Raw genomic sequence first — 72,089 nt, forward strand, 5'->3', positions numbered from 1 at the left:
GTCACAATCTAATAACTACCCAAAACATTTCATCGAACGCGGTTTTGATCTCATGAATATTATTGACGGCTAGCCTCATGAATATTAACGCCGGCTAAATCCACACTAGTGAATTAAAGGGAAGATAAGATAATTCTAAGTTCATGCAAAGAGTGTAAATCAAAGCTCCCTCAGGTTGTTCGTAGATCGGTCTTATTTCCCCCTTAAGTTGCATCGTAATAGTTTTCAAGTTACGAGTTCTTAATAATTTTCTGGCGTCTCCGTTTTTGATTCCTCGCACAGAAATTAGAATCATCTTAAATGAATCATAAAAACGTTTTTAATGAACGATAAAATTCGCATAACAATCAACAACCCATTTAACCTAAGGAAAACAAGACTGGCCTCAGACCACCATTATTCTTCCCCTTTTTTGATAAAAGTCAAATTGAATTAAAAAATTTGAACCGCTTCAAACATGAAATCAATTTCACTGCTTATAGACAATTATTATTTTAATACAAATATGCTTGTCTCAGGACAATCCATCAGTGCTTTTTCTTTTGAGAGTCCTTTTATTCACCAGGCCAATGGTAGTATTTAAATCTTGTATAAATGACGTAGGCTTACTTTTCTATCCTACTTTCATTTCGGTCAAATCACTACTATAATGGTTTACTTTTATAAATTGTTATTTAGACGGAGAGTTGTCTCATTGGCACTCATACCACATCTTCCTATATTTTTTCACTTTAAACAATATTTTTTTCTCACATTTTGAAAAATGCATTCTTACAAAAAAGAAAATTAAAAAAATACTGAGCTCCAAGGAAATTCAAAACGGAAAGTCGCTAACCAAATGGCAAAATCAAATGGTAAGACACATCAAACGAATGGACGACACTTGTCATATTTCTGACTTATTACAGGCATTTTCAAAGTGTAAAAAATGTTGGACTTGGTATTGCATGGAACTGGTTTAAAGAGCTGAACCTTTCACTTATCAAATTCCATTATATTGATAACGATGCGTGAACAAAACAGACAAAATAGGCAAACATGTCAAAAATATATGTATAACAGTAACACGAACCCACTAAAAACTGGGGATGATTTCAGATGATCTTGAAGGGTAAGCAGATCCTTCTCCAAGTGTGGCGCTAATCGTGTTGCTCTAATATTACGAAGCCGGTAAATAGTCTAATTCGTTAGGTCACATTCGGGAAAAGGAATGGGACTGTAGTTACGACATAATGATCATATCCGATATTATCTGTATAACGGATATTTCATAGCTGTCAAACCAACTCATGATGGCTTCCGTAACATTTAAGAAGTGATGATTTAAACTTCACCATTTGGAACTCTTGGTTTAAAATTGAAAAAAGGTCACAAATTTCTCCTTGCTTTATATTTAACACGCCAAACACAAGAAGTCAAAATTGTAATGATTTACAATAAAGAGAAACTACCTTCCTCCACACACATGGCCAAGAAAACATTGATATATAATTTCTTATTCAGATGTTTAATATTAATTAATAATTAGAATAAAAAAGTTCTAAGGTTCACGTATTAACTTTTTTTAAGCAACGTGTTCTATTATTTTAAAACAAGTGAATGTACAGCTAAGAGTAGTCGGGACCACTCTTATCAAAAATATCAAGTGAAGCTATTGCGAACTGTTCTTGGTACACCCCTAAGTTGCTAAGTTTGTTTTAAGAACACTTTTAATAACTAAACAAAATTTATGACAAAAAAGAATGATTTTGTGTTACCGGAATTAGTAAGATCGCTTTAAGGTAGACGTTAGAATCGTTCTTAAATCATGCACTTTTTCAAAACATTAAGGGCTGTCAATCATTCTAAGATAGGTCTGAGGTTGGGTCTTGTTACATTCTTAAATCTTAAGACGCCCTTTAGACCTTCGTAAGACATAAGAATGCTTCTTGTTACCGGCCCCTGATTTATATAGAAAAGAAACAATAAACGAAAAACTATATGACATCAACGAAAGAAAACCAGTGAAATACAGGCAACTGACCTGGGAAAGACACGTACAAAATTTGGCGGGGTTAAACATGCATAACTGCCGTTCTCGACGATCAGTTGTTATTAATGATCAGTGTGTATCCATATATAATCAGAAACACCAGTTTAACAACCTTTAATATATTTAAAATCTTTTAAATATAGGCTACGTATAAATTTAAATATTTTATAAAAAGTAAAAATAGCTGACTTCTATACAATATATAGCTATTCAAGCAAGAATCTTTTCCATCCAGTTTACCTGTATCGTTGTGTGCAGTTAAATACCATTGAATGTATCTATAAAGCAGGTAAGTGATGCACTGTATATTATTCTTGTGTACTTTGATATTATTCTTGTGTACTTTGGTATTATTCTTGCGTACTTTGATATTATTCTTGTGTACTTTGCAAGAGGCGGAACATCCATGTACCAAGGGAACATTCAGTTAGGTTTTTTTTAAATGTCAATGTTTTCTGAGTGTATAAAATTTATAAACACAACACACGGCGTAATAGGTTATCCCTTTGATGTATTTAAATTTGTATACATGGTGTATTTGAAAGTACAGATATTTACTGAGAGATAAATTCTGATTTATTATTGAGAGAAGAACTCTTATTTATTATTTTCCCCTATCAAAGTATAGCCAGGACCTGTTTTTCCGAGTGGTTTAGTTAGTTCTACAGTGATCACTAGCCTGTCAACTACAACAACACCCCCCTTTTTTTGAAAAAAAAACAACATTAGATTTATTTACAACTTTATTATCTACAAACCATATACATTGTAATCTAATGTACGGAGAAGAATGTTCAACACTGCAGTGGTGTTCATCGTCTTAAAGTCACATTGAGGCCATTGAACATAGAGCAACAACACACAAATCACTACACGTTCTCGCAATAATAAACGGGGAAATTAATATAATTCAAAACGATTGTACATATGAAGAGAGATAACTCAAATTTTCAAGAAATTTTTAAATTATCACTTTGCTGTACGAAACACGAAAAATTTAAATGTCGAAACCATAACCACAAAAATTAAGAGACTAGCACAATGTTTTTTTTAAATATTGCCTATTGAAACGATCTACTCTTTCACAAAGTTGTATCTGAAATTATGTCATCCCATGAAAATTTCCATAAATATTATCAGTGTTAGGGGATGCACTTTGCCACAAGTGGGGTTTTGAACTCGTAACCTCAGTGTTTACATACAAGTGATCTCATTCGATGAACCACTAAATCGACCAATAGACCACTGAGGTCCCTAGTCCATATCGAGAAGAGCATGAAATGGCCCATTCTAGACAGATTTAAATAGTTGCAATATAGTGTACTTTGATTCTTAAAGAGATTTTTGTCTATTGTAGATTTGGAATATGGACAAATTTCCAAACATACAGTGTTTTCATCACGAGGATAAAGCAATGGCGTGTTATTGTCCGGACTGTGTAGAAGCTTTGTGTTCCGAATGTTCATATTATCATACACTTAAACTGAAACATAGACCTGTTCCGAATGTATTTATAAAGTTCATGCCAGCTTTTTTGTTATCAAAAATTAACAGATGTTTAAAACACAGTGAACATTCAGAATTCCAAACATCAAATCATGGAAACCCTTGTTGTAAACAATATGAAAACGAGGTCCACGGGCACTGCAGTAAAATAAATTCGGATGGTAATGTAAAGAATATTAATTTGAAAGGGCGAATAATTTTCAAAGTGAATGCTGGAGATATAACGGGATGCGATATATCAGAAACCGGTCAGATGGTTTTTGTAGATAATAAATATGACTGTTTGGTACTCCATGAAAAAGATGGCTCGTTAAATAGAACAATTGATTTGCTAAGTAAACCGTACGATGTCGCTTATATCAACGAGAACAAAATAACAGTGACGCAAGATAGTGAAATACTAATTATCAATTTAGAAACTGACCTAACAGAACGATGGATTGACCTCGGATGGAAATGTTATGGTATAAGTCATATCAATGGTATGTTAGTCGTTACGTTGGAAGACGGCAAAGGAATACGAATTTTAGACATAGAAGGTAACACTATTCGATCAATCGACAATCACACCCAAGGTGTTACGAATGCATATCTCCATGGCGACAAGTTGTATTTTACCATTCTTCCTGATGACAATAAGGTATACTGTTCGGACGCTAATGGATATGTTTCTTGGACATTTCAACACCAACGGCTGAAAGGACCACGACAAATACTAGTAGACAAAAACGGGTTTCTTTTTGTTGTTTACGAGACCTCGCTTACCGTTGCAGTTATTTCCCCTGACGGCAAGAACAGTAAAGTTCTACTTTGTGAACAAGATGGACTACATTTGCCAAAGGCTATTTCACATTTTAATAATAAGTTGTTAATATGCAATTCAACATCATGTACGGCACTACTGTATGACGTAGATTTTAAGGAAAATCTTCCGCGCTATAACACTACTGGAATATTTTTGTTTTTATCAGTATTTTTTACGATAATATTCTTAGTTCTTTGTACTTTGATTTGGAAATGAAAGTGAATCAGGATACATTTTTATTGAACGATATTTTAAACAACAAATACTCAATTTTAATGATCAGTCATTTTTTTGGTAGACGCATGAGATCTTTTCTAAAAAGGAAGACTTGTTCATACCGCGTTTAAAAATACTTTTGAAATTATCATCTAAAACACATTTTGTGCGCTGTGCGTTCAGCAAACAGCAATCAATCAATCAACCTGTGTGTGTGTGTGTGTGTGTTTGTGTGTGTGTGTGTGTGTGTGTACGCTCTGCAGCTCGTTTCAACGGTCAGCTGTATCTAATTGAGTTTCTTTTGATCGTTATTGGTCGATATTTGCTTGATCGAATTCGATATAACGTATCTCTTTCGATCGACAGACCATCTGCCAATTGTGGTCAGCATCAACTGGTTATCTTATCGTTAGAAAGAATAATAAAGTTCTTTAAAATTTTATCTTCAAAAAGTTATGTAATTGTCAATGGTATTTTTACACATAGAGTAAAAAAAAGGCAAAAGATAGCAAAAGGACTTTCAAACTCATAAGTCAAAAACAAACTGACAATGCCATGGCAAAAAATGAAAAACGCACACAAGACAAACACCACTATAAAAACACAACATAGAAAACTAAAGACTGAGTAACAAAAAACCTACCGAAAACCTGTAGTGATCTCAGGTGCTAGGCACCACAAAATAGTGGATTGGTAATTGACTCTTATCTTACCCTACACCTGCGCTAGTCAAGGGTTACACGAGGTATTGATTTCAATTGCCATGTGCTGATTTGTGCAAGTCTTTACCCCCAAAACGTAGAACGATATTTGGTGACAATTTTAAAGTTCTTAAGTAACTAATTGAAGTTCCTGGGTAATACTATGTTTCTCGCGCAAATGTTAGAATGTCAACATATATTTTTAGTTCCTGCTTCACGAAATTTGTAAACACTAGACATAACCATTTTTACCCCTCTACACTAAAGAGAGTTCAAGTGCTGCCATTGGTGAAGAATGATGTTGTCGGAATGTGCGTAATTTTTATCTTCCGGTAAATAAATGATGGCTTAATCTGCCAAGGGTTGAGAAGAAGTGACTGGCTAGCGAAGATGCTTGCACTAAGACATCACCAGATTAAACCCTCGGTCATGTAAATGTTCTAATCCTAAAAAATGTAAAATAGAAACCGTTTTTTTCATGAAAAGGGTAGATATTTTACAGTCCTGACATTCCAAGGTTAAGGACAAAGAATCATTGCCAATAGTTAAGATACGCTTTAAAGAACAATCCGAATCTCAATATATACATGACTTTTGTACCACTGAGACGTAAGGGAACTGTGAACCTCATTCTAGCTCAAACATGTCTTACTTGTATCTCCAACTAGTGTAACAAGGTCCCTTGTAATGTCGTAATATGTCATAAATATTCATGTCTAAATTAAGACGTTTGACCTCAAATGAGCCTCCTCATGGGGTTTTTATACGACCGCAAATTTTTGCGGTCGTATATTGGTATCATGTCGTCGTCCGCGTCGTCCGAAGACAGTTGGTTTCCGGACAATAACTTTAGTATAAGTAGATAGAAATCTATGAAATTTAAACACACGGTTTATAACCACAAAAGGAAGGTCGGGATTGATTTTGGGGGTAATGGTCTAATGGTTTAGGAATTAGGGGCAAAAAAGGGGCTCAAATAAACATTTTTGTAGTTTCCAGACAATAACTTGTGTTTAAGTGTATGAATCTCTCTGAAAGTATACCACAAGTTTCCATACCACAAAGGGATGGTTAGGATTGACTTTGGGGGGTTATGGCTCAAACCATTTAGGAATTAGGGGCAAATAAGAGGAACAAACTAGGGTTTCCTGGTTAATGGACAATTAAGACAATTTAAAAGCAATGTAAGGGAGGTAATCCAAATACATTTAAAGTACAATGTTGTGTATGATTGGATTTACCTCCCTTATACTACTTGTAAATTATGTATAAAGAAATGTTTTATTGTCTTGAGATAATTAGCTGTCAATTTATTTTGATAAGTTACTATTAATTAGTATCAATTTTAGCCATGACTATGTATGTCATTTTCTATTTTTAGACTTTTATGATGTATTTAAATGGGTAATTATGGTAGCAAACTCCATTGGAAATTTGAATTGAGATTATGACCACATCGTGAGGCAAAAGGGAAAAAGGGAAAAGGTGGGGAGGGGAGTGAAAACAATTTTTGGGGAGAGACAATTTTTTTCTTTTTTCGGATTTAAAATTAAAAAGAAAATTTCTTCAAATATATTTTTCGTTTTTTTTTTTTTTTTGGGGGGGGGGGGGGGTCAATAAGCAACAGCATAGTGTATTGCTCAAAAGCAAAAAAGGGGGTAAACATTTTTTTGGGGGTGGGGGTCAATTCGCAACAGCATAGTGTATTGCACAAAAGCAAAAAATTGAATATAATTTCAAATCATATTACCAATTCTAAGTTCTTTGACTACAGTAATTCTGTGTCAGAAACCTATTATGTGTCAAATATTTAATTACAATCCAAATTCAGACCTGTATCAAGCGCGAATATTGTGTCCATTTTTGCCCCAACTGTTCAGGGTTGGACCTCTGCGGTCGTATCCAGCTGCGTTCAGCGAAGCAATTTATTGATTATGACTGTGATTACTTGGCCGTTTTCATAGTGATTATTAGATTAACAGTGAGACCAAATATTTCATGATTATTTGATTATTTTATAACCTAGGACTGTATTTTTGATTATTTAATTACCTTGTTTAAAAAATAATTAATGATAATGTGATTATATTGGCAAAAAAATGTGACTATGTGATTACTTTGACATCCCCACGAGGGCCTCTCAAACGGCACAAACATTTTTTTGACAGAATAGATATTAACCCAATCTATTGTACCAAAAAATATTTTGCACACAATTGAATTCTTCGTAAAATATATATTGTAATAAAATATCTTTTGGGTTAAGCGTTGGCTTATATGATGATTTTCTAGATATTAATGACAAGGTCGCAATTAGCTTAATGTAAGAGGTAGTTTTGCAGTAATTGTAAGAAGTTTGAAGCCCGGTTGCATATTACATAAAAAAAAAATAAAAAAAAAATTTGAAAGCCTGACACACTAATGTCTAGTTCCCTTGTTAACAGTTAGGTGAACCCTGAATTGTTTCTAAGGTAATGGTACATATAGAAACAAACAGTTTTTGTATCTCATCCTTCGATGTTTCTGATTTGATTGGTTAGCGATAACTATCATTACTCTTTCAATAGACAGCACATAAAGGGGATATTTTAGGGTCAACATTGTAAACAAGCAAACATTACTTCATTTGTTGATACACTCACGTCTACACGCTGTGATCGGGCAATCGAGAACGCTTTAATGGTATTGAAAAATTAAAGCATTATGATTAATACACTTAAAGTTTCTAAGCAGATGCAATCGCATGATGGGTGGCTGTTGAAAGCTCTGGATTATTAACTGGGAGATATAGCATATATGCTAGTACATGTATAATGTTGAAGGATGAAATTTAAACAAAACAAAACCGCAGGACAGGAGTTTTGAGTAAAAAAAAGCAGGATGAGCAACTTGGCAAAAAAAAAGGGGGCAGAAAAAGGCAGGATGACAATTTATGTAAAAAGAGTTAGGATAAACTAAGAAAAAAAATGCAGGACCGAACAGAGTGAAAAATAAAAAGGCAGGACAGAGACTACAACTAAAAAAAAAATGCAGGACAAAATTTTTCATCCTAGCCCCCACCCCTTAAAATCAAATGGTAGCTCCCTTATTCAGAAAAGAAGCTGCTTCGTTTGTTATGATTCGCCAAACAGAACAACCCGTATTTGTTTTCCATTTTATATTTTTATTTGTTGACTTTAAATTACTTTCCGGATCCACCTCCATGACCATGCAAATGTTCGTTGGCAACAAATATCTGAAATAGGAAAGTAATAAACACATTATAGCATTACGCAATTTGAAACACTCCATTGTTCAGACAACAGAAATGTTCTTTGTCAATAAATACCTGCAATAGACATATCAGGCGCGGATCCAGAAGGGGGGGGGGGGGGTTCCGGGGGTTGGAACCCCCCTTTTTTTTTGGACGATCAATGCATTTGAATGGGGACATATAATTGGAATCCCCCCTTTGTCCTGGGTTAGGAACCCCCCCCCCTTTTAAAAGGGCTGAATCCGCCCCTGCATATTAGTCAACAAAAGAAACTATACAAGGCAATGTATTTTCCATTTATAATGAAATTGGATACAATGTACAGAGGTAAATAATTGCTCTATTGATCTAATTTATATAGAGTGTTATTTTCTTATCAAAACCACTGATTTAAGGCAAAAAAAAACGGAACAAAAATCGTATTTTCACCCAAAAGTTCAAAAATCGATATTAGAACTTAAAACTTTTAAACTTAAACATGGTCTGCTTAAAATTTTGAATGCCTTTGCAGATATTTGAATACTTAATTCTCATCTTCGAAATTAAGTGCCGACTTTTGTCATCATTTTCCGCAAAATAAATTTGACCCCTGTGTTCAATAACTCGGTATTTTCTAAATTTCCGATTAGGTCAAATTCTTTTAATCATACGCATTTGCTTTGTAAATGAATGTTTTTCATTGGATAATTTAACAGTTTTTCCTATTTATTATATTTTATGATAAATTTTAGTTCAAACTTGTGTTTCTTTTGTTGACTAGATTAAGAATATTATAAACAAATTTGCCTATAATTGCTTACATCATTTGTACATCCACTTCATTTGAACTGTGATGAATAATTGTCTCCATGGCAATCATACCACATCTCCTAATTCGCCTTTTCAGAATCTAAAGGACTGTCATGGGTAATTTAATTGTTCGTACCCCAAAATGAAAATAACGTCACGTCATTGGTTGAATTTCTATTGTTTAGGACGTTTTAAACCAATCACAACGTTTTGGTGACTTTTAAAAATATTACCCCAAATGTACATTAACACTGGCATTTGCACCCCCACGATCCAGAACTGGTGAAACAAAAGCTGACGAATTCTTTCAACTTCTCGTCACTTCACTTATAAAGTAGTCCACTCTAAAACGAGCTTTGGCAGCTTTATATCAACTTAGCGTTTAACTTTACAAATGCCAGCAAATCTAATTGAATAATATTTTCTTTTAATTCAGTCGTCCTGAAGATGCATGAAATATTTGTCACTGGACGTTAAGCAACCAACAAAGATCAATATTTTTTTTTAATTTAGATAACCAAATACGAGTAAATCCTCTCGGATTGGAAAGATTTCTGAAAACGATGTTATGGTTTTCAGAATCCGCAAATGATCAAAATGTTACTGTTTTCAGAATCCGAAAAGAAACAAACTGATCAAAAGGTAGTCGCCGAATTTAGAAATGTATAAATATAGACCAAGCAGAGTTTAATTAAATTTTGATAATTTTTTCATTGGATATCTAAGAGCACACAATGACATATGGGCCTGATTTGACAACCCAATGGTTGATAATTGAGATCGTGGCTAGAATACTTCATTCCTTTCCTTTGAAATCCCATACAAATAGGCAAAAAGACTTAAGTCCTCTGAATGAATATTCCAGGAATGTGAAAGTGTACACCTTTACCTATAAGGGAGAATACAACTCAGGACGCGAGTCGTAAGTTGGTGGGATTAAGGTCCGACAGAAGCGTACGTTACCGATGAAGAATTTACGTATTGGTTAAGTTATAAGTACGATATTTATTTAAAATGTCTATATGCATTTACCAGGATCCAGGAATTTGAAAGTTGCACATTATTTTTTATGTTTTATTGAAAGTTACAAGCACAAAATTAAAGATACATGTAAAAATGGCTATACATTAGTAATGTTTACTCAGTGTTAAGTCATCAAAAGAACACATCAAGTTATCACATGGTTTGCCTCTTTCAAAATGCATCTTAATTTTCGTATTCCAACAATAATTCACCAGGACAAAACAAACAAAATTCATAATTGATCATGTTTTAAAGACGGTTTATGTAGATTTCGGAAATTATTGCGATTTTTTTATGAACGGACAAAAAAGCACGATTAATTATAGCGATATCAGGATAACCTGTATACAAATATATGTATTTGATATCAGAATACGAGTTCTTATTATAGCGATACTCGCCTAGTCGCATTATTCACACTAGGGAGCTACCATTTGATTTTTAGGGGGGGGGGGGGCTAGGATGAAAAATTTTGTCCTGCATTTTTTTTTAGTTGTAATCTCTGTCCTGCATTTTTATTTTTCACTCTATTCGGTCCTGCCTTTTTTTATTAGTTTATCCTGACTTTTTTTTACATAAATTGTCATCATGCCTCTTTTTTTTTTGCAAAGTTGCTCATCCTGCCTTTTTTTATTCAAAACTCCTGTCCTGGCTTTTTTCAAATTTCATCCTAGCCCACCACCCCTCAATATCAAATGGTAGCTCCCTTACGATACTCACCTAGTCGCATTATTCGCATTAATAAGAACCTCGCATTAATTTCTGAACTTACAGTATTATTTTTAAGACCCTGTTGGTCATACAGCCCTTCACGTGTTTCTGGCTTTCAAAATTTTGGCTTTGAGCGTTCCTGATGAAGGTAAATCCAGAAAATCGCATCGAACTTTATCGGTAACTGTTGTTATTTTCATTTTTTATATAGATCTAACTTAATGTAAACACACTGCGTGTGTCTATGTGTATGTGTGTAGAAGGATTCAAATATACAAACCACAGTCCAGTAGTTAACGAATTCATCAGGAGTAACACATCCGTCACCTAAAGATGAAAGTATAAAAATGTGAAAGTTAACTTATTGGCATAAGCAACAAGTATGTACTATTGAAGTGGTCATGTGCATTTAAGGATGTTCGCTACTCTGTTTCAAAATAACAAGCTTTTAAAAAGAATATTCCAAATTGATAATATATGAATAAAGAAACGAAAAAAGCAACAACAAAAATATGGGTCAGTGTGCTCGTTTTCGAGATATAAGCCATTGAAAATTTGGGGGGAAATAATTCTCTCTAGACTTTTCATATATTTAACATTGACACCTTTTTTCTTTCAAAAACGATGAAAAAATAAACAAGGATTTTATAAGATTTTCAAAGAAGATTTTTAAAACTATGTTTAATCAAATAATGGAAAGAAAAGTAGGGGTTAATGGCCATTTTTTTAATGGCTCTACATGGATAAAACCAGGATTCCGAATATCTGGCAAAAATTCAAACACACGAGGAGCGAACTTCCTTAAGCATGTGTGTTTGGATGTATGTTTGTGTTGCATGACAACAGAGAGTCGTCTTTACAATATGTTTAGCTTTAAAGCATCCCAAGTCTAAACAATATTGTGAATAAATTAAACAGAAACCGTTAAAGATCTGCCAACTAGTATTGTTTATATCTCAATCCACCCCCTTGTAATCTTAAGGTGGTACATCACACTACAGGGAGATAACTCTGTAAAATCAGCTGAACGTTTTAATAACGTTCTATTGTTAAGGAAATATTGTAAGCTTCTCAATGATCAAAATTAGTGTTTGTTAAACTGTTATATATCCAATGAAATTTTTCCGATAAAGTGTGTGGTTCAAGTTGTTTGAATTTTTTATATTTTTGTCAAAGGGTCAAAGTAAATATTTTGTCAAAATTTTATGAAAATTAAAAGAGCCAAATTAATTTTAGTCAAGGTGTTTGATACCACCTTAATAAGTTGACTTACAAAAGGTAACCAAAGAACATTCACCGCCCCCCCCCCCCCCCCCCCCCCCGAAAAAAAAATAACAAAAAAAAATCACCATTTCAGTGAATGTTCTTTACTCGCCGTTTCAGAATCTTAAGGATTATAGGTAATTGCATTGTTTGTACCCAAAATGAAAATTATGTCACATCATTGGTTGAATTCCCATCGTTTAGGACGTCTTAAGCCAATCACAACGTTTTGATTTACGCTTGTGAAAATATTACTCAGAATTCATTAAATACAGAAACGGCGAATAACTAAAAGCATGTTCAAAGTACTTAATCTGCTGATACATGTATGAAATCAATTCGTCCAATACTTTTATATTATATGTTTCTATACTTCATAGAAGATTTGTTTTGTCATTGGAAATATTTCGATGATATATTTGATTCAAGTTTATTAAGAAATAAATTGGCACCGTTAATGTTATCAAAATTTAATCCACTAGGTCAATACCTCTCCAGGTGGACTGTTGGTCCCAAATGGTATCACCAGCCACTACTTCAATATACTTGCATGAACATACATGATGTAGTAAAATTGGTACCGTTAATGTTATTACTGTTCTAAAACTAACTCCTTCTATCATAGTTGACCTTTGGATGTTTTGTTTTTGTTGTTCTTTGTTCGAAATGACCTGCAAATATGACTTCACATCTAAGCTTTTAGTTTCTATCGTACCAAACATGCCAAATTAGATTTATTGCAGAAAAATAATAAAACAATGTATGTGGTTGCTTTTTTACATAACATGGCTATTTATCTTTATCTAATAATTATTACTTACTATCTGCATCAAGCTTTGCAAAATAAGCATCGTAATCGTGTTTTTCTAAATGGTGGTCACCATCTAAATCATAGTCATCATATAAAACGTGAGCAAAATCATGAAGTTCAGGATTAGTAGCTGTAATGTGAACAGTGTACTCGTGTCTGCTTACAGTTCCACTACCTAAAAAAAAGTATGTGATTCAGGATTAATAAGTGGTACATAGTCACCTTATAAATCATAGTCATCACGTACAACGTGAGCAAAATTTTGAAGTTCAGGATTAGTAGCAGTTATGTGAACAGTGTACTCGTGTCTGCTTACAGTTCCACTACCCGAAAAATGATGTTATTCAGGATTAATAAAAAGTGTTACACCCAAAATGTGTTTACTTTTTATTTTTTTTAAGGGGACTAGTCTTGTGAACATTTAATTTAAACGATAGTATTCTGCAAATTAAAATCGTCTGAATTTACAATAATAAGTTAAAATGTAACTTTGACTAGAAAATGCAACTTAATAACTCCAGTTCGGATAGTATGAGGGTTTAGATGGCGGTCCCTCATTTCTGTCTTCTTTTATTTATAGGCCATGTCTCTTTATTCTTTATCCTTTTTGCTCATTATTATCTATTAGCACCTCATTATTCTCTCTTCTTTATTTTTTGGGGTCCTCTTTTCTCCTTTTTTTTTAATTTTTGGCCCATTATTCTCTATTCTGTAAACCTCCATCAACACCCTCATAGTATAAAAGAACACCCTCATAGTATAAAAGCTTTCATAGTTTTTCACCATAAAATCTATGCGGGAGCAGTCAGATAAGGCCATTCTCGTCCTTGGTGTAAAAATCATGGTGGAACATTTACATAATTATCTATTTAAATGTGTAGAAAGATCAATGAACGGAATTATCTCGTTTAGCTTGATAGACAACGAAATCAATTTTTGAATATATCATTGTTTTCGCATAATTCCCTTAACAACTCAGTGGGCCAAGTGTATGAGCTAAGTTTGTTGATTATTTAATAGATACTGACGGGTCTATCGTATTATGACACATAAACTATTGTGGAAGTACTCTGTATTCGTGTTTGTTACTAAAAAAATGTAATGAAAATCAACTTTCTTGTACCGCGCGCTAAACGGAAGAACAGAACAAGCCATTTTAAAGCCATTGGTAGAACAAGTGCAGAAACCGATCTCATGACTTTCCGCACTTAACACTGTCCCAGTTTAGGGGAGGGTTGGTGCCTTCAAACATGTTTTACGCCGTCACATTGTGCCTGTTCCAAGTAAAGTGCATGTAATTGAGTTGTCGTTTATTGATGCTTCTCATATTTATTTTTCGTTTGTTTTTTTTTGTATAGTTTGTTCTTTTGTTGTGCTGTTGCACCACTGTACCAGGTTAGGGGAGGGTTTGCGCCTTCATACATGTTTAACTCCGCCACATTTTGTATTTACCGGTCCCAAGTCAGGGGCCTGTAGTTCAGTGGTTGTCGTTGGTTTTTCGTAAATTGTTTTGCTATAATTTAGGCCGTAAGTTTTCTGAATTGAATTGTTTTATATAATTCATGTCGGGGCCTTTTATAGCCGATTATACGGTATGGTTTTTTTTCTCATTGCTGAAGGCTGCCTATAACTGCTTACATCCACTTCATTTTAACTTTGGTGGATAGTTGTCTCATTGGCAATCATACCACATATCTTTATTTTTATATTGAGGCAAGCACGCTGTCACAAGAGAATCAGCGTGATTTGTAGGATCGGGAAAGAATATGCCTTTTGTTGGGTCCGGTCATGTTTGTACTCATGTTTGAAGTTGCTATCTCATTCTTAGAAAGATGTTACGTTTAGTGTGTCCTCAGTTTACACTCATCATCAGAATCGTAAACAACAAACAAGGGATCGGTTTACACTCACCATCAGAATCGAAAACAAAAAACACGTGATCAGTTTACACTCACCATCAGTATCGTAAACAACAAATACGTGATCCAATTCAGTTCTTTCGAAGCAGGCGTCATGGTCAGTATCCGATGTTAAAAACATACTCATGGCGGTCTCATTGTATGGCTTAAAGTTTATCCTATAAAATGTAATAAAATTCATTTTAAACCCGTGTGATATGACAAAATTGACGTTCTGACACAGTCTAAAGATATATATTTGTCTCAAGACTCTACTGATTATGTTCTGTTTATGACTCATATTTGTCAATCTTTAATCGGATGACATACATGTACTTTCACATAAGTACAATGATATGACAATACTACTTGCACTTGTAATACTAAAACTAAACATTGGAGGGACCTTTGTTGCCATGTGATCTACGTAGTTTGTCTAGTATCTAAAGAGATCAGAATAGCCTGTCAACACTACGGTTGTGAGTGTTAACTTTACGTTACTTGCAAAAGTACGTTCGACTTCGATCTTAAGTGAGTAGGATTGCCAGTTTTCCACCCCAAGGTCGGTGATTCTATTCGGGGACTCCGGCTTCCTTTCACCATATTAAAGTTTTATCCAAGTTAATTATTTCACCCCCGGCTTCCTTTCACCATATTAAAGTTTTATCCAAGTTAAGTATTTCACCCCCGGCTTCCTTTCACCATATTAAAGTTTTATCCAAGTTAATTATTTCACCTACATAAAAAAAAAATTGTCCTTGACTGCTTTTTTTATTCACACTATTATGTCTGTATTCTACGGTTTCTAAATGTTTTGTCATATTCTCAATTCTTATATTTCAAAAGCGTACAGATAACTAAATTTGATTTTTTGAAATGTTTTAACTATATCTAAAGAAACAAAAGAAAGGACAGTTTGAACCAAAACTACAAGAATGCAAGTGCTAAGCATACACTAACTCGTAATCCAAAGTATCAGAACACAGGAAATATATGTCTGATAGCTTCAAAAAGCGCACTCACACACTACAAATCATCACTGTCCATCTGATGACCACATATGAAGTCATACACTAGTACGTACTGTTTAGTAGCAGATTTTTCCTCAAAACCGTGTTGTTTTTATAAAGGGACGTAACACCACTACTAACCGTGTCTTGAAATAAGCCCCGCCTACTAACCCAATATGAAATATATACTGTCTCCACGAGGTTGCCACTCGACGTTAAGCAACCAACAATCAATCAATCAATCTATCAACCAGCCCAGTTAGTCTTTTAATTTGACAAAAAAGTAACGGTTTTCTCAGTCAAGTATCAGATGAAAATTAATATAGTGCTTGTTGTTCAGTGTGAGCCAAGGCTCCGTGTTAAAGGTCGTACTTTGACCTATAATTGTTAACTTTTTATACATATTGACTTGGATGGAGAGTTGTCTCATTGTCATACATACCATATCTTCTTATTTGTATTCCCAGCTACACTATAATTGATATACTTAACAGTCAGTAAGGTGACAACTATAAGTTACACTTTAGAGACGCATTACATACTCAGTGGCGGATCCAGAAATTTTCATAAGTGGGGGCCCACTGACTGACCTTAGAGGGGACCCGCTCCAGTCACGATTCAGTGATTCCCTATATAAGCAACCAATTTTTTCCCCGAAAAGGGGGCCCGGGCCCCCTGCCCCGTCCCTAAATCCGCATCTGATACTAATCGCCTAGTTATATTTTCAAAACAGAATACCAAATACGTAGTCCAGTCTTATAATACCTTGAAATCTTTGTCTCTTTCTAAAATTACTATTTTGGCTGGTATATAATTTATATTCATTTCGAGAGGAGACTTCGATTATTGTTAACCTCGATTATTGTACATTTTAGAATTCAGTCCATTTTTAAATAAAAATCAGTGCAAGCAACCCTCTATACAAATAGGTCCATATGAATACTTACTGCGCAGCAGATGAAAGTCCTAAAAGACAACAAACAACTAAGAAATACATCATGATGAATTCTCCGTTTGAAATAAACTAAATGTAACGAATATTATCTACTTCAGGCTTATATGTGAAGATCGTGACGTAGAGTTCGTCTGACCTAATAGATACTAGGAAAAGTTGTATAGTCTCTTATGCTAGAAGGGAACAATGTTGTCTTAGTCACGAACTAGAGATAAGACCTTGGGTCTCTTCATATTTATGTAACTGTAAATTTAACTGGGAAATAACGAGTCCAAAGTTTTGTGTACATTATAAAAACACTTTTTACACTTCATTCAAACATATTTTGAAATAATTTCAAGCTAAGTCGTGTCTTGCGTGTATGTAGACTCTGCTGCATTCCCAAAACTAATTTGTTCTGCATAAAATATCTTTCTATATACACTACTATTGTTTCAAAAGTTAGTATAGATTTCGGACATGTTGTAGTTCATGTATGTTGTTATATTCTATTTTGAGGTCTATTTTTTGTCAAATAGTTCTTCACGTGTTTTGGTACTTTTACATCTTTATCAGTCATATATTTGGCTTTGGGCATTCCTTATCCATAAATATATATAGATCTAATTAGACAAGCAATTACTGTTCTACTATATACAACTAGTTCAATCAGATTTTATTATCAGATTAGACATGCACATGCAGTTGTATTTATAACCGCTATATCTATTACATGACGTTACTTATAAAAATTCCTACACAGACGAAATAGTTCTGTAAATTAGTTGCATTTTTTTTCTGGACATAATTTTAGATCACTTTATTGGTATGCTAAGTTTAAGAAGCTAAATTTATGAAGTAGATTAATGTGAAAATTCGGCCGTGAACTGATAGGATACAGATGTTCAGTGGTTGTCGTTTGTTGATGTGGTTCATAAGTGTTTCTCGTTTCTCGTTTTTTGGGGCCCTTTATGGCTTGTTGTTCGTTGTGAGCCAATGCTCCGTGTTGATACCGTACTTTGATCTATGATGGTTTTCTTTTACAAATTGTGAATTCGGTGGACAGTTGTCTCATTGGCACTCATACCACATTTTCGTATCACGCTCGAATAAAACAAGTTATGAAGGCCTTGTTACAATATGTTAAAAAGTAAAAAATTATATCTGTTCGGCATCTTTTCTGATGTTGGGTTGATTTCATTTAGACAGGTACGGTACATCCGTTTTTTTTTTAAATTGTATTTCATAGATTTTATTTCAATGTAGATACTATTAAAACAATCAATAGAGGAACAATTTTTGTATGTGAATTCATAATTTATTCACCATCACTGCCGTCATTTCTAATGTTAGTTTAGTGGACAGTCATTTTAAATTATAAGTTTAAACCTATTTATTTATAGTGAATTCGGAAAAAAGTTACTACAACTCATATTAGTCCCTACCCACTTCGCGGGTGCGAGTGCTGCCTTGTAGCGGTATTAGCCGGCTCTTTTTGAGATCTGCAAGGGTGTATTTAGCGTACACGAGATTTGTCTCTCTCTTAACATGGATCAGTCATTTATTGTCCCCTTCCGACGGACTTTCATCGTTACCTCAAAATCATAATCGCACTGGTGTCAAGGGAGAGCCGAAAATTTAGTCACTGGAACGAGAAACGAACCGGGAACCATTGCGTAAGTAGTCCAATGCACTAACAACTACACCACGGCTCTTCTCTCATAAATCTAAATTATTGATTCCTTCATAACAGCTTGACAACTTGAAAATCAAATACAATGTACTTTTGAGTAAATTTTAACTTGCAAAATTCAACGATGACTTGATGAATTATGACTATTTATTTTATTGTAATTTTGTTCATTTAAATAAATAAATAAATTTAGGACACGGCAAAACATCAATATTTATCTATGAGGCCTTTTATCAAATGATTCCCTTGTATTATTTGAAATACAAACAAGTAATTGTGCAAATGGCATTAAACATGATAAATTTTTCACATAAAGTTAATTACACGAGTAAGAAATTGTTTTGATGAAATCTTAAAATTAATATCAGATGTGAACCTACTTAAATTACACTGAACATGTATAGTGCACATGCATCAAATTTTAAATATATCGTGACAAACGTGACTTTATATTCTTATAAAAACATTTTTTGAATAGCAATGACAATGCGTAATCTCTGATTTCTTTAAAAACTTGAATTTTTTTGTCATAACGCTCTTCCACTGTTTTGGGTTTTAGGGTACTTTTACATCCTCGGCTTTTAACTAGTTAGTTTTGAGCGGTTCTGATGAAGGTAAATCCAGAAAAGCGCCTCGGACGAATACAAGTATGAAATGTGTTGTTTTCATTTTATTTTTAGGACAAATCTGAATGATAGCCAAATCGTCCTAATATAATATTTGATTAGATTTATTGGCCCAACTATCTGAAAGTAACATTTGGAAGGAAGTTGTTTGTTCATAATTGATTCCCGGTAGACATGCCAACAATCTATAATCTTTGCTTTATAACGTTGGAAAATTTTCTAGGTTATATTGTGCAGGGAATATGTCGTTCAGGAACAACGTGCCCGGATATACGATATTGGAACAACAGGCACTATCCAAAAAACCAATATTCAAGATTTAATGACCGCCAAATTTGAATGATAGCCAAATCGTCCTTATATAATAATTGATGGGACTTATTGGTCCAACTCTCGTAAAGTAACATTTGGTAGGAAGTTGTTTGTTCATAATTGATCCTCGGTAGACATGCCAGCAATCTGTAATCTTTGCTTAACGTTTGAAAATTTTCTAGGCTATATGCATAAATGAAAACATTTAAAACTCATTAAGGAGCTACCGTTTGTTTTACTAGGAAAGGGGGAGGGGTGGGGCTTGGATAAAAAAAATAAAAAATGTCCTTTATTTTTTAAGTTGTAAACTCTGTCCTTGCCTTTTAATTTTTCACTCTATTTGGTCTAGATTTTGTTAGCATAGTAAAGTTTCCTTTCACGGATTTGGCTATACTTTTTGGACCTTTTGGATTATAGCTCTTCATCTTTTATATACGCTTTGGATTTCAAATATTTTGGACACGAGTATCACTGAAGAGACATGTATCGTCGAAATACGCATCTGGTGCAGGAACATTGGTACCGTTAATGTTATTATCCATTACATTTTGACATGAAATGACATCCCGTCTTATTATTACTAAAAAATCATGTCCTGTCTTTTTTCTCTCATTCTACCCCCCCCCCCCCCCCCCCTTTCCCCCACATTTTAAAATCAAATGGTAGTTCCCTAAGACAAAAGAAGATGGGTGAGATGACCCACATAAATACGTCAGACAACCGCAAGTACTTCATATTAAAATATTTGTCCTCTCACTCTCGAATCGCAACATGCTTAATATATTATAAAGTCACATGTTCATTTTTATAGAGAAAATGGTTGCCTCCCTTGAATGACTGCAATCTTGTATTATGAATTGTGTATAAAGTCAATTCTTTTGTATATGTATTGTGGATTTTACATCAACAATGAAGTACTGTGGATACCTTATTACTCGTTGGATACCAACTTTCTTGCATTTCGTTGGTGGGGGTGCGCCACGAAACGAAATTTTCAACCAATGACAGATTTCCTATAGATGTGTTTGCAAACTTCGGCAAAACCACGAATTTAAATATTCATGTAAATGTAAGGTTTCATTAATCCACGAAAATAAGTGAATCCGAAGTTTTTTAAACAAATGTCATTTGAACCTTCATCCAATCGTATGTTAAATAAAAGGGCTTGTTTTCTTTAATATGGCATTTCACTGATTGACGCATATTCTCAAGTCACAACTAACAACCTAACAAATGAAAACTTTTGCAATCGCAATGAGAACCACTTTGTTTATCTTGATCTCATGAACATTTTAATTTTTTAAAACAGACTACAACTTACACCCTATGTAAATTAATATCTAGGTGCCTGTACAAGTCACCGAGGACTATTTTGTTTCTGGTTTAACCTTTAAAATATAAACATAAAGTGCAATAGTGGAACGCTTTTCTTTGGTAAATTTATTTTCTTTATTATGTTTATAGTGCGTTGTGTTTTTCTGCCATCTTTATAGGCCCGTTTCCCCTCATTTTTAATATTTTATCATGCAAAAAAAAAGACAATCTATAAGTAGATCAATTACCCTTCCGTCTATGAAATGTAAAGATACTTCTTTCTTTATTTATTCTACGTCAATTTTTTTTAACAAACAAATGCCAGTTTCCACAGTTTAATTACACATATGAATTAAATATATCATTCGATTATTTTTGTGAAATTTGATAAAAAGCCAGATAATTAAGTAATGGATATAAGCCAATAACAGTCTATTCTGTAAAATATACACATGGAAAAAAGTATTGCAACACCAAATTTAAATTTAAATTAAAACAACACTCTTTATTTTTTTGTGATATAATTTGTTGAAATAGAACTAGTTAAACATTATTCAAATATAACCTGAGTTTAATCAATAAATATCTACTCAATAAGTTCTTATCTGCACATGCAGCTACTGCACTCGTAAACAATAAAACAGATGTTTATATCCTCATTGTTTTCAACACTTTACATAACCAAGTTTATAATGTTATGCGATTGACACCTTGTAATTGGTCATCCACAACTCACAACTGCAGCAAGATGGCAGATAAGCAGCATGAGAGAAGCAGGTATGTCGCTGTGATAATTGCACTCTCACTATCCAACGCTCTCTCCCACTCATTCTCTCTCCAACACCCGCTTTCCATCTTTCTCCCACTCGCTTCACTCTATCCACCTCTTTCGCTCTCTCTCACTATCGTTCACTCCCACTCTCAAATTCTCGCTACCTCGCTCCCCACTCTCGCTCTCTCGCTACCTCGATCTCCCACTACCTCGCTCTCTCGCTACCTCGATCTCCTACTACCTTACTCTCCTACTTTTCCACTCTCCCAGTCTCGCACTCTCCCACTCTTGCTCTCTCCCACTCTCGCGTTATCGCTCTCTCCCACTTCCCACTCTCCCACTTTCACTTTCTTGCTCACTAGCTCTGTCCTACTCTTACTTTCCCTCCTTGGAAGCTGATGTTATGGATAATTTCGTGTGCAACTTGTAGCCGAACAGGAGATACATAAAAGCGGTGTCTGGTACAGTCAGTGCTTATGTTCTGCTCCGTCAAGACTTTGAATGAACAAGTCCATCTATTCAGGAGAAAACCACTGCCTACCAGTATTTGATCGGCCCCTCACCTTCAGATACACTTCATTAGGAGAGGAGCAAAATATTAATTGAACGTATATCATTTTATATCAATACACATTTTGTATGCTGTGGTATTTTTCCAATTATTTCCTTGCAGTTTAACCTTCATAAAGGAACTGCATGTCATTTTGCTCCCATTTGCAAAATGGTTGTTAACCATTCTATTCACCTTTTGAGTGTAATTGGCTTAAGATGTTTCAATTGTTTAATAATTGAGAAAATTACAACTATTATTTATGTATGTGCCTGTCCCAAGTCAGGAGCCTGTAATTCAGTGGTTGTCGTTTTTTTATGTGTTACATATTTGTTTTTCGTTCATTTTTTTTTACATAAATGAGGCTGTTAGTTTTCTCGTTTGAATTGTTTTACATTGTCTTATTGGGGCCTATTATAGCTAACTATGCGGTATAGGCTTTGCTCATTGTTGAAGGCCGTACGGAGACCTATAGTTGTTAATGTCTGTGTCGTTTTGGTCTTTTATGGACAGTTGTCTCATTGGCAATCATACCACATCTTCTTTTTTATATAGACATATTAAAAGGTGATAACTATAATTGATTAATTTTGAATTCAAATGAATTGAAAACGTGTCACATGTAATCAACCTCTCCTACCGTGTTCGAAATGGTTCCTTCATAAAAATAAGTCAAAAACCATCCACTGTCCTGACAGCTAATCGGTCTTCCATAGTGAGAATGTCTTCCGATTGAACTTAGCTTTTCTAGATGTTTGTTGAAATCTCGACAGGCCAATATAATGTATGTCATTTCGTATGGCCAAATAAATCCTAATTGATAACTTGTCATTTTAACGAGTGTCATCAATTGACCTAGTCAGAGTTCCCAACCGTTCCCAAACCTTTCCACAGCAGCAGAGTTCATCCCGGTTTTTCTTTTCTTTTTTTTTTTGGGGGGGGGGATGTTATTTACCATGTTGTTTGTAGTGCTTTGTGGACAATTATGTGTTTCCCCCTTTATCGTCATTTATGTTCTTCTATTATAATAAAAAAAAAAAAAAAAACACAACACAACATAACTTTTAATCAAAACAAAATTATTAAACAGACGCAGTGTTCAACATTACAAAACAGATGCAATGCACAATATAGTATACATGTAACTAAAGAAACAGACAAAAGACTTTCACTTTTAATGTCTTTAATAATTTTTAGTCTCAATACAGAACGATCTAATTTGTGATTTATTAAGAAACAAACCATTCTTCAAATATACATCAAACTGTGGCTTCATCGCTTTTTACCACAGCTTTCATTTATTAATAAAATGATAGCTTTAAAAAATCAAAAATATGAACGGTGTACTCGACCTTTTTTAATGAAGATGTCATTAATTATATTTTCAGCTTCAATGACGAATATTTTCGTCTTGAGCATATTATCAACTAAAAGCAATGTTATTTAATGAAGTGGCAGTTTGCTTAAAGTTTATCGCAAATTTATTTCTCTTATACCAGTAACTAAATAAGTTAAAACAAATTTAAGGTAAAGACATGATGATAAAATGTTAATTTATTGATTTCCATTTCCGTTTGTTATATTTAAACATTTCTTTATCAAAAGATTCCGTAGACTTCAACTTCTTTATATGAAACTCAATTATTTTCTTGTATTGTAAAGTTTCAGTTAAGTATAAAAAGATTGAATATTCAATTTTCGGTGTATTTTTTTTTAATTAAGATTTCCTCTTTTTTTTAAATTTCGTTCTAATAAGTGTTTGGTTCTTGCATCTTCTCTCATTCAACATTATGTTCAATAAACTACATAAATGTTTAATGCGAGCAGAAAATAATAATTTTCATTTTACAAAATGTTTCATTTTTATATCCGTCTTTTTAAGAACAGCACGGTTTAACAAATGACACAACTATCTTTCCTGCAAGTCGATAATTCTTTTGGTTCCATGCCATGATCGGCTTGCCGTATAACCTCAATCAGCTGAAACATAAAAATATTTATAAGTCATATTTTAGAAATTTATATATAGAAAGCAAAATTACAAAAATACCGAACTCCGAGGAAAATTCTAAACGGAAAGTCCCTAGGCAAATGGCAAAATTAAATGCTCAAACACATCAAACGAATGGACAACAACTGTCATATTCCTGACTTCGTACACACATTTTGTTATGAAGAAAATAGTGGATTAAAACTGGTTTTGTAGCTAGCTAAACCTCTCACTTGTCGCATAAAAGAGAAGCAAACTATCAAAAGGATAATCAATCTCAAAAGTAAATCAAAGTACTGAAGTACTGCACATCGGATGACTGTAAGTTCTTGTAGATAGTCCAACAAGCACTTGTCTCAGATAAAAATCACATCTCTTTACCTGAAAGTGAGGTTCATGAACAGATATATTTTTTTCTTGGACAAATTCGTGCGTGGATGATAAATTAATAACCGGGAATGAATTTTCGACGTTAAGACTATTATATTGTAGTGGTGCAAATAAGTATACTCTGGTTTATTGTTATATATATTATGTTGATACTTGTATTTTACAGTTACATGTAGAGATGTCTAAATACAGCACAAACAACATTTCCCAAAAGACCAAAAAAGAGTGAAAAAAATATAGTTTAACAAAACGCATTTGACTAACAGGTCGAACAACTGATGTTCTTAAACCCTGCTGACTGCCATTGATGATTGCCAAATACAATGATCACAAGGTGTAAAAAAAATGGATCTCTAAATTAATTTGATACCAAGTAGAAAACAACAAATTTGCGGCAAAGATGGTAAACCACAACATGAAATGCTAAATGTTTTACACCATATCCGGATTTCAACAATTAATGTCTCTTCGGTGATGTTAGGCATTGAACCGTATTTGGAAGGCCATTTAATATACCTCAATTAAGGATAGACTCTTGAATTTAAAAGAGTCAAAATAGGATGAACGGATTATATAAACCGGAGGGAAAATTTAATACAATTACATTACAGCTACATTTGTACATGTATATATAATGTTCATGCATTTGTATATCATTCTCTTCTACTATTAATAATAGTGCAGTGCAAGTGCATAGACACGTCACTCTTAATTCGATTTTTTCTAATATAATAACTTTGAGTACGCAGTCGTATTTTCCCGCAAAAAAATGTTTAATCATCCATGCAAAGTTATCGTTCCTTGAGATTGCAAACGTTCTTGAGATATTCTTCCGCATGCGTGTGCATAGATATTTTAATGATTTTTCACTTATATATATATATATATATACATATTGCAATATTATTAATCTATCTTCTTTAAAAAGAATTAAATGAGATTCATTGAAGAAATGAATTTATAACAAGCGATAAGGAATATTAGTTTGCACTTGATGCTGTCTATGTTTTCATCATATTTATAGATTGGTTCAAAACAAAACCTGAGCAACATGAGTACGATTTTCATACCGAGCCTTGGCTTACACCAAACAGAAAGCTATAAATTATTTTAATTAATTTCAGAAGCTATTAAATAATTAATTCTATAAAAGAAAGGCTGTTTTATTTGTGTGTCAGACAGGAAGCAGGAGCGGATCCATGGTCTGAGGAAAAAGGGCATTTCTCCGAAATTTTACAAATTATCGAGTGTAGTAATGCTTAATTATTATGTAGACGATTTTAAGCCAAAAAATATATTTTTCAATCAAGAAGGATAACTCCTCCACGCCTCTCAATCCGTCACAGGAAAGGGCAATACAGCACTAACATTTAAACAAAATTGTAACATCATTGTTACGCGTTTCCATCCACTAAACTAACCATAAATAGGATATTATTTGTTTTTACTTTGAATCAATTATCAAAAGTACATGTGGAAAAGGATATGCTTACCCTTCCGGAGCACCTGTGACCACCCCCGGTTTTTAATTAGGTTCGAGTTGCTCAGCTTTTAGTTTTCATTTTTGTATATCAAGTCTGTTAGTCTGTTTTTTGTTTTCAGTTTTGAATATTACTTTGATACTTTTCCATAATTTCAGTTCATGATTATATTTGTTTACTTACTTTCAAATGTTTACTGAAAATCATGTTTTGTTTGGTTAGGCTACCAAGTATTATTTATACAAACAAGTCGAGTCAGATGCTACAGAATATAAACAACACTTTGGACTAATTCGCCTTTTCATAATCTCAAGGACTATGGGTAATCTCATTGTTCGTACACCAAAATGAAACTAACGTTACGTCATTGGTTGAATTTGTATTGTTTAGAACGTTTTAAACCAATCGTAACGTTTTGATGTACGCTTTTGAAAATATTACCCAGAATGCATTAGAAATCATACTTACATCTTCTTCAATAGGCCAACCTTTCAACTTCAATTTGGAAAATACCTCCTTGTCATTGATCGTAATTTCAAATGAAGCTGGAAAAAAATTAGATTTTTATTTATTGTTAACCATAGATAAGAAGATGTGTTACATGTTTGATTGCCAATGAGACAATTCTTCACCAGAAACCAAAATTATTTATTGTAATTCATCATAAATATATATATATATATATATTTATGATGAATTAGACGAGTTGTATATACATTATGTACACAGCCATGTATCACCATCATTGATGGCGATCCGATGGATACATCTGTTGTAGAGTTGTCACCAGGGTTTCCGCTGGCGGTCGCCATTTTCGCAACTTGCGAAAAAATAATAATTGTGGCGATTAAAATTCGTCATTGGCGAAAGAATTTGGCGAAAGAAATATATATAACGATTTATTTTCAGCCATCTTGTTTATTTACTTTTTTCGGGTTTCTCTGACTTTACCGATCAGACAATACTCGGAATTCACCTTGAACTCGTTAAGATTTTGACAGAAAATCAATAATCAGCTGATTGCATTCATAGCTATCAACATCAGAGGACAAATTAATAAAGGTGTTGATCGTATGATATGACAAAATGACATAGTTAAATAGCTTCTGTCACATGTCACAAAAGGGATTTATTAACCACTTTGCGACGCATGTGTTTGAAGCAAAATGTTTACGCTTCCTTTCCTTCTTTTAATGATAGTCCAGAAAAGAAAATTGTTGTTATGACGAAAAATTTTCAAAAGCAAGAAAGGTCTCTGATTTAAAACTTTATAATTTAACTTTCATATAGATCATTGATTTTAGTGGGTACTTCAAAGTCGTTTCAGTGACACACGTGTTTCAAGCATATAGTTTTACTTATTTACGATGGTCTAGAAAAGAAAACTGTCGTTATGAAGAAATCTATTCAAAAGGTTGGCATGAGAGTAACCCTTCAATGTAATGACTACACCTTACACGAGGGATTCATTCCAAGTGATAAGATGCTTCGTTTTGTTGTAAAAACCACTTCTTATTTAGAGGGGGGGCGGAAAAAAAGGAAAATTTTAAAAGAAAAATATATTTGTGTTATTTGGCGAAAAAAATAATAAAGTGGCGAAAAATATATTGTTTTGGCGAAAGAGGTGGCGAAAAAAATAATTGACCCAGGGGAAACCCTGGTTGTCACTGACTCAGACGTACTTATAAATATAATTATTTTCTGTGACTGTATATTACATTAATTTGTAGGATCCTTTACTATAGATAATTCAGCTGATCTGTATAAATAACATCTTCATGCCTTATATATCATGTACTGTAGTACGCCGCTAGATTAAAACTGACGAGGAAAGGTAACACACGGCCAGCGAAAACTATTTTTATGAGAGCCCAGGTGGTCGTGTGGTCTAGCGGGACGGCTGCAGTGCAGGCGATTTGGTGTCACGATATCACAGTAGCATGGGTTCGAATCCGAGCGAGGGAAGAACCAAAAATTTGCGAAAGCAAATTTACAGATCTAACATTGTTGGGTTGATTTTTAGACGAGTTGTATATACATTATGTACACAGCCATGTATCACCATCATTGATGGCGATCCAATAGATACATCTGTTGTAGAGTTGTCACTGACTCAGACGTACTTAAAAATATAATTATTTTCTGTGACTGTATATTACATTTATTTGTAGGATCCTTTACTATAGATAATTTAGCTGATCTGTATCAATAACATCTTCATGCCTTATATATCATGTACTGTAGTACGCCGCTAGATTAAAACTGACGAGGAAAGGTAACACACGGCCATCGAAAGCTCTTTTTATGAGTGCCCAGGTGGTCGTGTGGTCTAGCGGGACGGCTACAGTGCATGCGATTTGGTGTCACGATATCACAGTAGCATGGGTTCGAATCCCGGCGAGGGAAGAACCAAAAAGGAGTAGGTCCGGTAAGAACCGATTTTGGCCTCAAAATTCAGGTTCATCTAACAAAAGATTTTCACCACTTTTTAAACATTTAAGTGTCTATTTCATTTGAATCAATTAGTTTAAGTGAAAGATTTTAATTGATTTAGTCATTAAAAACGATCCGATTCAAGCTCAAATATGAAAAATCTACCAAATATGCCAAAAAATGTCACTTTGCAGATGGTTTTTGTCAAAAATGAAAGTGGCCGCATCCGTGTTCATCCTCAACCTTTATATATGTTATGTATTATCATAAAATACAACTTATATTTCAATATTAAGGATGAACACGAATGCGGCAACTTTTGTTTTACACGAAAACCGTCTAAAATTTAACTAAAATGCTAGAATTGTGAAGATTTCCCTAATTTAGCATGACTTAATGGTGGTAGAACCCGATATATGTGCATTGTATTGTTAAAAACAGCCCAGATTTATGTAGCAGAATCATTCTTCTGTCCAATAAATAACTAAAAGTTTACATTTTAACAATTTTGTAAAACTGCTATATTTTGGGGCCAACAAGGGGTCTTACTGAACCTACTCCTTTGCGAAAGCAAATTTACAGATCTAACATTGTTGGGTTGATGTTTAGACGAGTTATATATATATATATATATATATATACATATATATATAATAAATACAAAGATGTGTTATGATTGCCAATAAAACCACTCTCAACCAGAGACCAAATTAAATGTCATAGAATTCGAGGTTTACAACTATAGTTCACCATACAGCCTTCAACATGGAGTAGATAGTCGGCTATAAAAGTTCTTAGATGGCATCCGTATAAAACTTCAAACGAGGAAACTTACGGTCAGATTTAAGTACAAGACGACGAACGAAAACAAATATGATATGCTCCATGTTTAAGTTACATTGAAGTTGTGAGCCCAGATAGTTGATTAATTCTAAAAATCAAAGCGGCATATATCTTAGTTGCTTATCTAATTCAATATTTTTCTTTGGTCTCTCTCGGAGACGATTGGTACAGTTTTCGTTGAATTTATTTTACATCAGCGGAAAATGATATGGTAATGCATAGTTTTCAATTCCCCACTGGAACTTCTTTTTTAAGAGCCAAACTATCTAAAATACACTTATCAGGAACCGCTTCAATTTTCAAATACAAAAATTTTGCCATTATTGACTGTTGTAATTCAACTTTTGGAGTGAAAAGAAATTTAGATAAACTAATTGAAAAAATACAAGAAATGAATAGTTAAAATGCTTCAAAACTAGGAATTCAATTGGACTTGGAATTAGATGTTCAGGACTATGTCTGGTCTAGGGAATTTATCATTCATCCCTTATGTCAACTAAAATTACAAAACACTTCATGATATTAAACTACTTCTCAATTCATTTTCGTCCTTGATGCGTTTTAAAAATTAATTTTGTCAATGGACGCTGGACAAACTAAACAAATATTTTACCGTCACGGTAACATTTGCTTAGTTAACATTTGCTTAGTTGGTGTCAACAAATAATGTGAAACAGTAAATAAGTTAACTTAGGAAATCTGAGTTATCTCCCTGTCGTAAACCTTAAACTGCATTAACTAAAATGTATAGTTCTAGCCGCTGTCATTTTTTCAAATCAAATTCATGATGTCTGCGTCAAGTGACATACATTGTCCCGAAACAGTATACTTATAGAGAACGCCTAGCTATCAAATTCATGTTCACCGATTTGGCTCAAATTCACATACTAGTATTTGATTTATAACATACTAAAATGTATATCCAATTTTTTTTAAAAGTCTAAAATAAACAATGATGGACTGGATAATATGTATCAACATTTCGTGTGTTATTTTGTCTAGACGTCATATAATTAACCATTAAGATGACCTGCAAAAACTGCCGACGTCATATACCCCGATACAACATAAATATAAATGCATCATTTTTCCATGTTTTAATTGTTTAACACTAGTCATTGGGGGGGGGGGTCCTGTGTATATAGCTTGTTGTTCTGTTTGAATTAATTCTCTGCCTGGAAGGCTGTACTTTGACCTTTAATTGTGAACTTTTAAACATTGTGACATGGATGGAGAGTTCTCTCATTGTTACTCATACCACATCTTATATCGTCTTTTCTACATGTTTAAGTCAGATGTTTTAATTGCGTGCATCAAATGAGTCATTCGCATGGTTCATTCTTGTTTCACGTAATTGTTGACATTCGTTTCCTTTTAAAAGCTGAAAACATGCATAACGAGTGTTCAGCTATGGGTTTGGATTACAGGTCACATAAATACGGGTTCAATAAGGTCAAATTATTAACTTGCAAGTGAATAATTCATGAGCTATGTTTACTTAGCTAATGTTGACATACACAAAAACAGTGTATGGTTTAAACAGGTTGTTTATGTAACTTAAGATTCGGTTTAGACAGGTTTCACTGTATATAATTATTATCATATCTTTTTTATTTTGGTATTAACATGTATAAACTATACATACTTTTGCGACCCTTTGACCCTACGACGTCAGCACCAGGTACCTCGGCAAGGATGCGCTTACGAAGCGCCTCATACTTGCCTGCGTAACCTCATCCGCTACTGTAAAATATATGAAATGAAATGTTAACATACATATTTTTAAAATCGATAAAAAAACAAATTGTTGACAGTACATGTAGGTAATAAATATAATACGGAAATCATTGAACGCGTTGAATGAAAAGAAAATGAGTCTTTAAGAAATTACTTCTGTTCCAAGTCTACATTCTATAGATATAAGAAGACATGGTATGAGTGACACTATTCAATGTTCAATGTGTAGCAAGTGTTTTTGAACATGAGTATAGCTGTGTGTTTAATGTTCTCTTTTCGTGTAGGTTTCTTATACATCTCGACCTCGTTGTCTTATTACTAGTAGTTCTCAAATTGGATCCTATTCCAGGTGACTGCAAGAAGACACTCAAAAGCCTTCAGGAACATTTCAACCTACACAGTGATACCCCGGTAATTATAATGACAAGAAAAGGAAGCAAATGTTTTTGAACAGTATTTTATTGTCAAATGTTTGGCACTTTTCTGTTTATATTTATTAAATTTTCATCTTGGAAGATTGAGTTTATGGGAAATTATGTTTCTTCAATCAGAAATAAACTGGCAAACTTGCTTTTATATGTATTCGCAAAAAAATATATTGTTTTCAAGATGAATACAAGATTATAAAAAAAATGTCACATAAGAATTAGAACTTGAAAATATTATAGATTATACTTAAAGTACTGCATTTTCCATTAATATGTAGTTCATTTCAATGAATGCTTGATTGACCAGTGGCAAATATTTCGTGCATGTTCAGGACGAGGGCAAAACAACAATGAGTAAGTCCTGTAGTAGATGTTAATCGGGATGAAAGGCGGGAAATTTGGACTTCCACCGAAACAAGAGGGTGTGTTTTAAACCAACTTATTTTCGCGGATACTTTATTTCGCATTTAGTCATTTCAAGTCCACAAAGCAACGGTTAAATTTGGCGATTTTCGAACTACTTGATGTAGTCAAATAATGATAGATCTTATTTTTTACATATTCGCGGCAATTAACATTCGTGTTATGATTTTATTCATGAAAGTCACGAGAATAAATCGCTCGCGAAAATTGATTGATTATTTTTATTGGATAGGAACAGTAATTTAGACTCGCAACATGCTACCTTAGGACCCTTCCAAGAGTTATCACCAATTTAAGCTGTTTTAATGGAGGAGGAAACCGAAGAAAACCTTTGACATTCAGCACAAAATCCCAGTTAATCTAAATTGGAGTCGAACACATATGCCATGTGCGGATTCACAACCTAAGTGTTGACAGCCCAATAGCACAGCTTCTTGACAAATTTTTTTGTTGGTAAGAGTGAGCAGCTGAGACATTAAGTACCCCACCCTTTTCATATATTTTGTTCATCAAAAATATATACCTTGTCATATATATCATGTATATCAATTAACAAAAAACAGACCTATAGATATATTTCAATATTTTCCCTGCTCATCATCACGTTCTTGTTAAGGAGCAAAATAGTCGCAATAATATCACCGTCTTTTCCAAATATTTTCACACATTTTTGCAAGATATCTTTTACACAAATCCACAGTAAAAAGAAAAATCCGAGATTCAGTCATGCTGGAATACAGTACACAATAAAAGGAATGAATGTAAACAATGAAAAATTACTTGGTATCATAATCGATGATTGTCTTTCATGGAATCAACAAATAAAAAAAGTATGTACCGTGATTAGTACTAGACTAGGTTTACGAAATCAATTGAAGCATTATATTCCACAAAAAGGTTTATGTTTATTTAATAATAAATACGCATTTCCTCTTTTTGATTATTGTTGTACAGTATGTGATCTAAATATGGAAAAAAATGTTCAAATTACAAAAAAAGGGAAGCCACGATAATTTTTAATTCCAATTATTTGGATGCCTGAGTTGTCTCGTTGGCACTCATACAATATCTTCCTATATCTATTAAGAAATCATATGACACACCACCAAAACATTATTCAAACAACGAGAAATGGTTAACTTTTCAAACAACTCGAATCACATATCACAAAAGAGTATTTATGCATAAGTGCGTAATTAGTATTGCACTTTATTCCTATGCCAAGTATTTAATATTAACCAAAATGTAAATGGACTTAATGGAAACTATTCTTTGCGTTCATCAAACAATCATTGTCTTGCAAGATGTCTAGGATCCTTAAAAAGGTGTGCATCCCCCCTTTTTTTCATTTATGTTTCTTGTCACATGTGTATACAATGTACTATGGTTGCATTTTTAACTCGTCAGGGTTTCATGTTTTTTGCAATAATTTTATTTTTTTATTTTTTATACAACAAAAGATCAGTGTTTTCAATGTAAAAAAAACAACCAGTTGACGATAATTACGATCGTTCATCTTAAATATATTCCATGTTTTTCCCATATTTATTTTTAGACAAGTTATTTAAAGATAAGATGACGATTACAATTTTGTTGTGTTCTATATAAAACCTAAATTACATACGGAACGGAAACAATTATATTGACCCGGAATGATTGAAGGGATTACTTCTAGACAGCTCCTTGGCCATCGGGCCCCTGTGTTGGATGAAAGCAACGAGATGACAACATGTCTTTACCCCATTCACCCTTATAGTTTTCTTATGTCGAATAAAAATAGAAATTTTAAATAAAAAATATAGAATTACTTCCCATTCAGGATTCATTTGTGAAATTAAAACTTGCCTCGTCATGATCACCTTAATAATCGTTTATATGTACACAGACCATTTTTAACAGGTCGGGACCACTACCTTATATGGAAATGCATAAATTAGCATACTTATGTTCTCGCACATGTAATTGTTTATTTACATGTGACGCAATTTATTTTTACCTAGGTTTTTGACCAATCCACTAAATGAGTCACAATGCATGATGGACTACTACGTGTTTACAATCAACCAAGAACACGTGTTATTTACTGAAATACAACACATTTTTTCGTGCAATGCGGGATTCACAATTCGCTTAGTTTTTCATTTTGTGTATCCTCATTTATAGTTCGTGATATAAAGTATTACTTCCATGCTCAGATTAACGAAGAGTTGTTTCTATGTGAAGAAAAAAGGGTTTGAATTACCCGATATATAGCCATTAACATGTTTGATGATGGCACAGAGATTTCATGTATTTGTCCACCAGAAGCAACAAAACAACAGCGAAAAAACACAATTACCCATGAGACAAACTTACTGGTGTAAAGTAAGCCGTCGATAACAGCCGGTGCTTATATTCAAGAGTACAGCAATGTTCGTATAGATAATTAAAGGCAAATGTGGGATCCTTGAATTTTGTGTTCGTAAAAAAGGCGAAGAAATATTTACATACATGGCAGTGTTAACAAAATTTATAAGTATTTTTGTTGGTCACATTTCAGTATATGGGACTTCCAAACTGTTCCCTTTTTTTTTAAGGTAGTGAAGTCAGCAACTGTAGTTTCAGTTTGTTCGTTTTTAAACGGGCTCGGACATTTGCCAAACTGAATAAAATCATTACAGCTGATTTCTTAAACCTGCAAAGTAAAACTTTGGTTGGCTTGCTTGCTTTGTTTGTATAGTTGTTTATACAAGCTTTGAAAATAAGATTGACATCTTTAATTAATATATATATATAGGATAGATAGATCTTTATTCTCATTAACTAAATAACATAGTTACAGAGATGATAATATATACAATACAACATATTTTGCATGTGTGAAATATACATAAATAAATGTAGTTTAACCAGGAGGACAGACTTCCACTGATATATAGTTAATAAATCTACACAATTTTTCTAGCAAGACAATATTGACTGTAGTGAATACATTTTTAAATTTAAGAATATTAACATTTGTACAACAATAGTGTGGTAAATATTTATATCGTTCTTTTTTGAAAAAAGGACAAGACATTACATAATGGAATTCATCGCCGATGTCAGCAGATTCACAAAGGTGACATAGCCTCTCTTGTCTTTGAACATTTTGCCACCTCCCCGTCTCCACTGGCAAACGGTGATTGCCACATCTAAATTTACATAGTTTCAGTGCATTTTTTAACGATAAAACTGTAATATAATTTTCAAATTTAAGTTCTGTTTTGAATAATTTATAACATAAACCTTTTGATGATTGATTTACATTTGCAAACCATTCTTGTCTAAACTGATCTTTTAACTTTTGTTCAATACTTAATACAATCCAATTTTTTGAGATACAATCTTGATTTTGCCAAATGTTTGACATACCACAATTATCAAAGATACTTTTGATAAATAACAACCATTTGTTTTCAATTCCATTGACGAAATCTTGTTATCAAGTGTGTTATTAAGAAGGTTGCACCAAAATTTTATCATCCGTAATTTAACGTATAAAGAAATCGGATATCTTCCCAATTCCCCGTAAACCATAAAATTTGGAGTCGATCTTTTTAACCGTAAAACATGCTTACAAAAACTCAAATGTACTCTTTCCAAAATGTCAAGATTTTCGTATCCCCAGATTTCGGCCCCATATAAAAGTATAGGTAAAACAGCTTTGTCAAACATGTCAAGCTGGCATTCTATAGATAGATGGTTTGATCTACACTTCTTAATAACACAATACATAGCTTTAGTAGCTTGATCTCTAAGATATTTTCTAGTTGCAAAAAAAGATGCATTTCTAGAGAATATAACACCAAGGTATTTATAGTTCTTAACAATTTCTATCTCTTCTTTATTAATATAAAATTTCAAATTATTCTGTGGTCTACCTTTTGAAAATATCATAACCTTTGTCTTGTTAACATTAATTTTAAGTTTCCAGTTTTCACAATATTCTGAAAAACTATTTAGAAGTAATTGTAAATCTGTGCTTGTCTCAGCGAGTAAAATCGAGTCGTCAGCATACAATAAGACAAATATCTTAAAATAAATATCCAGTTCATCTTCTATATCAGATGTAATTGAATGTATACCTTTTAAATCACTATTTTCCAAAAATTCATGAAGATCATTTAAGTATAAAGAAAATAATAAAGGAGAAAGATTTTCCCCTTGGCGGACCCCAATATCACTAACAAACATGTCAGATGCTTCATTGTTATGTACAACTCTTGATTTCACATCTTTATACAAATTTTCTACAACTCTAAGAAATTTACCAGTTATCTTATTTAAAACAAGCTTATACAAAAGAGAGTTTCTTTGAACAAAGTCGAAGGCTTTTTCAAAGTCAACGAATGCACAATGCAATTTTTTTCGTTTAACACATAGCAACTCAAAGAGTGCATACAATGAAAAAATATGATCGTTAGTAGAGTATCCATGTCGGAAGCCTGCTTGATTTTCGTTCAAGATATTAAGTTCATCAACAAATTCCCCCAATCTATCATTCAGAATAGATGTAAAAATCTTACCAAGGCATGACAATAAAGTAATAGGCCTATAATTTTTGGCGTCTAATTTACATCCTTTGTTCTTGAATACTGGTATTATGTTTCCAATAAGCCAGGCCTCCGGCAGGATACCCGTATCAAAAATAAGATTAAACAAATTAACATATACATCAATCATACTGTCAAGAGAATTTGCAACATATTCATTGATTATTTTATCTTCACCTGGCGATTTGTTATTTTTCGCCTTTTTGATAGCTTTAATAATTTCGTCATGGGTAATTACACCATTCAGTGTTTCATTTACAAGATTTGAGTTCAAATCATTATTAATGACAAACTTGTCTTCAAATTTGTTTTCATTTAATTCTTTGAAAAAATCAAATAAAGTTTCAATTATATATATATATTGCTTTTTTCTCTTTGTCTACCTTTGTTAAATAATTTCCAAAATTCCTTGGGATTTTTGGATTTTAATTTTTTCATATTATCACTTATTTCTCTATTATGCTTCCTGATGTTTTCGTCCATTAGACTTTTATAATAATATTCACAATGTCGTAATCTTTCTTTAAATAAATTTGACCCATAATGTTTATACATTCTTTGTGCCTTTCTCAGTTCCTTCTTTGCCTTTTTACAATCAAAATTATACCATTGTTTATTATGCTTTTTATTACAATTCAGCATATTTCTATTAAAAGTTTGTGTACCAAATGTTGCTTTGGCAGAATCTATTAAAATATCAGTAATATTTGTAACTGCAGTATTTATTTCATATTTTGTTACATTTTCTTTATTACTATAAACAGATAATTCATCTATAACATTTCTTATTTTGTCTTCATCTATGTTATTTTTGAAATCATTTACTTGCTCAAATTTCCATTTTCCAATTTTATTTTCTTCTTGATAAGATAACTCTGTAGTGAGTAGTTCAAATGTGGGGTTCACTCTATTAAAAGATAGTTTCAAAGGTGAGTGAACATCAGAAAAAAGTTTAGAAAATTCAAGAATTTCAAAATTCGATACGCATCTTAAAAAGTGTGAAGTACAAATAATATAATCTATAACACTATTACTTCTACTGGTAGGCCGACCAATAACATCTTGGCCAACTCTACCGTTTAAAATAAATACTTTGTTATTTTTACAAAATTCAAGAAATTTTCTACCATAACAATTTACAACTTTGTCTGGATTATTTCTTGTTCTTGGTATATTTAAATCATCTAACATATATACATATTAAATCAAATTACAGACCAGTCAGTGTGTTACCTATTTTTTCAAAATTTTACGAAAAAATATTTGAAATACAGTTATACGATTTCTTTGATTCCATTTTTAACCCTTATTTATGTGCTTTCCGTAGAGGACATGGATGTCAGACTACGTTGCTCAGATTACTGGAAGACTGGCGTAAAGCTTTAGACAAAAACTTATATATAGCTGCAGTTCTTATGGATTTATCAAAAGCTTTTGACTGCTTACCTCATGAAATTTTACTAGATAAATTACTAGCATATGGTGTTTCTCCTAATTCAGTATCTTTATTAAAATCATATCTTTCTGATAGAAAACAGCAAATTAAAGTAAACGGTGTTCTGAGTAGCTGGGCTGACATCCAAAAAGGGGTACCCCAAGGTTCTATATTGGGGCCCCTTTTATTTAATATCTTCATAAATGATATTTTTTATTTTGTTAAACATGGTACATTATATAATTATGCGGACGACAATACTCTGTCTTTTAGTAGTCCGGATTATGACCATCTCATATCAACATTAGAATCTGAGTCTCAAGTGCTTATTGATTGGTTTAAAGAAAATAAGATGCAGGCAAATCCTGATAAATTCCAAGTTATTGCTGTAGGGAAAAGAACCTTTGCAAAAAATCCATCTATACAAATTCAGCAAAATATTTTATCATGTGAAGAAACAGTAAAGTTACTTGGAATTGATATTGATTACCAACTAAAATTTGATGCACATATAAGTAACTTGTGTAGAAAGGCATCACAACAGCTGAATGTTCTCAAGAGAATTGGATCATTTTTAAACAGATTAAATAAACTTACAATTTTTCATACTTTTATTTTGAGTAATTTTAATTTTTGCCCTTTGGCTTGGCATTTTTGTACAGAGAAAAATTCTAAAAAACTTGAAAAAATACAAGAGAGAGCATTACGATTTGTATACGACGACTATTTATCATCCTCTGAAACTCTTCTTGAGAACGCAAAGGTTCCAACCCTACAAGTAAGACGCATCAGGACAATGGCACTTGAGACTTATAAAATTTTAAATAATTTGGCTCCTGTATGTTTACAAAATTTAATAAAAATTAAACACACTAAATATTCTTTTAGATACAGCAATATTTTGGATGTACCACAGGTAAGAACTACCTCATATGGAAAAAAATCTTTTAGTTTTGCTGCTGCTACTTTATGGAATAGCTTACCTGACCACTTCAGGACTGTTAACAGCTTCTCACATTTTAAGAGTCTTGTACAGTCCTGGAGTGGAACAGAATGTTTTTGCTCTGCCTGTTGATAACTTTGTGTTACAATATTTATGCTTTTTATGTTGCATTAACAGCCTGCGTTGCAACTGAAATTTTGTTTTTTACCTTTTAAAATTTGAAAGATTTGGAATTTTTTACTTTATAATTCATAAATTATTTAAAAATTAATTTTTAAACAGAAAATTTTTAAAAATTTTAGTGCTTCATATATATGTTTTGGTATTTTGCAAGATACATGTATTATCTATTTGCTTAGAGTTAATTTTTGGTGCTGCTTCTTATTATTTATTGCATGCTGCATGTCTTGTTTTATTTGTTATTGCATATGTTTTTATATTCGGTGAAAAGCTCATTAGAGCTTAATATGTTTGTATTGTTTGTCAATATGCCGAATCCAAATAAAGTTTTACTTACTTACTTACATCAGTATAGTCTGATTGATCAGTAAGGTTGTCAATTACAAAATCATCTATATCATCTTCATCATAAAAATCAGGCAAATTTGCTGTGCGACTGTTAAAGTCTCCAACCAAAATAATATAATCAGATTTTTCAGAAAATCTCTGAAGTTCAATTTCTATCTCATTAAAAGCTTCTTCAGATGTATAATTTGTATTTACTGGTGGTATGTAAACTATACCAATAAAAACGTTTTCAGATAAATTTAAGACTTTCTTATCAATAGTAAACCAATAAACAAATTTGCATTCAGTTTCAATAGGTTTAATATACTTTTCTAAATACTTTCGATAACCCAATGCAATACCACCAGATCTATAGTTAGAAAGCTTGTGTCTATTTTTAAAACTAAAAACAAATTCATCACAATTAATTACGTCGCAATCATCTAGTTTGGTTTCAGTAAGACAGATAATATCATGATTACACAATAGGGATTTAAATTCAGGGTAAAGTAATCTATTTTTAATACCACATACGTTTAAACATAACAGGTTAATACTATTGTCAGTTTTATTTACAGTTAAATTCAATTCACAAGGGTGAAAGTCACATGTATCGGTTGACTGGTCACTTCGTACTGTATCTTCTTTGCCTCAAGGGTTGTCCTAATGTCCTTTCTTGGAACGTCTCCCGTTGTTTTTTCCTTGGGTTGATTTGGGGCGAGCGCCTTCATCATCGTAGTTTCGTCTCGGTTGTTGTCTTGTCGCTCCAGGGTTTTGATGATCTGTTTTCTCTGGTGGAAAAAATTCGACTCCATCTACGAAGAGGCGATCCCTCCTAAAGAATGCCTTTTTTCCCTGTCTCCGTGCTTAGTTTAACTTGTATATTTTATATTTTGTACAATATACAAACAATCAAGCAAGCTAACCAAAGTTTTGCTCCACATGCATAAGAAATAAGCTGTAAAGATTTTATCAATATGTATGTGCGACAAGGTGGAAAATTTGATACGTTTTGTGAAAATTGCAGCGTTGGATCTATAATAAAAAAGAAGATGTGGTATGATTGACAATGAGACAGCTGTCCACAAGAGACCAAAATGACACAGAAATTAACATTTATAGATCACCGTACGGCCTACAACAATTAGCAAAGCCCATACCGCATGGTCAGCTATAAAAGTCCCCGATATGACAATGTAAAACAATTCAAATGAGAAAACTAACGGCCTTAATTATATATAAAAAAAAAAATAAACGAAAAACAAATATGTAACACATAAACAAACGACAACCACTGAAATACAGGCTCCTATACAATATTTTTTTTTTTTTTATGGGATAGATTTCTTATCCTTTTATATATTTAATTGGGCCGGTTTTTTTTTTTTTTTTTTTTTGTTGTTGTTTGGATTGTTTTACACAAGTAATTTTTGGGTCATTAATAGCTTACTTTTCAGCATTGGACCTATGACTGCTTACTTTACTAAATTATGTCTTTGTTGGAAAAATGTCTCATTTGGCACTCATACCTCATCTTCTTATTTCTATATACAAAGCACGTTTTAGAAAAAAAATAATAGGTAATATGGCACCCACTATGATCCAGAGACTTTTAATATTGGAGATATTTTACATATGTCAATAGGACAGCAGCCAAACGATAAAAAAACCTCTGAGGTATATTTTGTGATAAAATTAGCAACAAACGGATATTATCGATGGATGAATTTAAACTATAAAAAATGTATTGAGCTATGATATACCGTACCCGCTCAGTGGCGGATCCAGGGGGGCAGGGGTTCCGGGGGATGGACCCCCTTTTTTTGGACGATCAGTGCATTTGGATGGGGACATGAAGTTTGGAACCCCTCCCCTTTTGTCCAGGGTTAGGACCCCCCTTTTTAAAATGGCTGGACCCGCCCCTGCCTTTTTCATAACACTTCTTTTTAGCATACTGAATATCATGATGTTCTTACTATTAGTTCAGGTCCTGATAAAAAAAAATACACATTCAGTACAGAAAGAAGTGTTTCAATGAAAGTTTCGTGTTTTTCTAGGCAGAAATGATTTTGCAATGACATTATACAGGTTTAAAAGAGCTCAAATGATTTTCTTACTGGACAGTGGTCACTTCATTGGATATTTCACTGTGTCATGTCGTGAAATTAATGCAGGTTCAATTTATAACAATGCACAAAACCGGTTCAACTACTTTTGCAAGGCGAAAAAGAAAGTCGAATCGTGAAGCCAATAAACAATATTTTTTTAATCTGAGCATGCAAATTGAAGATTACGTTATATATTTTACATTAAATATATTTGCAGAATAAAAACTTTGGTAATGAGAGTCCCAGACAATATATTAATTGACTGTTTTCCCACTAATTCCACGTGTTTTAAGTAGTAGTTTACTCGTAGTAGCCCACAATGCATTGTAGTTCATTGAGTCGATTGGTCAGTTTTTCAAGGCCATATTGGCCTTGTGTTTTGGAAATTACTATGCAAATATATTCTGACGTCAGAAAATCTAGAGTTCTCGACCTGTTAAAGGCAATTCATAACACCAACATAAATAACTTTTTCGCAATAGTTAAACATATATTCAATAAATATAACAATATTCAGGTGGTGCTTAACTTTTGGCGGACTGTATATATACATCTTAGACAAGCATTAGTGCACTATTGCATACAACTAGTTTAATCAGATTTAATAATCAGGTTAGGCACTCTCTTTGTCAATAAATCACTCAACCACTCTCACTCACCCACTCACTCACCAATTTCTCTCTCTCTCACTCACCCACTCACCCACTCTCTCTCTTTCTCTCTCTCTCTCTCTCACTCACACACGCTCTCTCTCTCACCCACTCACTCAACTACTCTAACTCACCCACGCTATCTCTCTCTCACTCACCCACTCTCTCAACCACTCTCTCTCTCACACTCACCCACTCACTCACCCACTCTCTCTCTCACTCACCCACTCACTCAACCACTCACTCTCTCACTCACCCACGCTCTCTCTCTCACTCACCACGCTCTCTCTCTCTCACTCACCCACTCTCTCTCTCTCACTCACCCACTCACTCAACCACTCTCTCTCTCTCACTCACCCACTCTCTTTCTCTCTCACTCACCCACTCACTCAACCACTCTCTCTCTCTCTCTCTCTCTCACTCACCCACGCACACACCCACTCTCTCTCTCTTACTCACCCACTCACTCACCCACTCTCTCTCTCACTCACCTACTCACTCAACCACTTACCCACACACGCTCTCTCTCTCACTCACCCACGCTCTCTCTTTCTGACTCATCCACTCTCTCTCTCTCTCACTCACCTTCTCACTCAACCACTCTCTCTCTCACTCATCCACTTTCTCTCTATCTCACTCACCCACGCGCTCTCTCTCTCTCTCTCACTCACCCACTCACTTACCCACGCTCTCTCTCTCTCTCTCTCACTCACCCATCCACGCTCTCTCTCTCTCACTCATCCACTCACTCACCAACTCTCTCACTCACACACGCTCTCTCTCTCTCAATCACTAACGCTTTCTCTCTCTCTCTCACTCACTCTCTCACTCTCTCACTCACCCACTCTCTCTCTCTCTCTCACTCACTCATTCACTCGCTCATGCTCTCGCTCTCTCTCATTCAGTTTATTTTCGATTTATGAGTTTAACTGTCCCTCTGGTAGTTATATTTATAACCACCATATTTATTACATGACGTCACGTATAAAAATTCCTACACAGACGAAATAGTTTTGAAAATTAGTTGCATTTTTTTCTCTAAGTTAAAGAGGCTACATTTATGAAGCTGATCCATTTTCTCAAACCGGCTCATTCACTTAGTGTCTCTCGTTCACATACTTTTTCCCTCTCTTTCACCCATCCACCAACTCACCCAACTCCCCCTCCCTCTCCAGCAATCTCAACCACTCATCCAGCCACTCTCTCACTCGGCCGCGTATACACTCGCTCATGCGCCTGCTCATTCACTCACCCAGCCTCTCTCTCTCATTCACCCTCTCTCTCTCTCTCATTCACTCCATCTCTCTCATTCATATAACACACTCTCTCTCCCCACTATCTCTCATTCACATACTCTGTTTCATTCACAAACTCCTCTCGCTCACCCGCTCCCCTCTCGTTCATTCAGTCATGTCCTTAGCCTGCTGTTGCGCAAAAGATATCTTCCTGTGCAATTAACAGCTCAACAGGACATACATCTCTATTGTGGTGTCTTTTCAAGGCAGTGCTTATGTTCTTCTCCGTCAGGACTTTGAATGAACAAGTCCATTTATTCAGGAGTACACCACTGCCTACCAGTATCCGGGAAAGGTCGCCGATCTCACCTCCAGTTAAACTTCATTAGGGGAGGGGCAAAACTTTCAATTGGACGTGAAACATTTTATTTTAATAAAAATTGTGTATGCTGTGGTATTTTTCAAATTGATTACTTGCAGTTTAATCTTCATGAACTGGTTTCACGATAGAAAGAAGTCAAACTATTATCATCTGTCTTTAGTATCCTACTTCCTGACAAAGAATCGATCTTCTGAATCTTGTGTTGGACTCCTCTTCACGAGATTTAAGGTTCATCTAAAGGAATTGAAAAATATGGACGGTTTACACCACAAAATCTACTATGAGTACATACAAATTGATGCATCTAAGAACATTTAAAGGCATGGCAGGACCTAGATATAGAAAAGTTATATAAAGTCTATGTTTCAGAAAATTGAAAACTTACATGGATTTTGATGTGCATTTTTTTCCAGTCTGCAGAAGATAGCAAAATAAGGGAGTTACCATTTGATTTTTATGGGGGGAGGGGCTAGGATAAAATTTGAAAAAAGGCAGGACAGGATTTTGGAGTAAAACAAAGGCAGGATGAGACACTCTGCAAAAAAAGGCAGGATGACAATTTATGAACCCCCCCTCCCCATAAAAATCAAATGGTAGCTCCCTAAACAAACCCACGAGTTTCATTTAATACGGTCCACTCAGTTACACCGTTTAAATCACCTATTTTTGGCAGATATCTATTGTCCATTTAAATCAATAACTCACAACATGTATTATATGAGTGGAGCTTCTCAAACTTCTTTCCCAACTTGGATTATTTTGGAACTTTCTGCGGGAACGAAAAAAAAATGAATAGCAAAATCTAGTAAAGTTTTAATATTTTATTTATCTAGTTTCAGCCATACTCTAAAACTGTTCAAGATGCACAGGTTTTTCTGTACTCGACAGGCTAATATATATAGTTTTTATGTCATTTCGTATAGCTTTATGAATCCTGATTGTTAACTTGTCAATTTTACGAGTGTCATCAATGGACCTGGAGTTCCCAACCTTTTCAGAGCAGCTGAGTTCATTCCGTTTTTGTTGTTATTGTTATTGTTATTGTTTTTCTTTTTTTTTTTTTTGGGGGGGGGGGTCTTGTTGCTCAATATGTAATTTCCCATGTAATGTGTAGTGCTTTGTGGACAATTATTTGTCTCCTCGTCTTTTATTTTATGTCCATGTAGAAATTCTGTCTTTCTTCAGCATATAGAGCATTTTATTCGCCCTATGTCTGAAATAAAAAAAAAAGGAGTTGCATGAAGAAGAATGGCGAACGTCACCAAAGGGACACAACAACTCACAAGTCGAGACAAACCGACAATTAATGCCAAATTGAATGTTAAACCGGAAATTACAAAAGACAAACAACAGTCTACAAAACACAACGTAGAAAAATAAAGACTAAGCAACACGAGCTCCATAAAAAAAACCTGGGTGATATCAGGTGTATCGAAAGGGTAAGCAGATCCTGCTCTAAACAATCGCAGTGCTCAACATTAAAGAACTAAATATAAAACAGACGGAATGCACACCATTACAGAACTCAATAGTAAACAAACGCAGTGCTCAACATTACAGAACTAAATATTAAACTGACGCAGTGCTAAACATTACAGAACTAAATGTTGAACAGACACAGTGCTGAACATTACAGACTCAATATTAAACAGACGCAGTGCTCAACATTAAAGAACTAAATTTTAGAAAACGCAATGCTCAACATATAACAGAACTAAATAGTAAACTGACGCAGTGCTAAACATTACAGAACTTAATATTAAACAGACGCAGTTCCAAATATTACAGAACTGAATATTAAATAGACGCAGTGCTCAACATTACAGAACTAAAATTAAATATTAAACAGACGCAGTGCTCAATATTAAAGAACTAAATATTACACAGACACAATGCTCAACAGAACTAAATAAACAAACATAAACACGTTCAATTTTAATGTCTTTAATAATTTGAGTCTGCATACAAAACGATCTTATTTGTGATTGATTAAAAAAAGCTACCATTTTTCAAGTGTGCATCAAACTGTGGCTTTATCACTTTTTACCACAGCTTTCATTTCTTGATAAATGATAACTATTAAGCAATCAGAAATGTGAGCGGTGTACTCGACTATTTTTTATGATTATGTCATTTTTAGCTCATTATTTTTTTTTTTTAGCTTCAATAAAAGATATTTTCGTCTGGTACAGAATTTCAATGCAGTTTTGTTTAATGTAGTGGCTGTTTCCCTGATGTTTATCGCCAGTGTATGTCTCGTATTCAAGGACCTGAATAGTTTAAGTTTTTAAAGTCAAAATATTGATAAATTGATCATTTATTTATTTCCTTTTTCGTCTGCTATATTTTAAAATATTTCTATATCAACTATTGGTAAGATTCCATTATGTATAATACTATCTATATTTCCCCATGGCTTTCAACTACTTTATTTGAAACACAATTATTGCCTTGTAACGTAAAGTTTCAGTTTAATATAAAAAGATTCGATATTTAACTTCCGTTTTTAAAATTTGACAGAGATTTCCACTTTTTTGTTTATTTCAAGTTTTTGGTTTATACCCCATATCTTCTTTCATTCAGTTAACTAAATGAATATCAAATACGAACAATTTCAAATATTAATTTACATTTTACAAAATGTTTCATTTTATGTCTTCTGTCTTTTTAATCACATCATGGTTTATAAAATAACACAACTATCTTTGTTGCAGGTCGACAGTTCTTTTGGTTCCATACCACGATCAGCTTGGCGTATAATCTCTATCAGCTAAAATGTAGAAAATTAACAGACATATTTGAATAATTTATATATACAAATAATGATGATTTTTGTGTGTAATTATATATATTCTTATAAATAATAGATTCATTAATTGATAAATTGTTTTCTTTTTTATTTTGTGTATTATCGAATAGACTATTTCATATAACCAACTTTTCACTCCGGAATACTAGAATATAATTTTCCAACTTGTCATCTACTCTGTGGTAGGACATTTTGTTACTCCGTATTTTAAGAGCAACTAAAAAAGTAAATCGGTGCAAATTTGTGAGAGAAAAAAATCGGTTGCGTTGTGTTTTCGTACCTATCTATGAATATAAATAAGAAGATAAATATGAGTGACAATAAGACAACTATCCATCCATATCACAATGTACAATTATAGGTCAAAGTACGGCCTTCAACACGGAGCCTTGGCTCACACCGAACAACAAGCTATAAAGGGCCACAAAAAGACTAGTGTAAAACAATTCAAACAGCAAGACCAACGGTCTAATAATATACATTAAGGGAATTATTTTACATATGCAATAAAAAAAAACTGTAGTGATTTTAAATGAAACTGTACATATTGAAAACTCTAAGACTTAATAAAACGATATTGACAATGTAGCTGTTATTTATTTAGTCATACACGTGTATCATGTATACTGTTCACGGAATGACTGTAATATTTGTTCTGTCTATGAAAAAATAACATAAAAAATGTGGTGCACACTGAATTACTCGCGTAGCGTGTTATTTAAAGTGTTTTCCACATTTTTGAGGTTATTTAAAATAGAAAAAAAAAAATACAGTCAGTCCTTATGATTTAATTCTAAATTCCATTTTTAAGTAAATAATGAAAAAACGTGGATGACGTCACGGTCACATAACAAAATTATGTCTATGAGCTGATAGACAAAAAACTTTCAGCCGATCAAAAGACGTGTTACATTCAAAATTAAATTATTTCAAAATGTCCGGAACAAAATTACTTTAGAATGATTAGGCAATTTAATTCATATCACCAATTGTCATAACTTTGTTAACATTATTGAATTTCCATGACATTAACATGTTTTGTAAAACTATTTTGAAAGGTTTTTTTATTTGTCTTTAAAGCAAACACACAGATCTATCATCAATGTTGTATAAATTCATATAATGCATTATTCGTTCTCTGTTGAAAAAATATGTCATTTTAAAACAGAGGTTATTTTGAATTTCATCAGCGAACAATCTTTATAAACGAAATGAAATCTTTTCAATACAAATAAAAGTAAAAAAAAGTTTTTTTAAAATTCTAACGTCAACACACCAGTCAGGACGAATCCAGGGTCCCAGGAAAAAGGGGGCGTAATTGAGCAAAATTGTAAAAAATACCGCCGAACTAATTAAGAGATGCGAAATTATTTTGTTGACGATTTTAAGCAAAAAAAGAGATTAATTCCTTTATCAAACGGGAGGGGGTACACCCTCTGTGCCCCTGAATCCGCCACTCTGAAGGAACACGCACTAGCATTAAAACAATTCGACGCCAATTGTTACATCATTGTAAAACAAGACCAATACCGTGTCTGGACCTGCGTCGCTGCATGCAATGCATTGAGGTAACATGCCCGGTATACCGGAGCTGATCATTCCCAAACCAAATATTATAATCGTACAAGAGGAGCCAAAAAAGTATTGACGAAAATTTCCATTGATCAATGAGTGTCGTAAAATTTCAAACTATCCTCAAAAAGAATGTGACTACACGGCAGATGTAAAAAATGCTTACTCGCTACAACTGAACATTATCAAGCTGCAGGCCAAGTATTACATCATTTCCTTTCATAGAAGCCGAAAAAACTTTTACGATGTTTTTCTTGTACAATGAGTGTTGTAAAACTATCAGCAAGCAGGAAGTGGCTACACGGTAGATGTAAACATTCGTGTCTGATTACTCGGTGCAACTTAAAATTAACAAGCAACAGACGACGAAATAGTAAATCATGATTCCCTTGTATAGAAGACAAGAAAACTTTGACGAAAGTTTACTTTCTTTCTTTCGGACGGACGGAGTCGTGCGGTTACCAGACCTGCTTCAGCCTTCGGCGACGCAGGTAAACATTCTATCTAGCAAACTAAACATTAAAATTTGGTGTTATTTGTTTTTACTTTCACTCGATAATCTATAGGACAATTAGGGAACGACCATTTAAATTCAAAGGGGGGGGTTATGGTTTTTCCTTAAAATATATTCTAATCCCCAATTTGATGGAAAAAAATATTGTGGTCAGATGACACAAAAAAAATATTCTGAATCCAGATTTTCCCCATACCTTATAGTGTTAAATTTTGAAGAAAAAATCCTTTGATTGATAGCGTCGAAAAACTGGGGGGATCTGACTCAGACAAAAAAAACATACCCTCCCTCTTTTGAAGTTAAATGGTTGCGCCCTTACATGACTTCAGTTCATAATAATTATATTTTTTTACTCATTTTCAAGTGTTTTCTTAAATATGTTGTTTTGTTGTATTTATATCTAAGGCTTCCAAGTACTTTATTACATACAAGTGGACGATAAATATTATAAACACAACCTTGGACTAATAAAAGAAACCAAACTTACATCATCTTCAATTGGCCAGCCATGCAACTTCAATTTGGAAAAGACCTGTTTGTCATTGATCGTAATTTCAAATGAAGCTGAAATAACAAAACTGTATTAAAAGGTTTTTAATTTTCTATTCATTGTTGCATGTTTAAGTTACACGAAAGCTGTGGATCCTGACAGTAAATTGATTCTAAAAAATAGATTGAAGTCGAACTTAGATGTGTTTCCAATTCAATATTTTCTCTTTGATCTCTTTCGAAGACGATTGGTCCTTTTTTCCTAGTATTCATTACACATTTGCGGACGATTTTGTCATTTATAGAATGAAAAATTATTTCCCAGTATGCATTACACATTTGCGGACGATTTTGTCATTTATAGAATGAAAAATTATTTCCCCTTAAGACATATTTTTTTTTTATATTTGGCAGATTAGATTATATAATATGTGGGCCACTGCTTGAAAAAAAGTTCTTAAAATGAAAACAACAAATTTTATATTTGATGCATCAGAAGCGCTTTTCTGGGTTTGCCTTCATCAGGAGCACTCCTGAATGTTAAAATACATATTTGAGTTTTTTTTTTGTGGTAAATTAATGGGATAATTAGAAAAAAAGAAATAATTTATCCTTCTCGACAAACAAAAATTTAATGATACCAGGTTAATTATTTTGTTTCGTTTCGGGACTCATCAGTTGCGGTCGAATTGAAACAGTTGGAAGGCCAACTCAAATTGTAGTTGAAAGTAAAATCACAAAAATACCGAACTCCAAGGAACATTCAAAACGGAAAGTCCCTAATTAAATGGTAAAATCAAAAGCTCAAACATATCAAACGAATGGATAACAACTGTCATATTCATGACTTGGTAAAGGAATTTCCTCATGTAGAAAATGGTGGATTAAACCTGGTTTTATAGTTATCTAAACCTCCCACTCGATGACAGTCTTATAGAATTCCATTATATTGACAACAATGTGTGAGGAAAACAAACAGACACACATGTAATCAGTAAAATTGTCAAAAATGTGGGTACTGTTATAATGTTAATCACTAGAAAAACAAAATGGCTCTATAGACAAAGTACATAAACAAAAATGAAAGACTAGAATACAAAAAATGACCATGTAGCACAATAACACGTGAATGGCGGGATGTATAAATAGCGAGACACGCCAAAAGTATATTACAAAAATGGACTCAACAGTAAAGGAATAAAATATACAAAGAAAAACACCATGACACAATTAAGATCATCATGTATTTTTTGTGAAGTTGATACGGAATAATTATCAACAAGCTCTTGGTATCTTCCGATGAACTTTTTTTTAGAAAAAAAAGGACGAGACGTTTTTTGACATAACCCTGGTTCATCAACTTTCTGCTCAGACATTGGTGACGTTTTAAAAAAGCTCTTGAATACCAAATGAGTTGGGAAATGTATATCCCATGTGCAGATGAAGTTGTTTATAATAGAGCATTAATTTTAATACCAAAAATTCCGAAAAGTTGTGCCAAATACGGCTAAGGGAATCTCCAACTTTGGTCAGAAAAACCTAAGTGGCTAGAATAATTCCACATTTCATATACTGTGTAACAGTAAATTTCAGAAAATGAACATGTCAGGTGGACAGAAAATGCTGACTACTGGCCAGATGATAACCTCGGGGTCCACCAGCAGAGGCATCGACTCAATTTTCTAAGAATGTAATAGACTATTTTCATATTACCGACTTTTAACTCCGGATTATATAATTTGTCGACTGGTTACCTTGGACATCATGGTACCAAGTCAGGTAAGAGCAAGCTAAAGAAGTAAAATCAAGCTTTCAATCGGTACAATTTTGGGGGAAAATTACCTGCTTAACATTTTTTTTCACTACAAAATCATCGTAAAACAGTAAACTTGCCCCTAAAATTACACCGATTATTTATTTGATTTTACTTATTTTGGTTGCTCTTACTTGACCGAGTACCATGATGTCCAAGGTAACTAGTCGACAAATTATATAATCCGGAGTCAAAAGTCGGTAATATGAAAATAGTATATTGCAGTGTAGTGCACGTGGTATGTACAAGTGCGCTGCTTTCTGCGTCTGATCAGTATAGGGAATTTATGCTTAAGTTTAATTTAGTACTAAATTTTTCATCTGTATCTTTGATCATTTTGATGATTGATTGATTGTTGCTTGCTGTACGTCCAGTGACAAATATTTCATGCATTTTAAGGACATCAGCAAATTTAGTAACAATGAAGTATGTCCGATAATAGGGTTGAATTGGGATGAAAGGCGAGAAAGTTGGACTGCCACTTGAACAGAAGGGTATATTGGAAAGGGACAGAAATTTAGCTTTGCAACAGACCACCTAAGGACCTCTCAAAGAGCTGTGCAAGGGTTTAAAACGTGCAGAGAGCGTGGTACAGTCGCTACACGAGGCATCGGAATTAACTTCCCCATTCTGATCGGATATGGCAGCCGCTTTACTACCGGTCGGAAGAGGGAATTTATGCTTAATCCTACCCGACCAAAATTGCAAAACACTTAATAATTGATCTACTGCTGAATTTATTTTCGTCCTGAATGTATTTTAGATATTGGCAATGGACGCTTAGAAAACGTCATTTACCGTCAATAAATAAAATGAAATGACATAATAATAAACTCATCATAGATACCAGGATTAAAATTTGGTACGCCAGACGCGCGTTTCGTCTTAGGGAGCTACCATTTGATTTTTAGGGGGGGGGGGGGGCTAGGATGAAATTTGAAAAAAGGCAAGACAGGTCAGGAGTTTTGAGTAAAAAAAGGCAGGATGAGCAACGTGGCAAAAAAAAAGGCAGGATGACAATTTATGTAAACAAAAGTCAGGATAAACTAATAAAAAAAGGCAGGACCGAATGGAGTGAAAAATAAAAAGGCAGAACAGAGATTGCATCTAAAAAAAAAGCAGGACACAATTTTTCATCCTAGCACCCTCATAAAAATCAAATGGTAGCTCCCTTAAAATAAAAAGGCCAAATAAAGTACGAAGTTGATGAGCATTGAGAACCCGAAATTCTGACAGGTTTTGTCAAAGCAGCTAAGGTAATATAATCCTGGGTTAGAAAATCCTTAGTATTTCAAAAAAATCAGAGTTTTGAAGCAGCTAACTAATAATTATGACCATACCAATGATAATTCTTGTCAACACAGAAGTGTAAAAAGTTAACCTCGGAAAACAGCTATTTGTTTGCAATAAACTAAATCTAATATCTATATATACTTTTTCACTTTTTTGGTCTTATGGAAAAATTAATGTTGTTTGTGCTGTTTTAGACCCTTCTACAACGAAATTTGTTTTACATGCACACGTATAAAAATTGTGGTTTGTATCCAACGCAATCATAGGTTTGAACGTAGTTTTCAATTTAGACTCGTTTATATTTTTTCGTTTGGGCTTGTATCATATTTTCCCTCCGGTTTATATGATCCGTTCATCCTATATTGACTCTTAAAATTCAAGAATCTATCTAAAAATGAGGGTACTTTTTATATGGCCTTCCAAATACCGTTTCGATCCCTAACATCACTGAAGAGACATTCATTGTCGAAATCCGGATCTGGTGTACTAAAAAAATATTGACACCGTATGTTTGTGGCATAACATCGTGGCCACAAGTTATTTTTTTTCTGTTAAGTATTAAATTTATACTATAGTAAGATCCATTTTGTTACATCTTGTGATCAATTTTATTTGGCAATCGCCAATGGCAGTCAGCAGGGTTAAAGAACATGAGTTGTTCGACCTGTTAGTAAAATGCGTTCTGTTTAAATATACTTTTTCACTTTTTTGGTCTTTTAGAATATGTTGTTTGTGCTGTTTTTAGACCCTTCTACAACGACATTTGTTTTACATGCACACGTATACAAATTGCGGTTTTTATCCAACGCAATCATATAATTATGTAGGTTTGAACGTAGTTTTCAATTTAGACTCGTTTATATATATAAATATAGGTTGATTTCTTTTTATTAAATTTATTATGTCTGCATGATTGTCGGTATTTTTTTTTTAATCTTTTCCTATCGTAAATCAATTACGTACATTTGCGACCTTTTGATCCTGTAATGTCAGCACCCGGTACCTCAGCAAGGATGCGCGTGCGAAGCGCCTCGTACTTGCCTGCGTAACCTCATCCGCTACTGCAAAATATTTTGAAAACATCAATATTAATATATAAAAGATTGCAGTTTAATTTAGTACTAAATTTTTCATCAGTATCTTTGATAATTTTGATGAGATTGATTGATTGTTGCTTGCTTTACGTCCAGTGACAAATATTTCGTGCATTTTCAGGACATCAACAAATTTATTAACAATGAAGTATGTCCGATAATAGGGGTTAATTGGGATGAAAGGCGAGAAAGTTGGACTGCCACTGGAACAGAAGGGTATATTGGAAAGGGACAAAAATTTAGCTTTGCAACAGGCCACCTAAGGACCTCTCAAAGAGCTGCGCAAGGGTTTATAACCTGCAGCGAGCGTGACACGGTCGCTACACGAGGCATCGGAATTAACTTCATTCTGAACCGATATGGCTGCCGCTTTACTGCCGGTCGGAAGATTGAATAATTGAATTTTTGTATTTTAACGCCAATTTCAGCATTTTTTGGCTATTTCGTGGCGGCCAGTTTTTATTGGAAAAGGAAACCGGAAAGAACCATAGACCTTCGGCAGAAAACCCTAGTCAATTTAAATTGGATTCGAACGCACCTGTTACGTGCGGGCTCGAACTCACAACCTCAGTGTTGAAAGGTTTGTGGTACAGCAGTTGAATTACATGACCACTTGGCACCGAGGCCAACCGTTTGTGAGAAGACACAGAGATGACAACATGTCTTTACTCCAATCACCCGTACGTTTATGTCAATCATTTTCATCAAAGTATTCGAAGCTTCTAGGTTACATAGATTATTTCCAATCTTTTTCAGGTAAATGCTTAAAATACATTGATGAAACTTGACTTTTACAAACTCATCACTGAATTAAAAGAGTTATCTCCCTGAAACCAAGGTCTACCCCCTTAAAATACAAAATATAGAATTACATCCCATTCAGTTTTTGTTTGTTAACTTAAAACTTGCCTCGTCACGATTATCTAAATAATCCTTGATATGTTCAGTGACCTTTTTTAATGGATCATATGATATGCGTTTATTGTATTCTATACAATTGTACCTTTAAAAATTGCTTTTATTACAAAATAAGTGTAGGTCATGTTTTTGTCAATATTTATGAAAATTTTCTATTTGTAAAATTCAATAAAATGCCCAACAGGCTATTGATTCCATGATAAATGGACACTTACACGACTTAGTTTGATAAATTATAATAATTTAAAAAGATAGAGAATGGAAACGGGGAATGTGTCAGAGAAAACAAATTGACCAAAGAGCAGAAAACAGCCGAAGGCAACCGAAAGGTATTCAACGCAGCGAGAAAATCCCCTACCCGGAGTCGGGCTTCAGGTTGCCCCTATATAAACAATAATGTATACTACATGTAGTTCATCGAAATGGAGGCCACACTTAATTTCGAATCATACGAATGAATAATTACATAGTGACTTTTGTGGCTTAATCCAAACAGTAAGTTAACACATACTTCTTTGTTTATTTATTCAAAAGATACCATTAACAAAGCTTTGACATTTTTATCAATGGTATATTTTGACCTAATATCATCCGTTGTATTGGAGTATAAACTTCAGGACATATATGTTTATTTCCCGGGGTTACGCATATTGTTATTTTTATTAATCTATTTTTGAGAGGAGGGAATTATTATCGATCAAATTTTTATCCTGAAAAATTATGAAATATTTGCCGTTTTACGTTAAGCAAATACCAATCAATCGATCTACCCTAAATACAATTGTACTTCGCCAGATACTAGATGACGATGAATGAAAAAATCGATATCACAGCTGATTCCGTTTAATTTAAGAAAAATATTTTAATAATAAAAAGAATTAAGGTGAATAAAAAACAATTACATACCAATATTCAACATGAATTTTCACGACCATCTTTTTTCCCCTTTTAGTTTTCCTTATACGCAGATCTATATGTAATGTGTGTTGTTAAACTTAGTACAGGTAAATTAACGGTAGATTATATGAGAAAAAGCTTCGTCATCTACTGATTAAATACCTTGATATAGATCTATACTGACCGACTTTAGAAATGCAACACTAGAATATTCGTTTTAATTCAAATTTTCAAATATGCAATTTGTGTTAAACAAATGTATGAACCTAAATTTCATTCATTACTTCATTGTGTAAAAAAAATTTACAGTTCGAAAGTTGAATTGATTACGTCATTTTAATGTTTAAATCATGTGGTATGCACTGAAACCCTTGTTCCCCTCCCCCCGCTTTATCAATGGATGTGTCACCGTCGAAGGCAATGACTGCCTGCAACCAACGCCAACATGATTGTCAGAAAGGTTGGGCATGTTTTGAGTTCTGTTTTGTATCTTCTGCCTTTGTTCCATCCAATACAGTGTGTTTTGGCAATTATGTGGTTTAAACTTTTGGGCTTTAAATGTTTTTCTGCAGTCGAATCTTTAGCATTTCAGTTTATGGGAAACATTTATGACATGAATCTGTCTGCCATGGCATTCAGCGATTTGAGTAGCAGTTGACGTTGCTGCTGTTAACATGTCTCGCAAGTGACGTTGCTTTAGGCAGCAACCATTTGATTTTCTGGGGGGGGGGGTGGGGGGTGGGGGAGCTATGGGTTTTCTTTCTGGACAATTTTTTTTTCGCCTGCAGCGAAAAACAATCTATTTTTTTCGCAACAAGTCGAAAACAATTTTTTTCTTTCAATTTTAGCATTACATATAGTGGCAGCTGAGGGTGAAACAAACAATTTTTTTTTCTCAGAATCAAAAACAAATTATTTTTTTCTCCAAAAACTGGAAACAAACTTTTTTTTCCAAAAAAAACCATAGCCAGAAAATCAAATGGTTGCTGCCTTATCAAATTCTATTTTGTCACGACGAGTTTCTGACGTCAAATTGTCTTTTTAAAGTTTTTAACCGATTTAAGTGTGGGTATGGATTGAAAGAATTGTTTCACGAAGAAAAAAAAACCTTTAAAAAATAATCATTTATGGGTTTCAAATTTCGCTTTAAGAAATTCGTGCGACTTCAATAATTCGATATGTTCAATAACCTCAGGTAAGTCAGATATTGAATTTTTCTAAACGGAAAGAAGTAAGGTAAGCATTAATAGTAGTTATTCGAGGATCAATCAACGAAATATGTTTTGCATTTTTAAGGTCCTGCAGTATATAATTTTATGTGAATTTAATTAATATTTACATAGAAATTATCACAATTCAACCTTATCGCGGCTCGTAATTTTTCTTTCATTAATGTTTTTGATTAGTTTTCAAATTTGATAGTAATATTTGCATTTTATTTTGATAGTTTGCTTAATAGTTTTTCTTGCAAGTGTTGCAGTTGTACCGTTGTATACTTGGTAATCTTTCTCGGTAAAAAAAATCGAAAGGGAGCTTCTAAAGTAAATATCTTCAGTAAACCACAAAATAAATATTCTAACTCTAAGACTTCAAGGTGTCGGACTAATGGGGTGTCGGACCAATGGGGTGTCGGACTAATGGGGTATCGGACCAATTGGGTGTCGGACTAACGGGTTGTCGGAACATCGGGGCTGCTCCACTTCAACTGTATTGTCAAGTCTTCACTATTTTAGAATCATGTGCAGATTAAAGTTGTGCAGGTTGACGAAATTGTTCTGATTTCATTCTAAATTTATTAGTTTATTTAATAAGATACATCTTTTACTTTTTTCTTTTTAATTGAATTAATGTTTTAGTAAATAAATACATTGCATCGAAGTTTCATAGGGGCCTCGGTGGCCGAGTGGTCTAAGTAGTTACTACTGTAATCACTAGCCAGTCAACACTGATGTGAGATCTAACCCCGCTCGTGTGGGTGCACTCGACTCCAATCTTAATTGACTAGGATTGTCAGTTTTCCTATCGAAGGTCGTTGGTTTTCTCCAGGCATTCTGGCTTCCTCCACCAATAAAAACTGGCCGCCACCAAATAGCCCAAAAGCGGTGCTAAAAAGGGGCGTTAAAACACCAAAAATTAGAAAATTAAAAAAAATCGAAGTTTCATCCCAAATGTGGTTCGGTCAACGATTTTACTCCCGAATAAAATTACAAAAATTACAAAAATTACAAAAAAGGAGAATTCCGTTCTTATCGTGTGATCAATTTCTGTTCATTTCTGCTATCTTATTCCCATAAAAAGATTATAATCAAAAGATTGGTTTTTCTTTTCTATAAACTAAGCAATTGTTTTTTTTTTAATCCCGCAAGAAAAACTAATGCTAAATATTGCGATCGGATTGGCGGCTAGTGTGACACAGTCAGTAATGATTAAATGTATTTTATTATGTACATGTAATTACAAAGTCAAGAAAGATTCTAAAGTTCAAATGTTCGAATGTTCACAAACTGTCTTTAAAGTTGAATTGTTCGAATGTTCAATATCTCACACGGGCACGTGATCGTGATCCGGATGGAGTACGTTTGGATATTAAGCGCATATGTTTCAGCCTACCCATTAGGGGGGAGACCTTGGCGGAATCTCCGGTACCAATCTCTTGTACCAATCTCTCCTCCTCCAAGTCCAAAGCTGGATCTTATATAGTCCAGTTGTCCATAAACATTGGCCCATAGCTAATGGCCGGTTACGTAGTAGTCTGGATGTTAGATAATTCTAGTCTATGGTTAATTGTCAAACTATGCAATTAACCCCTGAAGGATTCATGTTATTTCACAGTAGACATGGTCATTTATTGGCTGCAGGTTATATGTCTATAATATTCATACAGATCGTTATTAAGTGTCCAAAGAGTACATTTCATTGAATGTTCGGTTATGCTGTAATTAATTCCTTTTTAATGAATTTCCTAATTAATACTCCAGTAATAATAATATTAATTAATGATATGAAAAACAAATTGTGTTACACTAGCGAGGTACAAATTCGCAGCCACTTTGGTTAAGATTGGAGACGTTATATTTGATGCCTTGCACATGTAATATTTGCCACTAAACATTAGGATAACAACTAATTATCAATCACTTTCTGTCAATTTTTTTCTTATCTCAAACTACGCAAAAACCATTGTCTCTATTATGTTTTTGTAGTATATTTCGTGTATATGATTTGGGTTTTATTTTCTGTGATTGGCCTCGATGACTAAGTAGTCTAGTGCTTACCCTGTTAACACAGACTGTTAGTTTGTAACCCGTTTCGGCTAGGTGCGTGCGACTCCCAACCTTAATTGTCTATTGTTCCCACCTGCAAAGGTCGGTGCTTCTTTTTACGGTATTCCAGTTTTCTTCACTAATAAAAACAGTACGCCATGATATAGACAAGTCTAGGAAAACGGTGCAATACGTGTAGATATGTGTTTCTGGTTCATCTGCTGAACATTGTGTGCTCTACGTATACACTTCTCTCTCTCTCTCTCTCTCTCTCTCTCTCTCTCTCTCTCTCTCTCTCTCTCTCTCTCTCTCTCTCTCTCTCTCTCTCTCTCTATCTGGCTTGCAATGTCTGTGTACATAACATGTGTTTTCTGTCATTTTGTTTCCTGTGTAACACGTATGCATTTTTGTCGTTTTCTGGATACTTTATATGAATATACTTTGCTATGCTTTACTGTAACAGTTTCACCTCTAGATCTTTTCGTTCATTGTGCTACTCTGTTCTCACTTTTGTCAAAATTCTTGTCTAGTATATTTATACAGCTTTTGTTCGTCTGATGCGTACTTTGTCAACACCCGGTACCACTTTTGGATTTCTTTTGTGTACTTTGATTCTGTTTATTTTGGGGACATTTCTGGCTCTAAGTTGTCTACTGCAAGGTTTGAATGTGGTATACATATAATTATGTTCACCTGGACTTGTCTTGTTTGCTAAAAAAAAACCTGGTTAAAATATATATAGGCAGTCGTTTGCTAGGTGGTGTATTGATACACAGCAATGTTTAAATCATTGAAACATGTCAGTTAACTGCTAGTAGTCTGTTGTTATTTATGTATTATTGTCATTTTGTTTATTTTCTTTAGTTACACCTTCTGACATCAGAATCGGACTTCCCTTGAACTGAATTTTAATTTGCGTATTGTTATGCGTTTACTTTTCTACATTGGCTAGAGGTATAGGGGGAGGTTGAGATCTCATAAACGTGTTTAACCCCGCCGCGTTTTTGCGCCTGTCCCAAGTCAGGAGTCTCTGGCCTTTGTTAGTCTTGTATTATTTTAAATGTTAGTTTCTTGTGTACAATTTGGAGTTTAGTATGGCGTTCATGATCACTAAACTAGTATATATATTTGTTTAGGGGCCAGCTGAAGGACGCCTCCGGGTGCGGAAATTTCTCGCTGCGTTGAAGACCTGTTGGTGACCTTCTGCTGTTGTCTGTTCTATGGTTGAGATGTTGTCTCTTTGACACATTCCCCATTTCCATTCTCAATTTTATTTTGAGGTTGCCTTATTGCTTATTTTTTTGTGTGTTTAAAGTCAATTAAAAAAGGTGCATCGTACGCCCGAATTATATATAGTGTTATTTTCTTTATGAAGTTATTATCAGAAAGACGAGGATTTCTGTTCTGATGGGGGCACTGACGGATACTATATACAGCAAATATAAACGTTATGTCTTAAATGTTATAACAAGAAGTTTCAAAAATCTGAAAAGTCAGTGCCCATCTAATTCCTTAAAACTCAAACATAGAACTACAAAATGTAGCTGTCACAGGACTTTCCAATTTTCTTCTATGATACATGTACATGTATCGCTAATGATATCTAACTACGAAAACAACGTAATAATGGGAAATGTTTCACGATTGTGAATGAGACACTTGTTTAACAAAGACCTACAATGTACTGTAAAATTAAATCAATAGACATATAATTAACGTCCATTGACAAATATTACAGGCATATTTATGTTCTTTGATTATGAATCTTGCTTTGTGCTAGATCTCCACGCGCTCAGTAGGATTTTTCATGTGGTAGAGTTTAAAAAGGACAACAGGAAGATATTTCATTCCAACTGTGCATGTTTTTGTGTTGAACGGAGAAACAAGATCAAACAATATACACTTCAAAAATCTGCTTTGGCGTGGCTGGTGGTCAAACCAACGAGACAACCAAATAACTCAGAAATTTTGATTATGATTTTGGTTTGACCCGTCCTAGTAGTAGTATTGAACTGATAATATGCCACACTTCTTGCAAACACACTACCATGAGACTACCCGGGCAGTGCACGTACCAGGCAAGACATTTGCAGATCTATTTATCTACTGAAGCAGGTAAACGTCCGGATTTCAGCAAAGTTGAAAAGCGTTAAATACTAAGAAGTTGAAAAGTAGGAACTTGACTTTTTACTGTAAAAATATTAATGTACAAGTAAAACATATTTAAATGACTTATCCTAGACGAAATTTGTTTCATGAATCTGATAATTTGTGGACCATCACTACCCAATCTAATTAAAACATAAACAACCTAACGACAATGAGAAGCAAGTGCGGAGATCTAAATAAAATCTAATTTAGGTTGATCACTACCGACATTTCTAACGTTGGTCTAGTGGGCCAACATTTGGTATGTTGGTTTAGTGGGCCGACATCTGTAATGTTGGTCTAGTGGGCCGACATTTAAAATTATTGATTCCTTCATACCAGTGTGACGAGCTGAAAATCAGATACAATGTACTTTTGAGAAAAATTGAACTTGTAAAATGCAATGATGACTTTGCAAATTATTATAGCTGTTTATGTTATTGTATTTTTGTTTATCAAAATCAATATAATTATGCAGGACACGGTACAACATCTATGTTTAACTATGTGGCCTTTTATATTTTTCCTTGTATTATTTGAAATACACACAAGTACTTGTGCAAATGACATTAAAAATGATAGATTTTTCACATAAAGTTAATTATACGAGGAAGAAATTGTTTTGAGCTCTTTACATTTTGATGAATTCATTATACATCAATATATGTATGTACAATTATTTAAGTTACACTGAACGTGTAAAGTGCACAGGCATACAATTTTTAAAATCTCTAGAAGAACGTGACTTTTAATATCTATCAAATAAAAACGTATTTTGAATAACAATGACAAGGCTTTATCTCTGATTCCTTTAAAAACTTTATATTACAACGTGCTTAAAAATACTGTTAATTTAAAGTTCATGATAAAATAAGTCTATTAGTGTGATTAGTGTGACTTCCATTTTCGCTGAACTATTATAAAGTCATTATTGTTTATGGACAACTGAAGCCTGCCTCCAGGTGCGGATTTTTCTCGCTGTTTGAAGACCCATTGGTGGTCTTGTGCCGTTTTCTGCTCTTTAGTCGGGTTGTTGTCTCTTTGACACATGCCAAGTTTCCATTCTCAATTTTATTTGCTAATTCTCGATTTGATATTGTTATAACACACTTATAAGTTATGACATAAGTTGCTTCCCTTTGTGAATTCTAGACTGGAACTATACAGTCCCAATGCTGATGCTACCCATGCATAGCATGAAAGGTTCAAAGTGATAGTGATATGCGTTTTAACCAATTTTTAATGACAAATAACTATTGGACTGGTATTAAAAGTTTCAAGCTAAACAAACGATTAAATGAAATTAAGGGATTTCAATAACTTAAAGATTCCACACAGTTCGCACTGAAAATTTGCTCTTTTTACTAGCTGTTCATGGTCAGTGGAAATGCATGTCCCTTCAAAGGGAAATAACTCATAAAATTAATGTCTAAATACAAGGTCAATTACGGAATGGACAAGTAGACTGTTAAAGATCAACAAAAGCAGCTGTATTTTCAACGTCTGGGTTTCATTGCTTGCACACGACTTTTTATTGCACTTTATTCAGTGTGAGACGTAGTATATAGATCTATATACTTGATCTTTGTGATAACGGCTTTAGCACTGTTCGGACTTTCTGATAAGGTACTGTAATGTACTGTATTTAGTAATTCTAATGTCCGTTGGTCAGTAACACATTTGGATTTTTCGGTAAGAACCAATAATAGTTGATGTTAGTCCAAAATCGAAACACGTACGATAATTTTTTTTTTAACTCTTTTAGCCAATAATAGCTCTATCATCCTAAAATAACATTTGTTGACCCAACTATCTGAAAGTAACATTTGGCAGGAATCGAAGTTGTTAGTCAAGCATTTGTCCCCGGTTAACCCGCCAACAATTTTTTTAAATGTGTTTTGTTTGTTAATGTATAAGAGGATATTATCAAGCCGAGGACAGTCAATATGTCTATAAACCGGCCATAGTCGAACAAAAATATGAATAAACTAACAGAAACCATTGAAGATCTACCACCACACATCCCCCTTTTTGTCTCGCCTTGACGGAGTCAAAAAGCGAGACATAGGTATGCTGTTTCCGGCGTCGGCGGCGACGGCGGCGACGGCGGCGTCAACAATGTATTAGTTTGTGATTAGGTCTAGTTTATAGTGAACCACAAGTGGTAGTTCAATGATATTTGGTACATTGTATGCAGTTGTATAAGCATTGTCACATCTTATTTCCATGGACATTATTTGGCCCTGCCACCTCAGTCATCGTCTATTGACTTTGAAACTTTTGTTTAGTTTACATGTATTAGTTAATGATTAGGTCAGTTTATGGGGAACCACTAGTGGTAGGTCAATAATATTTCGTATGCAGTTGTATAAGCATTGGCATATCTCATTTCCATGGAGATTATTTGGCTCCGCCCCCTTAGTCATGGTCTATTGACTTTGAAAATTGTGCTTAGTTTACATGTATTAGTTTGTGATTAGGTCAGTTCAAGGGGAACCATTAGTGGTAGGCCAATGTTAATTGGTATTCAGTATAAGCATAAGCACATCTCATTTCCATGGCGAATATTTGGCCATGCCCCCTCAGTCATGCTCTTTTGACTTTGAAACTTTTGCTTAGTTTACATGTATTAGTTTGTGCTTAGGTCAGTTTAAGATGAACTGTTAATGTTACGTCAATGATATTTGGTATGCAAATATATTGGCATTTGCATGTATCGTTTCTATGGAGATTATATAGCCCCACTCCCTCATCATGGTTCATTGACTGAAACATTTACATAGTTTACAAGTTTATGTTTGTGTTTAGGTTTGTTTAAAGGGACCGACCTATGATAAGTCAATGGTATTTGGTATGCAGTTGTATTGGCATTTGCATATCTCATTTCCATGGAGATTGTGTAGCCATGTACCTTCAGTCATGGTTCATCGACTTTAAATATTTGCATAATTTGCATGTTTAAGTATTGCTATTTTGATTTCAACATTTGCATTACTTAGTATCAAAATTACAAAAAGGCGAGACATATCTCTGTGATAACAGTTTATTGAAAATACAAAACACAAATTAGAGATAACTGTATTGTATTTGAAGCTTTGTCCGCTTCATAATGTAATAAAATTTGATAAAAAGAAGATTTTGAAAAGATTTTTCTAGGTGCAAAATGTGAGTTGTTGTGCTTATTACTGGAGAAATTACATGTCAATACATTCCGGAATTCAAAATGTTGGCTTCCTTAGTTACAGCCAGGGAGATAGAGAATTTTACGCCTATTGCCATCCAATCAGAACCATTGATACAAAATAATTGCATAAGAATTGCTATGCTATGACAAAAACAAACAACAACTGATGTGGCTCTTGACTAGAAACAGACGCACACACATGTGCTGGTGTGAAACAGGCACAAACACATATGTGCCAGTGTTAATTGTTTGAGGATCTCAAACCTCATTGGTAATCACGACAAATTCCCTGTTGAGATGGACTAACACATTATTTGTAAGTACATACAATAGAAATCAGTAGATTTTTTTTACTGTATAATAACGATAAAGTAAACTATACTGCATGTAAGATTGCTTACTGAACTAGTGCACATTTCATTATGGTTGCTGTTTTTGTGTGTGTAATGTACCTAGCTATTTCAGAACTTTAAAGTTAAAATATTTCACTGTTTGTCAAAATGAGTGTACTTCATGGTTGCAAGTCGTATCACTACAAACTGCTCAGAGTCTGAATTGACCAGTTTGTGTGCTCGACCAGTAAAATCAACCACACATTTTACTCGACTAGTCAGCTCGACCTTGTCTCGACTGTACTTAAATGTACTCGACTAGGTCTCGACTTTACTTAATTAGTCTGATTCAGTACTTGATAATCTTGGTGTAGTCTGAAATGGTCTTGACCAAGGCTCGACCTGTATCGACCTGTCTGGACTAGTCTCGACTCAGTCTCAACCAGTCTCGACCTGTCCCGACCTGTCTGGACTAGTTTCGACTCAGTCTCAACCAGTCTCGGCCTGTCTCGACTAGTCTTGACCTTCAAATTCAGTTTTTGACTGGTGTAAATCAGCCCATCTAACTGAATTAAATATTGACCTTACAAAATTCAAGCTTATTTGGTAGTTTAATTTATTGCTGTGAAATGAAGGAACTTAATTTTACAATAGGTAAACATAAAAACTATTATATAAATTCAGATAGGCATCTTTAACTTTTTTATAACTTTTTCAAATCAACTTGGATTTTCATTAAACTATGCAGCTATCTTAGATATATATTAGGCTAACTGCATCCCAGGTCATTTTGTTTTTTGTTGAATTGCTGTCAAATTTAAGATTTAAATTAATCTTGGTAAAAAAAGCTAGGATTTGCAATTCGGACAAAATATATATAGTACACTTTAATTTTTTCAATAACTTTTTCAAATCAACTTGGATTTTCATCAAACTATGCAGCTATCTTAGATATATATTAAGCTTATTGAATCCCAGGTTATTTTGTTTTTTGTTGTATTGCTGTAAAATTGAAGAATAACATTCATCTAGGTAAAAAAAGCTAGGATATGCAATTCAGACAAAATAGAGATACATTTGTAGTACAGTTTAATTTTTTTAATAACTTTTTCAAATTAACTTGGATTTTTATCAAACTAGGCAGCTATCTTATATCTTTAATACTAAAAGAACGAGGTCCAATTTGTCAGCCGTCATGGGGTAAAAACGACCAATCAAAGAATTCGACTTTATATATAGCTAATATAGGACAATGGTGTAGATTAAAAATTACACCACTCCAGACCCTTTTGTTTTCCACATAATTAATATTGCCAATAATTAACAAGTTCCGGGTCGAATCCGATACCGATACCAATAGTATATTCACCTGTTACCTATTATTACCTTATCTGTACGTTCCGCATCTGACAGGCGCACCACCAAACTGTGTTTTTAGGATTTTGCTATATACACGGGTCATAATCACAGGGTTGACACTACTAAATTCAAGCGTTGTCAAATTGTTCCCTAGTGTAGTAGTTTAATCAGTGAGACTTTCTAAGATAACAATACGAATACTAAAAGCACGGGTGTGTTCTAGTATATATTAAGCTTATTGAATCCCAGGTCATTTTGTTTTTTGTTGTTGTATTGCTGTCAAATTGAAGAATTGAATTAATCTAGGTCAAAAAAGCTAGAATTTGCAATTCAGACAAAATAGAGATAGTACACTTTATAAGAGGCAATGCCAGAGAAAACCAGGCAGAACTTGGAAATTTTGTTCAACAACCTTTTTGAGATAAATGTGTTTTTGTATTGTATGCACCTTGTTTTGTTAGGAAATGACACTTTTAAAAGTCATATTGGGTTATTATGTTTAAAAAAATGAATTTGATTTTACAGTAAATTTGACTGCGTATATAGGGAAATACGGCTATCAATTTCTCAATAAAAACAGCCTACAATATAACAATTGATATATATTCTAAAAGATGACCATGAATACAACAGGAAATGATAATAATATCTCTGGTATCTGTTGATATGTAAATGTTTTAATGCAGTAAAATGTCTGGAAACAGCGGGTTTACGTTCAACTTTTTGGTGTTTAGACATACCAAAAGTGATACTCTTCAATTTAAAAACCGATAAGGGAGCTACCATTTGATTTTTATGGGGGGGGGGGGGGGGATGGGGACTAGGATGAAAAATTTTGTCCTGCCTTTTTTTTTTTAGCTGTAATCTCTGTCCTGCCTTTTTATTTTTCACTCTGTTCGGTCCTGCCTTTTTATTTTTTTAGTTTATCCTGACTTTTTTTTATCTAAATTGTCGTCCTGACTTTTTTTTTTGCAAGTGTCTCATCCTGCCTTTTTTTTTTACTCAAAACTCCTGTCCTGCCTATTTTTTTTCAAATTTCATCCTAGCCCCCCCATAAAAATCAAATGGTAGCTCCCTAAAGGTTGTAATGTTGTGAAGAAAAAATGAACTTTTGTTGTATATTTTTTAACATAATTGAACATTTTGATAGGATTTAACAAAAATATATAACTTGGGGTGTTGGGAAACTAATTTCCCCCATTAGGAGATTGTTGCATGCATTTACGGGTGATGATCAATTCCTAGACACATTGTTAGAGGCAGTTACAAAATCTGTACAGGAATACTCATGAGGAATAAAGATTATTTGTAAGACTGAAATTATTTTATTGTTTGCTGGAAATGGGGAACATAAGGAATTTAAAGCCATCCGTGAGTAGTTTTTGATGATTCAGCTGGAAATCATACAGTTTACTCCCATCTAACAGTATATCATGGACACCAAGGAAAGATCTATAAATGCCAGAATTTTGAGCATCTTGAAAACTAGAAAGGAGTGTCACTTTGAAGCAGATGATAGTTATAGTGTATACAAGAGTTCTTTGTCACAGTTATACCAGTTGGAACAGGTAATAGTTTAAATTATTGGAGTTTGAAATTTAAAATAAAAAAAAATCTAAAACTATCAGACTCAGAAATAACAAAAATAAGATGTAGTATGATCAAAATCATGATAATTGCCAATGAGAAAATCACATGTACAACTATCCACCATATACATAATGGACCATACATGTCTGTCACCTTATCATGCTTATCATTAACATGTTCATGTACAAAAATGAATGTACATTGTAAGCAACTTCAAATGAATACATTTTGTATATTCATGTAGAATAGATACATGTATAAGAAGATGTGGTATGAAAGTCAATGAGACAACTCTCAAACCAAGTCACAATTTATAAAAGTAAAGACAATCTTACAGTTATCAGGATAGTCATATATGTTAAGGTCACATATTTATTGTACAATGTACATGTACATGTAAACAGTAAGCTTAATTTGTGAAAAAGCAGCAGTTATCATTGCTTTTTAATTTGTGACATGTATGAGAGTCAAATTTAAATTTTCTGTAATTTTGATTGCTACATGAACATATACATGTACCTATATTTTACATGACCTTATATCATACATGTATGAAAGATACATATTGTAAATTGGTTATTGCATATTTAACATATATGCATGTTTAAAAGAATAAAACTTGTAAATCAAATCTTAGGACAATTAGATTCTTAACTCACTATTTAAATGGGATCTTTATGGACGGCAATACTTTTGTTTCTTAAGTTTGTTGTTTATTGTCCTTCAGGTCCTTAGAAACTAAATCTATACATGCTAGACATGTACAAAAAAATGGATATAATATAAGGATTTCAAACATTTTACATTTACAAAGAAAATGTAATACAAAACTGCAAAAAAAACCCAACATAGCTCATTTTGAGATCTTATTATTAGTATTTAGATACATTTGTACATGTATATGTATGATCATGATGAGCATATAAGGTTATTTTAATTTTTGACTCAAATATATGAAGTAAACTTGTTTAGTAAATCACAATTGACCTTTCTGCACTAAAGTGTTCATTTAATGTAGATCATTTTATATTTTAACCTGTCCATTTAACAAAAGAACTACATGTACAAATACTGCATCAAGCATGGATATGAAAAATCAAAAGTGAGTACCAGTATCTCTTAAAGTACATTTTTTTATAAATACCCTTGCTTAAAATAAAAAAAAACATATATGAATATTTGCTAATAAACACATGAAAGAATCATGAAACAAGATAGATATCTATATAGATTCAGAAAACTTTGATACCCAGTAAGCTTTTAAAAGATATAGATCCATAAACAATAAAATTGAAATTTAAAAATTGTGCTCTATCAAAATTAACATTTTCAACATTGAGGTCTCTCAGTTACTGTAGTAACTGCCTAAATATCACCAAAAGTCAAATATATACAATGTACATAAAAAACTAAAATGGTATTGAAATGTTCTGTTGGTTACTTTGAGTCTCCCAAACTGGTTACAGTTTCAAGTGTGTTTTTCTTTTAGCTCAGTCACCTGAAATAAATTAATGGAATAGTCAAGCTATACATTTATACATCAGTTTTTTGCTTGAAAATGTTTTCAATTAATTATATTAAATAAGATGAATTTGAATATTATATACATGTATATCATGTATGTAGTATAACATTATTCAAGTACACATATTTGAAGTTTAATATACTGTTTTAGAGGATTTCACATTCAGGACTCTGAAGACTTCATAAGCATTTGTAGTGGGAGAGGCTTAGCTACAGTGTGAACATAACAATTTAGTTTATCATGTTTATTCAATCGATAAATTTTGAACAAATGCATGTACTGCACAAAACAAAAAAATAACAAGGGCAAGTCACATTGATACTTGTAAGAAGTGTAATTCCTTTGGTGCACATATTTTCTGAATAACACAGAAATATTAACACAATTATTTTGAAAAATACAACTTTTGACTTGTTTTCCTTTCAATAGATTTTTTTATATAAATTGATTCGTGACTGTAATTATTTTGATTTTTTTTTATCAACACTGCGAGAGTTTCTCTCTTCATTGAAGACCCATTGGTGGCCTTCGGCTGTTGTCTGCTCTATGGTCGGGTTGTTGTCGCTTTGACACATTCCCCATTTCCTTTCTCAATTTTAAATATACAATTTGTTATTTTTTGTTTTGTGCAGTACATGCATTTGTTCAAAATTTATCGATTGAATAAACATGATAAACTAAATTGTTATGTTCACACTGTAGCTAAGTATATGTAGCATTTACTCATGCTAAGTTATCCCTCTTATTAAAAGGACATCTGATATGATTGCCAATTTCACAGCTACATGTACATATCACAGTTCTTTTTAAGCCATACTCATTGTGACGTATGGGAATAATTCTCTGTTATCATAATCTGACTTTTATACAAACCAAGTGATGAAGATAAACAGTGCTTCTATTTCCAAAGGTTTTTAAGAAATTGCTATGGAACACAATAAAAATCAGAAGATGTAGTATGATTGTAATTAGACTACTCTCCATTTATAAGAGGCCAAATGATGTAAAAGTTTATAGCAATAAGTACAGCCTTCAATAAAGAACTATCTGCATATCATATATTTGATTTTGCAAAAACCAAGAGCATGAATATTTGTAGATTTTGTCACTATCAAGTATATACATGCATGTACTAATGTATTCACGTGGTGCCAGTCCCCTTACATAAAGTTGCCCTTGGAAAGATAATCAGCAACCCCCCCCCCCCCCCCAAAAAAAAATAATTTCAGATTATTGTATGGAGAGAGCAGAGCATGTCACTGAGTATAAAACTATGATGGTTTGGGATGGAGAGCTGTCTCATTTCTGTATGTGGGGTTCCTGCATGGCATGATCTGAAATTACACATTTTTAGTTGCATTAAGAAGGTGTTGTCTTGTCAATCAAAAGAATACTGTTTATTCAGAAAGGAGTGCAATGTTGTTATTGCATAAAATTGCATATAGGTAGGGGAAGTGAAAACAATCATAAAATGTGAAAGCATTATCTTAAGCAGCATTTTAGGAAATTGCAATCACAAACAAGTGTGTGGATAGTCAAACAGCTGCAATAAGTTATGTCAAAGTATATGATTTTGAAATGGACATATAAACCTCTTTCATATACATATACCTCAAATATTGTTAAAGGATAAACGTCAGTCATAGGTAATCATCCATGGAACACAACATATTGTCTTCAGGTGCTGCACACATGTGCCAAATATCAAAAGACTTTGTCACAGGACAAACAAATCTGCTCCTGACACTTTTTGTATACAAATATCATCTTTTTACTTTGAGGTCAAAGGTCAAAGTACAGCAAAAATTATATTGTATGTACTGTGGAATTGACTTATAATCTACTGGCTAATTCAATAAGAATTTTCTTACATCTCCCAACTAAGTAATTTCATGGTGAAAATTTGTACAAAAGAAGCCAACAGGAAATACAAGTGTACATTTTATTGTTGCTATGGCAACCTAATGAACAAAGTTGAGACAAGACTACACCTTTTTTCCTTTTATTTCTTTTCATCAAAACCTATCACTTAAGCATGATGAATACAATAAAGATGCAAAAGTATATGGTATTTTGCAACTTAATCCATGTAATACCATTTTGGTTTTCCAAAGAATAATTTTCTCAATTTGACAATTTTCTCTATTTTTTTTGCATTTTCATACTTAATTTTTGAAGAAAAAAAAAATGATACTAGAAATTTTATTTTCATTATTTTATACACCAACATAGTACTAGACTTCCATATAAGTAGTTTAGTCATAAGTGTTGTTTTTCTCCGATGATGGATAATTGAAAACGGTAAAAAACTGGCTTTTCTCAATTTTTCCCTATTTTAGCATTTTTTTACCTTATTTATCATGTTTATTGAAAAAAATAAAAAGATAACAAAAATTTTATTTTCATTCTTTTTTACACCAACATAGTACTAAACTTCCATATAGGTAGTTTAGTCATAAGTGCTGTTTTTCTCCGATGATGGATAATTGAAAACGGTAAAAAACTGGCTTTTCTCAATTTTTCCCTATTTTAGCATTTTTTTACCTTATTTATTGAAAAAAAAATTATAAGATACCAAAAATTTTATTTTCATTATTTTATACACCAACATAGTACTAAACTTCCATATAGGTAGTTTAGTCATAAGTGCTGTTTTTCTCCGATGATGGATAATTGAAAATTGTAAAAAACTGGCTTTTCTCAATTTTCTCAATTTTCCCTATTTTAGCATTTTTTTACCTTATTTTTTGAAAAAAAATAAAAAGATACCAAAAATTTTATTTTCATTATTTTTTACACCAACATAGTACTAGACTTCCATATAGGTAGTTTAGTCTTTGTGTTGCATTTTAACGTTGAGTCGTTTGTGTTTTCTCTTATTTTTGAGATATTGAGATAAGACGTGGCACGGTACTTGTCTATCCCAAATTCATGTATTTGGTTTTCATGTTACATTTGTTATTCTCGTGGTGTTTTGTCTGATGATTGGTCTGTTTCTGTGTGTGTTGCGTTTCGATGTTGTGTCGTTGTTCTCCTCTTATATTTAATGCGTTTCGCTCGGTTTTGGTTTGTTACCCCGATTTTGTTTTTTGTCCATGGATTTATGAGTTTTGAACAGCGGTATACTACTGTTGCCTTTATTTAGTCATAAGTGTTGTTTTTCTCCGATGATGGATAATTGAAAACAGTTAGAAACTGGCTTTTTTCCCATTCATTTCAATGAAAATTCGTAGTTTGAGTGCTTATATTAAATTTCATTAAAAAAAATGTCAAATTCACAAAAAATTGTCAAAAAAATTATATATTCCCAGTCAGTATGTTATACTGAAAGGGTAAAATATATGTTTGATCAAATTAATTTTTATTTAGTTGAACAGTCCTGCCTGGTGCTCTCTGACATTGCCTCTTAAATGTTTTAATAACTTTTTCAAATCAACTTGGATTTTCTTCAAACTATGCAGCTATCTTAGATAAATATTAGGCTTACTGTATCCTAGATCATTTTGTTTTT

General features: G+C 33.4%; 2 protein-coding genes and 2 long non-coding RNA genes across 4 annotated transcripts; 1 reads left to right on the plus strand and 3 right to left on the minus strand.

Moving 5' to 3' along the window:
- Positions 1–2,233: 2,233 nt before the first annotated feature.
- Positions 2,234–4,572, plus strand: LOC139503130 (uncharacterized). Its single transcript, XM_071292856.1, has 2 exons — positions 2,234–2,321; positions 3,390–4,572. Exon 2 carries the CDS (start codon positions 3,399–3,401, stop codon positions 4,557–4,559), a length of 1,161 nt encoding a protein of 386 aa, XP_071148957.1. The 5' UTR covers positions 2,234–2,321; positions 3,390–3,398; the 3' UTR covers positions 4,560–4,572.
- A 3,830-nt stretch (positions 4,573–8,402) lies between these two features.
- LOC139503166 (uncharacterized) lies at positions 8,403–17,123 on the minus strand. The gene is made up of 5 exons (XM_071292899.1): positions 16,966–17,123; positions 15,066–15,187; positions 13,121–13,285; positions 11,317–11,363; positions 8,403–8,495 (listed from the first exon to the last, which is right to left on the minus strand). Exons 1-5 carry the CDS (start codon positions 17,016–17,018, stop codon positions 8,442–8,444), a joined length of 441 nt encoding a protein of 146 aa, XP_071149000.1. The 5' UTR covers positions 17,019–17,123; the 3' UTR covers positions 8,403–8,441.
- Positions 17,124–23,270: 6,147 nt separating this feature from the next.
- LOC139503167 (uncharacterized) lies at positions 23,271–31,134 on the minus strand. Its single transcript, XR_011659047.1, has 3 exons — positions 31,002–31,134; positions 26,549–26,625; positions 23,271–24,199 (listed from the first exon to the last, which is right to left on the minus strand). It is a non-coding gene; the product is annotated as an uncharacterized lncRNA (long non-coding RNA).
- A 14,572-nt stretch (positions 31,135–45,706) lies between these two features.
- Positions 45,707–55,317, minus strand: LOC139503168 (uncharacterized). The gene is made up of 4 exons (XR_011659048.1): positions 55,187–55,317; positions 53,232–53,329; positions 49,161–49,237; positions 45,707–46,548 (listed from the first exon to the last, which is right to left on the minus strand). It is a non-coding gene; the product is annotated as an uncharacterized lncRNA (long non-coding RNA).
- Between the last annotated feature and the right edge of the window lie 16,772 nt (positions 55,318–72,089).

Source organism: Mytilus edulis, chromosome 14 (genome assembly GCF_963676685.1).
Source record: "Mytilus edulis chromosome 14, xbMytEdul2.2, whole genome shotgun sequence".
Lineage (NCBI taxonomy): Eukaryota > Metazoa > Mollusca > Bivalvia > Mytilida > Mytilidae > Mytilus > Mytilus edulis.

Coding starts and splice junctions, on each gene's coding strand:
- LOC139503166 (XM_071292899.1), bottom strand. CDS start 17,018: ATGATGTATTTCTTAGTTGTTTGTTGTCTTTTAGGACTTTCATCTGCT. Junction 11,364..13,120: donor TGCAAAGCTTGATGCAGATA/GTAAGTAATAAT, acceptor TTTCATCTTTAG/GTGACGGATGTGTTACTCCT. Junction 8,496..11,316: donor TCGTTAACTACTGGACTGTG/GTTTGTATATTT, acceptor TTCCTATTTCAG/ATATTTGTTGCCAACGAACA.
- LOC139503130 (XM_071292856.1), top strand. CDS start 3,399: ATGGACAAATTTCCAAACATACAGTGTTTTCATCACGAGGATAAAGCA.